The following is a 72089-nucleotide window of genomic DNA, read 5'->3' as shown; positions in this document are numbered from 1 at the left end:
TGAGAATCAAATTAAAATTAGAAAATATGTTGCGAAATTTTGTTTTGGTTTGATTTGGGACTATATGCGTTAATTTGATACTTTATGAGATTCTAAATGCTAGGCCTATCTTCAGTAGATATAGCGAAAAAAATCGCGCACGGTTACTCTGCGCGAATAACAAAAATCGGCATTCGGCCTATATGCCGCGCTATTAAAAAACAAAGGGGGGAGAGGTAAAAATAGAGAAACAGGCAGATGCGGAAAGTGAGGAGTCTGTAATATCGCTTTAAACTTTCTGAACGGGACAAATGAATTAGAAAGACAAAACTCGCCGCTACATGATGAAGTAAAAATTTAGAGAAAATAATGTAAAACATTATTTCTAGAGTAGAAAGATGCAATGAATCGGGATGAGATTCTAAATGCTATTTATTTATTAGGCCCGCAATGCTATCTTCAGAAGATAGCCGTTTGCAGGCGCGTTCGAGAAAATGATGCAGATCGTAAATGATGCATGCCGTAAGTGGGCTCGCGCGTGTTCACAGAAGATGATGCATGTCGCAACGGGTGATTTGCAAATCGCACCGTAAATGGTATATTGGGTAGATAAAAAACAAACAAACAAACAGACAAACAGACAAACAAACAAACATGAAATATAAAAAAATATACCAAATGATCGATCTCTCTCGGCATTCGGCCTATATGCCAAGCTATAAGAAAAAAGGGGGGAAAAAAGAGGTAAAAATAGAGAAACAATCAGATGCGGAAAGTGATGAGTCTGTAATATCGCTTCAGATCGGAACTAATGTATTAGAAAGAAAAAACTCGCCGCTACATGATGAAGTAAAATTTAGAGAAAATAATGTAAACAATTATTTCTAGAGTAGAAAGATGCAATGAATCGGGATGAGATTCTAAATGCTATTTATTTATTAGGCCCCCAATGCTATCTTCAGAAGATAGCCGTTTGCGGGCGCGTTCCGAGAAAATGATGCAGATCGTAAATGATGCATGCCGTAAGTGGGCTCGAGCGTGTTCACAGAAGATGATGCATGTCGCAACGGGTGATTTGCAAATCGCACCGTAAATGGTATCTTGGGTAGATAAAAAAAACCAAACAAAGAGACAGACAAACAAACATGAAATATAAAAAAAATATACCGAATGATCTTTCTCGGCATTCGGCCTATATGCCAAGATATAAGAAAAAAGGGGGCAAAAAGAGGTAAAAATAGACAAAACAGTCAGATGCGGAAAGTGATGAGTCTGTAATTTCGCTTTAAACTTTCAGATCAGAACTATAATGTATTAGAACGAAAACATTCGCCGCTACATGATGAAGTCAAAATTTAGAGAAAATAATGTGAAACATTACTTCTAGAGTAGAAAGATGCAATGAATCGGGATGAGATTCTAAATGCTATTTATTTATTAGGCCCGCAATGCTATCTTCAGAAGATAGCCGTTTGCGGGCTCGTTTCTAGAAAATGATGCAGATCGTAAATGATGCATGCCGTAAGTGGGTTCTCGTGTGTTCACAGAAGATGATGCATGTCGCAACGAGTGATTTGCAAATTGCACCGTAAATGGTATCTTGGGTAGATCAAAAAAACCAAAAAAACAGACAGACAAACAAACATGAAATATAAAAAAAAATATACCAAATGATCTTTCTCGGCATTCGGCCTATATGCCAAGCTATAAGAAAAAAGGGGGCAAAAAAGAGGTGAAAATAGAAAAACAGTCAGATGCGGAAAGTGATAAGTCTGTAATTTTGCTTTAAACTTTCAGATCGGAACTAATGTATTAGAAAGACAAAATTCGCTGCTACATGATGAAGTAAAATTTTAGAGAAAATAATGTGAAACATTACTTCTAGAGTAGAAAGATGCAATGAATCGGGATGAGATTCTAAATGCTATTTATTTATTAGGCCCGCATGCTATCTTCAGAAGATAGCCGTTTGCGGGCGCGTTTCGAGAAAATGATGCAGATCGTAAATGATGCATGCCGTAAGTGGGCTAGCGCGTGTTCACAGAAGATGATGCATGTCGCAACGGGTGATTTGTAAATCGCACCGTAAATCGTATCTTGGGTAGATAAAAAACAAACAAACAAACAAAGAGACAGACAAGCAAAAAATATACCAAATGATCTTTCTCAGCATTCGGCCTATATACCAAGCTATAAGAAAAAAAGGGGGCAAAAAAGAGGTAAAAATAGAAAAACAGTCAGATGCGGAAAGTGATGAGTCTGTAATTTTGCTTTAAACTTTCAGATCGGAGCTAATGTATTAGAAAGAAAACATTCGCCGCGACAAGATGCCGTAACAATTAAAAAGAAAATAATGTGAAACATTACTTCTAGAGTAGAAAGATGCAATGAATCGGGATGAGATTCTAAATGCTATTTATTTATTAGGCCCGCAATGCTATCTTCAGAAGATAGCCGTTTGCTGGCGCGTTCCTAGAAAATGATGCAGATCGTAAATGATGCATGCCGTAAGTGGGTTCGCGCGTGTTCACAGAAGATGATGCATGTCGCAACGGGTGATTTGCAAATCGCACCGTAAATGGTATCATGGGTAGATAAAAAACAAACAAACAAACTAACAAACAGACAGACAAACAAACATGAAACATAAAACAAATATACCAAATGATTTTTCTCAGCATTCGGCCTATATGCCAAGCTATAAGAAAAAAGGGGGCAAAAAGAGGTAAAAATAGAAAAAACAGTCAGATGCGGAAAGTGATGAGTCTGTAATATTTCGCTTTAAACTTTCAGATCGGAGCTAATGTATTACAAAGAAAAAATTCGCCGCTACATGATGAAGTAAAAATTTAGAGAAAATAATGTGAAACATTACTTCTAGAGTAGAAAGATGCAATGAATCGGGATGAGATTCTAAATGCTATTTATTTATTAGGCCCCCAATGCTATCTTCAGAAGATAGCCGTTTGCGGGCGCGTTCCGCGAAAATGATGCAGATCGTAAATGATGCATGCCGTAAGTGGGCTCGCGCGTGTTCACAGAAGATGATGCATGTCGCAACGGGTGATTTGCATATCGCACCGTAAATGGTATCTTGGGTAGATAAAAAACAAACAAACAAACAGATAGACAAACAAACATGAAATATAAAAAAAATATACCAAATGATCTTTCTCGGCATTCGGCCTAGGTATATGCCAAGCTATAAGAAAAAAGGGGGCAAAAAAGAGGTAAAAATAGAGAAACAGTCAGATGCGGAAAGTGAATAGTCTGTAATATCGCTTTAACTTTCAGTTCGGAACTAATGTATTAGAAAGGAAAAATTCGCCGCTACATGATAAAGTAAAAATTTAAACATTACTTCTATAGAACGATGCAATGAATCGGGATGAGATTCTAAATGCTATCTTCAGTAGATATAGCGAAAAAATCCTAAAACGCGCACGGTTACTCTGCCCGAATTAACTTGAAATCGGCATTCGGCCTATATGCCGCGCTATTAAAAAAAGGGAGAAAAAAGAGGTAAAAATAAAGAAACAGGCAGATGATAAGCTCTGCTTTATAAGTGCCGTTTTAAATTTTGGTCAGCTTCGTCATTTTTACATTTCTTTATTGCTCTGCAATCGGCCTGATGCCGATTTTTCTCTGAGCGCGCAACCCTGTTCAATGCAGTTTTGCCGTTTCGCGCCGTACTGAATCATCATCTACAACGCGTGCTAGACAATGTTTTTTAAATTTTTTTTATTTTTGCTTGCTTTCTTCTGAAGATAGCAATTTTGGTCAGCTTCGTCATTTTAACATTTCTTTATAGCTTTGCATTAAGAAAATGTGGCGAGACATGCATGCCGTAATTTGCTCGATTCTAGTGCCGGTGTCTATAGAGCTCCTGCATTGATTTACATGGGTAGGCCTAATATTAAAATTAAACTGAATAGGGGCCTATCTCAAGAACCGAATACTGTATGACACTGAAACAAACTTTGAAATAAAGCTTTTACATTTCTCTATATGTTTGATGTCATTTTGGTGTTTGTCGGATAAGTGTGATTTTGCTATCAACTGCAGATAGCTCAAATTTAAATGCTCGTTGGTTGTCGTTTTTGTCTGCTGAACGAGATAAAGCTTTCCAGAGACTTTACGTGCTAAATAGGGGTCACGTTTTGGCCATAAGACGAGTTACGTCCAACTTTGAAATATATATTTAATATCATCTTAACTAGAATAAAATTCTGCATAACAATTCTGAAAATGACTACACATTTTAGGTCCGACTAATTTTTCAAAAAATTAGTGCTATATAAAAAGGCCACATTTTCAACCGCGTTCTGACCTCGTTTGTTCATGCGCATATAATCGTCACTCAAATTTCGCATTTTCTTTTCAAATTTGTAGAGATCACATTCATAAGTTCTAGTAAAACACGATTTTCAACACTAAAATTGTTAATATTGTACCGATTTTCTAGAATTTTTATGCAAATTTTGGGACTATAAGCGTGATAAACTTTTACCGGAAACCGCTTCGCAGGCGGATTTAGTGGTATATGAACCCTAAAGCGATATTTTATAGAATCATGTTACTGGTGTGCTATCTTCTGAAGATCAGATTAAAGTTTCAAATGTTGCTACATTTTGTTTTGGTTTATAATTTTAATTGCACGTGGTTCATTTTCTTCTACCTACTGATACTAGTAATAGTATATCGCTGAAATAAAATGCAGGCCTATGTTTTCATTGTCCCCTGCGCGAGATATATATTTTTGAATCGAATTAGGCCTACTGGTGATGATCTACTGAGAATCAAATTAAAATTGCAAATATTGAGACATTTTGTTTTGGTTTAATTTTGGACTATACAGTTAGGACGCTGGACAACCGATTGTTATTGTTCTGCAAGGCTCACTCAGTCATTTAATAAGGCAATACAAACGATCGAATTTGGTATTCAAATGAACAAAATTTTGAGTTACACCTTTTCAGTGTAATTTTTTTTTTCTCGGCCAAATGAAAAGCAATAATTTTCATTTTTTCAGTAAATGTCAGGAAAAACTGTAATGCTTGATACTGTATTTTTTTTTTTAAACGTTAGTGTTAAACTTAGTCGTGAAATTCAGTCATTTAGTGTAAGATTTTCGATTTTGATAGGCTTCAACTCTGCCCGCGAGCCTTTTTTTGGATCAACCTTTTAGCTTTTCAAAGTAATATAGTTCGCTAAAGAAGGATTTTCCCAACTTTCTAACGCACATCACCGTGAGCGATATATCATAGTTTTGTCAGAATTTCCGTTTTGATTCCATAATTTTTGACTACAAACTGAAAGTTTTTCAAATCCACGCGTGAAATCTTAGGCTAATACTAGCATTGTGGATCGATATCTCTGGGTGCCCGGCATGGACACAGTGTTGCCAGAACTTCAATATAGCAAAGAAATTACCTAGTGACATGTGTTTCAATTGTCATGAAGGTGACTGGGTATAGGCCTAGTGCCTTTTGAGTGTGTTTGTTTGAAATTGCTTAAACCCACCGAAAGTCATAATGAAGCAGCCAAAACAATACAAGGTTAAACATGGAAGTTTATAACAACCTATTATAATGACCTAAAGGAAAAATCATTTATGGCAACAATGAGCCTCGCATTGTAAGTCATGGTTAAATTGTGTTGAGTACCCACCCCACCCCCATAGGCCTACATAATATTACATACCGGTACCTTATAATATTTATATAGCACGGCTATAGCTATACATTTAGAAAGTAGGTCCTATAGCGCTAAATTATGACAAATAGGCCTACACAAACCCGAACGCAAGTCTGAAGGGTGTAATGAAAATGTCACGGGGGTCATTCAAAATTCACCTGGAGATAGGAGGGACAGAAAATTAAAATCCCCTCTAATAACACGCGAATTTTTCTAGGTTTGGACAGTGGATTTTCCCATGGACCTCATCCTAGGTAAATAAACAAACAAACAAACAAACAAACAGACAAAATGGTTTTCATAATCATGGAATCCATAGCCTGCAGCCTCTATAAATTGAAATTGCAGGCTATCACGGGAGCAAATTTCCAAAATTCACCTCATTTACCAGAATTGGGGAAAGCAGAAAACGTACCATATTTTGGAATTTTATTTGCCTAAAAACATTAAAATGTGTATTAATAGCGCTCAATTGTTGTTAATCCGACAATAAACATGATAAATGCGCGTCTATATGGACAATACATTATATCGATTTTGACATGTGCTCGCACGGTGTCAGTACATTTCCATGGTCAGTAAAATACTATAGAGGAACCTACCATTTTTTTTGTATACACGTTCGATGTTTTTATCAATTACATAAAAAATCCATTTTAGACCCCAAATGTTTCTTCAGGAAATAAAAGATTTAATTACCAGAAAAACGAAACAGTAATCTTTTGCCGGGTCTAATGTTATTTATACATAGAATTTTCAACGTTTTTTCTATCCTTATTCTTGCTCAATTAAAAAATATTTTGGCGTATATAAAATTGAAATAAAATTCTCTGCCTCATAAACGACCTCAAATGTGCCACAATTGGGTATCACGAATCGTTATATATGATGTGCAGTTAATATTCATATTTTCTTTTATACAGAGGATGCTTCAGTTTTGACAGGAAAAATATTTTCTTGAAAACCCTCTCACTCGGTTATTTCAAAACGGTAACCACGCTTCCCTAGAATGTGCAATAATTTAGCATTAACATTTTTCTTATTCTAACAGCAAGCGTTTCTAGAATGCTGTATGGCGAAATGTGGTGTATCCTAGATCTAACACCATATTATGTTGAGTTTGGCCAGTTAGAAGTGGTGCTTGGTGCAACATGGGCTCCATTATAGACCACCTATTACACAGTGATAAATATCCAAGAAACCACTGAGTTATCAGCACATTTTGGTGATTTGATCAATGCAATGAGGGGGTTGTATAATATTGGGATATAGGCCTACTTTGGTACAAGCAATTCAGATTCAGATTCAGATTTCATTTTTCCATGACATAATCAATATACAGTTCATTAAATTTATCAATAAGATGGAAGGATGTCCATAACAGAGCAAAGCTCGAAGGAACTATGACCACCCCTTTGGATAAATAAATAGATAATTACAATACAATAGACGGTGCAAAGACAGAGACACCAGGGATGTGAGGACAAGACATTGACAAGACAGGTGAGACAGACATATATGTGATGCGATCAAGCAAAATCAGTCGGAACTCGGCAATAATAAATTTTCAGTTTCTTACAGGATAGTAAAAAACATTTACAAAGCTGGATTTTGCAGAAAACCCCATTGAAATTGAACAACCAGTTCTAAAGATATGAGGAATTAAAGAGTTTCCAAAACAACAAGAAACAAAAGGAAATATTTCCTTTATTTGGCTATATCTCAAAATCAATATTTCCGAGTTCCGACTGATTTTGCTTGATCGCATCACATATGCTGGCACTTAAGGCCCCGGACCATCAAGCAAGGCAGAAAAAGTGGCCAAAAACAGACTGAAGCAACGAGCTGAAAACCGGTTGGCTGCACGATGTGAAATGCTCTGATCGAAAACAATATTTAGGAGGTCCGGGAGAGGAGTCTACAAAATGTATACGAATATATAACTACATAGGAAAATATAACTTGAGATAAGTTTGGTAGCCTAATGATAATTAGACAGTAAATTTTGTTTATACATAAATTTAAATATTTTAATAGAAACTGAGTTACGAATAGAGGCTGGTATATCATTCCATAAATAGGACCCTGCCTTCTGATTGTACTTCTTGCACAAAGACAAAATTATGAGGACGATACGATGATCAGCAGACCTGGTCCACATTATGGAGTGAATTAACTGTGACAAAATAATCAGCAAAGTTAACCGGCAGTAAATTATTCTTATACTTATACATAATTAAAATTCCTTTAAAAGGAATAGGGCGAGCAAATGAAATGTCAAGATAAATGTGTAGTTCCATATTGATAAGTCCATGTAAAATAAAAGACATGTTTCACGTCCAGGTTTTTGAAAAAAAGGAGGAGCAGGGGCCTTTTTATTTTGTATCGCAGAATCGATGTAAATACCCATATTTAGAGCTATTTTAGCGTGCACAATAATGCCTGCAAAAAGAAGGAGGCCTCTTTTTATTTGTTGTTCTGGCCCCCTCTAATGATCTCAAAACCTTCCAAATTGTTTCTTGTATGAGAAGGCTATAGAAAGCATCTCAACTCCCTAGACATCATTTTTTAAAAGTTATAACTGAATTGCAAAATATAAAAATATAATTGAAGAAACCTCCAAAAAGGAGGGAGGGGACGTGAAACATGTTTATTTTTGTATTTGGCCTAATGCAGTATTACTTCGATTATCACTTGTCATCATTAGCAGAGGAGTGAAATTTTGATTGAAATAATTAAACTAAGGGACGCACATTTGATACTGAGGGGGGTAGGAAGTTGGGGTCAGGGAAAGTTTTTTAGAGTTGGTGGGGAAAGTTGTTTTTTTGCTCATGAAGTGGTGAAGTTTTTTTTTTTAAACGTCCTACCCCCACCCTGAGAATCTAACGGTGTGTCCCTAAGAAGGCTTGTGTTTGAAGTTATATAAATAACGAAGAGACCAAGGAGAGCAATCGAATTAGGACAACAAAAGAAAAAAAGTAAAAAACCCACACCATAGGACTGTACGGTAAAACATGTACCAACAGGCTACTTTTTAGTCACCCACCTTTGTAGGACTACATAACAAAATAGCCCTCCACCATAGGACTTTGCGGTAAAATATTTAGAGGAGTATGCCAATTAAGGCCAAGTAAAAAAAAAATGTATATCGTCTGGACTTTTTCAAAAATTGGTGAGGGAGGTCCTTATTATTTGTTATTGTGTTATTTTTTGACCATTCATTTCTGTGTAAAATTGCAATGGCAAATGTTTGTCAACACATCATAAAATCGGGGAGGCCCCTAATATTTTTGTTATTTCCCCAAAGCCCTACCCCTAGCTTGAAGAAAGTGTTTGCAATGTGTTTATAAATGATAACCAAGAACTTCTAAACATGTCATTTCATCACAACAATTTTATAAACAAAGTAAGGAAGCAAATAGGAAAAATAACTAAAATATTTGAAAATCTCTAAAATCGGAGAGGGCGGGGACGATATACACGTTATTTATTTTACTTGGCCTAAACAATGAATCATGACTCGAGGTCAAAACCATTATGTAAATAAGATAATGTTTGCATGCGATCTCAAAAAAGGACATGTTTACATAAATTAATTGACTGTACGTGTGCTTATAGTATCATTAACCGATTTTATACGCTATAGTATGAACAGCAAGCACATACAAGCAAGTATTTTGCCAGTATTAATAAAACTATAATGAGGCTATTAATGTAGCCCAACTGTACGTATTATCTGGCAATACCGCTAAATCTGAAAGTAATGAAAATATCTTGTTGCAATTTTCGGATTTGCATAAAAGTAATTCTAGTTCATCGTAGTTGTAAAACAATTATTTCTTTTAATACAAACACATTCCTTGGCAACACAACTTTATAGCACTGTTTGAATATCAACATGAAGTAGTAATGACAAATTTAAATGTACACTATCGCCTCTGTAGTTTCCTGATTATATAGACAGCACGATTATTTTCTGCAACGCTGTGAGGAATAAGTAGGTCAAAACCCATCGCAAATGGACGAGAAATGCTGCGCATTTCTCGCCCAAAAACAGCTTTGGTGATTTATGAATGTCATAAACAGTGAGTGAATTAGCCTAAGCCTGGCAAATAAAGGAGGCGAGTGTTCAAGGAAATGAGAATTTGTACATAATCGCATAATACGCTTTTGTTTACGATAAATAGAATCTAAAACGCAATTATTAAGATCAGCCCTGGGCCAGGCCAAAATTTGGAGGCCCCAAACTCACCCGGGAATGCACAGTGAGCCGGGGAAGTCACTCCCATTGTGGCCTGTACACCATCCGCGATAATCAACTTTTGAAAAGCACCCTAAACAAGGATTTAACCCTTGGCTAAAACGACACCCTAAACAGGGATTTCATTCCTAACATCAAATTTCATACCCTAAATTTCATTTCCGCGTATTTAGAAATTGCAATTTTGCTACCCTTTTTCCAATTTTTCATGTTTTTGACACCCTGTCCCTAAACGCGATACGCGCGTATCGTGCCTACCCACGAAAAACGACCCTTTTTACGCGTTTTCATTATCGCGGATGGTGTACAGGCCACAATGAGCTACAATGGGAGTGACCCCCCGGGACCGTGAGGAAGGCATGTGCAAGTTTTTAGATTTTACTTGGATATTTACGCGTGAAAAAATCAGTTATTTTAGTCAAAATAAAAATGTCATATACCTTAGCACGAATGTAATCATGTAGGCCTATGTGTAACTCGTGGCACGGTAAAAAGCCTGACACGAAGTGCCTACAAAACCTCATTAATATGCATGATCTGCTCTACGTGGTGCCATAAAGTGCTCCCCCATTTTGCGTGTGTAATGTTTCTAGAACATTCAAAATCACAATCCTTCCGTTAATTCTATTTTATCATTGAAGTTGTCTTTTTTTATTTCATATGCCGTAAGAAATGTATATTATGGGCAAAATTAATAGGCCTAATATTAAAATATTGGTAAAAGTAAGTTAGGAATAATATTCAAAATTTAAAACTTCTAAAATAGTCCCTCTGTACTTTTTAGTAGCCTACAAGAGGAGGCAAGACCTGAGAGGAGGTTCGAAACTTCGAGATGAAAAAAGATTTTTGGCGCTCTGGTATGAACGTTTTGACAATATATAGCCTATTTTGTGGGACATGTCAACACGAGAGCACATCAGACACATCGAATTTAATTCTGAATACGAGGAATGTCCTTCACATATCAAATAATTTTATTTTTTTAATTCGTGAATCGTGATATAAATTATAATACAAATTTATGACAAATTATTAAAATTTGATATTTTTTACATTTTTGATAAAAACAGGCCTCGGAGTAAACTTTATAAATCTAATGATATGTACCGTACTTAAAGTGTATATAGCTGGGAAGAAAAGCCGACGATTAATTGAAAAATTTGACCTTTCATATTAAAGTTTATACATTTTTTTCCCAAAACGACTTATTTGCGGGTGTGTGTGTGTGTGTGTGGGGGGGGGGGGTCCAGTCCTTAAAAGGAAAGGTCACAATTGTCCATTATCGTCGGCTTTTCATTTGTTTCATCTTTTTTTTCTGAAAATAGCCACATGTTGAAGGCAATCACAAGAAGTTATTAATAGGCAATTTAATGCAAATGAGGAAATACAACTTGGTAACATTGTAGGCCTACATGGCCCAAATATTAAAGTCCGACATCATCATGGCACCCAATTTGGGTTAGTGGTAAAAACATTTCTTTAAGGAAAAAACGCTTTAGTAGAAACAATCTTTACATTTATAAAGCTATACAGATATGGGCGAATTTGCCACGATCCAAGATGACAGTGCGCCCAAGTACCCAATTTAAGTGCAAATTCCTTGTTTTCCCCGCTATATATGACGCACTGCAAAAAGCAAGTGTTACCGTAATAGATTAACACTATTTGAGCAACACTTTTTAAACATGTTAAACCGTTAATATATTAACATTTATGTTAAAATATTAACAATTGTGTGTTAAAATATAAACACAAATGTTAATATTTGAACACATTAACGGTTTAACGTGTTTAAAAAGTAACACTTAATATATTAACACTTGTTTTTGGAAAGTGGTGTTAACGTGTTAAAGCATTTAAAAATGAACATCCTCATTTAATCATAGTGTAGTGTTAATAAAAGTGTAAAAGTGTTAATATTTTAACACATAATTGTTAATATTTTAACACAAATGTTAATATTTTAACACATTAACGGTTTAACATGTTTAAAAAGTGTTGCTCAAATAGTGTTAATCCCGGGGTGTTAACACTTGTTTTTGCAGTGCGGGAAAAAAGTACCATTCACGCCAGCACTCCTGAATTGATTTGGTGGTGTGCGCCCGTTATCCAACCATGTGGTTTCAAAATACACGTGTAGATCATGAACATGACCATAAACTTAGAAAAAGCTGGGTACAAGTAATTGATTGAAAAGATTTAACTCGCATAAATAACAAAGGCACACTATTAATCCAAATAAAATATATACAAAACTATTCAAAAAATCTTTTAAGTAATCTTTTTATGAGCTTTATAGATACTTTTTAGATACAGTTGAACTGTGATGGATAAGAGTTTATACACCAACTGCACGATGTTTACCTAGAATTAGACCTTTAATTTCTGTGCGAATTTTGGTGAAAGATTGCGTTGTGAAATACCGGAATCTGCTGATTTTAGACAACATTTAAACAATTTTTACGTACCTACGGACAACGAGAAATCAATATGGTTAAGAAGGGAAGACCACGTAAGTCAATAACTAACTACTATGTCTATGTCTGATCCTATAAAAATTAATATTATATTGATCAATGTACAATGATCACGTTAAAATTTAAATTTAAGCTTACCATACTGAGTGGCATACATGTAATGTAAGTACATGTATACCTAACTTAGTTAACACATTTGCTATAAGGCCATGTGTTTTGAACTCGCCACACAAAAAGGGTGGTGGCGTTGCATTTTCCACATCCTTCCACCAAAAATGTGTATAACTTGACAACCACATGTACTACAGGTGGTGTCAATTTAAAGTAGGGTGTCCAGGTCAAAATTTTAAATTGTTAATTGTGTATTTTTTAAATTTTATCCTAAAGAGTATGTTGAAAGACACTCATTAAAAAAAATTTATCAAAATCGGACCATCCGGTCCCCAGAAACAACCGTTTTAAGGCGTCAAAAAGCGCAATTTTAAATGCGTTTTGGTAAAAAGTGCAAAAGAGGCGCTTTTGTAGACAATATGTAAACAAAATTACTGTTTCTTTGACACTGCAATGTTTGTTATTGGAAGTATTCATCCCTTGTCTAACTATATTCCAAGTTTTATTCAAATAGCTATAGCCATTCTTGAGTTATCGCACTTTGAAAAACATCGTTTTGCCTCATATTTGATATTACCCATAATGCATTGCTTTCATGGCTCCACCTGTGAATCAAGCCTGTACAATCTCTATGGGGGAATAACAAAAATTGTGCTACATTGAAATACATTTTCTAAAGTACTGTTGTGAAGTTATTTGAAATGTAATTCTTATGTAACTTGGCATGTTGGTAGTACACATGATGTGGATCAAGTTTATGTTCAATAATTTGATGTTTTGTTAGTTTTAAGGCTTAATTTGCATAAATTAGCATATCTTACAGCGATGGTACAAATGAAGCTCAAGATTTGCTATACCGTAATAAATTTGTTTGGTAATGTTTGCAATGTGATCTGTTTACACTTGACAGCAACTGTATAATATTGTTGAGAAGTGAATTAAGTATGAGTGTTCAAATGAACTTTTTAAAATTAAAATAACATACTTAAAATGGGATGTTCCATTTAATTAAAGGGGTAATTTTAATTGTTCTTCAATTTCGACCCTTTGTCTCTTGAGGGAACACATGATACATGAATGCTCACATTTTCTATTGTAATGTTGCTAATAAAATATACAGGTCTGTACTTGAAAGAACACAATTCTAGTCTGTGTCATTTTTATAATGTATAAATATTTTTGTTGAAGATAATAGAGTAGGCCTGCTCAATTCATGGAACAAGTATAGTGAATCAATCCATGTTGAGGGCTTTTTGTAACTTCAATTTAGGTTCATATGTATTTAAATGTAGGCTTTATGAATTGTTTTGATTATATGTAATGTACATTTGTTTCCTATTTGATGTAAAAATAGGATGGTTGAAAAATAAAATAAAAAATCATTTAATACAAGTCTCATTCAATTGCAAACTGAGTGGAATATTCCATTTTGTTTATGGGTATTTCAAAGTATAGACCGAGGAGCAATTTAACCCTTGCAAAATGTGAACCAAAAATTAGAGCTAAGATTAATATGAAAGAACATCAACAAACAATTCTTTAATTGACTTGATTGAGCATATTCAAAACAAAAAACAAAACAAACAAAAACCTCAAAGATAAAGTCCCTTAAACTCTCCTGTTTCATGAAATTACCAGTAACTTGAGAACTGTTATATTAAAATACGAAAACATTTAAAACACATTTGTGAACAAGTCTTAAACTTTTTTAAAGAGATTTATTTGCATGTCTTCCTTTCACATCTCATGCCCCAAACCCCTTCCCATCCCTCTAACCGTGTCCACCCCCCCCCTCCTCTCACCACCCAATGTTGGTGTGTATTTTTTTTTTAATTAAAAATATTTTTAAAAAAACGGGCTTAAATTCGAAAAAAGAAACAACAAAAATGTTGTATATAAAATAAACATACTAAATAAATAAGTATTATTTTTTAAAAAAATGAAAAACTAATCTAAATTTAGGGCTTTGAAAAGTGCCCCTCCAATATCATACACATCACCCTGAGACATCACCCCTATTCCAAACAATGGAATAGCCCAGCTACACCTCGTGCGCTACTGCAATCCTGCATACTTTGCCTGTTGGGTGATACCATATTGACCAGCAATCGTAGTAGACAATTAATGAGGACAACATATTAATGGTTTGCGTGGTTGCATTAAAAACAAATCATTGCGTTAGAAATAGAAATAACATTCTATTCACCATCTGCAAGCCTATGATCTTTTTAAACGAAAACCTGTACCACATAACTGCCTGGTTTTTATTGTTTATAAAACTCTGGATAAAACATCTCTAAAATGTACCAGAAGATGAACAGTCATTTTTTTAAATTACAATCACCAACACAGAACCGGCCCCAACCGGCTTCGAGCGAACCATGTGTTAGTTGAATACGGCAACACATGCAGACTCGACAATGGCCGTCATACAGAACAGGCACATGCCTTGGTTTTGCACGTCACGCTAGTCATGTGCACTAACAGCGGGACGATATTGCGTGAGCTAGCTGGCAACACGGCAGCTGATTTTCACCTTGTTTCTCATTGAAACCAACGGGCGGGTATGGTATGACAATGTATGGGAAAGAAAATACACGTGGGCGATTTACAGAGATTTTTTTTAATGGATCTTGTAGCCGACAGAACAAGCTTTATTTTGATATCAAATACAGTATATTGGGACACGGGAACCATATTTCAGTAAGTGATACATTTTTAAAAAATATTAAAATACTTTCCTTTATCAAAAAATCTAGGGATTTCAGTATATAGGGCATTGAAGTCTGTACTTAATATACAATTAATAAAAATAATCATTTATAGGCTGAGTGTAGTTTCTATTCTGAGATATAAATCACCATTTTGACGAAAAATATTGGAGCCATCATAAAAAACCGACCAACATGGCGCTCGGAGTCGGAAAAACCTCAACTTTGGAAAATCGTAGATGCAAAAATACTCATCGGATTTCAATATTTTTTGGATTTCTATTTGATTTCATCCCTTTTTAGTTGTATTACGAAGTTGTATAGCTCTATCTTAAATATTAAACAAATGAGAGCAATTCTAAAACGTTTGCTTTTTGCGTTCAACAAGCCGTGTGCTTGTGTGTGAATGGAAAACAACGGCACGCCGTGCGCTGCACAGTGGACACCCTATTTAAAGCTGAAACTCCATACTACATGCTGTGCGAAATTCATTAATGTGTGTTTTAGGGTGTTGGAGATATGTCCATTTGTTTTTGGAGTATTCAGGGTGGCGGTGGCTGAGGAAGCGGTGGCTGAGGAAGCGGGCTGTACAAACTCTATGGAAGGCACAGCATTATGGGCATTGCAGTTATATTTTTAAATTGCTCCCATTTGCAAATTATAAGGCCCCTCTCCATGTAACTTGGACCCAAGTGTCCATAAGTAAAGAGGTATTAGATAAGCTATGTTTTAGGTCAAAGGCAGGGTCAAAGGTCACAGGTCAAAGGTCATTTAAGGTCATTTTCCGAAACAGTAAGAAAATAAGTACATATGCCCTACCCCTATACAAGTATACATTTTCTGAAGGGAAATTTCATGGGGAGTTCAAATATGATGAGCAATTAAAGATAGGGGCAGAGGTTAAAAAAATATTTCTTGAAAGATAAAAAATGAAAAAGTAAAATTTTAGCTGACAATTGCAGTCTGGAAAACACCCCCTTCAATTTTTTTTAATGGCATATTTGGATTGCTGATGCAATTTCCTTTCAGGAAATGTATAGTTTGTATGGGGTGGAGGTCATATTTAAAATGTTATGTCAATTTCAACCTTAGAAGGCGTAAATAAGCTAAAAAAGGCTGCGCAACGCAAAATGGGGTGAGTTCAAGACACATGGCCATAATTAAAGACACAGATAAAAAGAATTTATCGCGTCTGACGTCATCTGTCAATGAAATTCGAGCACGGTTTGTTAAAAAGTGTCGTGATGATGACTTGCTGGATGCGGATTTATAACCGGGCGCCTTAATGTTAATTTTGCACCTTTCAACATGCAAACCATCTCAAAAGTTAGGTCTGTATTGTAGGAAACTTATTTAACCGAAGGCACCATGTCCACAATGCCTAGAAAAGCTGCTTTTTACCTTGTAAAAGTACGGACTTTTTCGCCATTTTGCTGAGCACTATTCCTTTTCTCCGATCAGCACCAGATTGATCGGTCTTCCTTTTACGCGCTGATTAACCTGTGTTAACCAATCAAGGATCGTAATTGACAGTGACATCGGATGCGATAAATTCTTAAATCTCTGTCTTTCATTTATAGTCAGCCAAATTTCAAAGAAAAACTAAGCTGAATTTCAAAGAAATAACTAAGCGTCCTGTCGGACGCCCAAAACCAACGTGGGTGGCGCTAATGCAGAAAGAAAGAGACGAACAAACTCTTACACAGACCAATGACAGAATAGCCTAGAGAGCAGTAGTAGCGTGCGCAATGGCAACATAGCCGGAAAGCGTAGACGATGATGATAGCCAAATTGGCCTTGTTCGAAATATTTACTAACGGTCAAAGCTTGCTTTGACCGTTAGAATCCGTTCGTACTGAATATCGGTCGGAACCCGGTGTATAAAAATGCATCGGGATATAAACACTGACATGACTGATTAAAAATGCTATGTATTGGCTTACTTCACCAGCACATATTAATAAGCGTGTCATTATATAAGTTTTATTGTACTATCTGTTTGCACTTTCGATGCATACGATCCTAACATTATAAAGGAAATATCAGCTAAATATTCGGCAAGTTTTTCAGAGCTGGATACGGCCTGCACATGCTATTATTATTGTAGCTGTTTGCGCCGTGCTGATGGTGAAACAGTCTCAACCTACGAGGGCATTTCACACACGTAAATTGTGCTTATTAATGACTGAATAACGTTTTGTGGGGTTGAGAATATTATCGACGTAACAGGCTCATGTGATAAGCAATTAGTTTTTAACCAATGAGGTGGAGCGTTTTAGCTGCGTTGGACTTGTCTCTGTTATGTTAGTGCTTTTAGTACAAACCTAATTTAACAATACAAAATATTGATATAGTGTTATAAAATAGTCCAAAAACAAATCAGCAGTTAATGAAGAAGTAATTTCCGATATACTGTCAGTAGCAATTAGAAAAAATTATTATTTTTAAAAGTTTTGTTTATTAATACACATGTCTAGGGAAATTGAAATTACAAACAAGAAACACCAGAAAGCTTTACTTCGTGAACTGACAGTTAAATCATCGCTCATCAATGGAAAAATGAGAGCAATTTTAGTGATGAAATATCCGCATAATTGCACTTGAAATCTGATATTACTGAGAATTATGTTGGGAGCGTGTATAGTAACAAATTGGTAGGTCATGTTATGTGGAAAGTGGTATTTGAGGGTATGCTTATTGAAGCAGTCAGTGGCCTATTGTATTAAGTATACGGTGTTATTTACATACATTTATTCCCGCACTGCATTCAGATACGAAAGGACACTAGCTACGAATGCGAGGGCATCCGTGAGCAAATTCGTAGCTAGTGTTTCTCGAGCAAAATTGGCCTAAACCGGGGCCCAAACACAATACAGGATTTACATAGAATTTAAAAGAAAAGATTGGTCAAGGAAACCTACATAAATATGTTGTCTATACAGGGTGTATCAAAATTAAGTATACAGTTTGAAAAATGCCGCTATATTAAAAAGTATGAGGTCTTTGGTCAAAATTCTCTAGTTGGTAACTTAATCAACATCTTGTCCTCCTACAGCTGAAAAATCACTGGCGTGTGACCATTAATAAGGATTTGGTGGCTACTTTTGTGAGCCAAGTACAAAAAGCAGTTGTGCGAAGTCAGTTGGTTTAAATGACCGGTGCTTGTTATTGTTGTACAGCCAAGAGAAACATGCAGGTGTACAGATCATGTGTGACCATCCACGGCGAATGAGCCGTAAATTCCTCCCCCGGTCAATTTTGTTTTATAAACATCATAAACTTTAAAATGGTATATCATTTGACTTCAAACGGTATCCAGAAGCGGAGTTATGGTTTGTTAAACTTTGCTCCTTCAACAAAATTATAGCTTTTTACGTTTTTACATGTCTCTTTTTCCACATTGCTGGCAATAAATATCAAACAGCCATAATTGGCGGTCATTTCAAATCATCCCCAAGTCAACGAGGTTTAAGAAAGTTCTCTCATTGTTAATTGTTGGTTATGCATGTACCTGTACAAAATACAATGCCTGGTTACCCACCACTTGAACAGGATTTAGCAAAAGTAAACAAAGACCAGAGCTATTAAAAGTTCTATAGCCATCTAAGGTAGAAGCTTATTATCCACTTCAACAATAGGGTTATTGATTAGTTTTTGTCTATCAAAATGAGATGGATGTCGGCCAGCTTAAGTTACCGATGAATACGACCTTCGTACACATTTTACACCGTAACTCAGAATACAACTTAGGGAATTTATGGCTCGTTTGTGCTGCCGGGTCACATTTGTCCTCATTGTTAGGGTTCTAATCATGTGCATGTGTGAGTTACATAACATGTGACCTTTGGTAAATCTGGGCAACTATCTTCTTACATGTGCTAGGTTTTACTTGACAAGGAGAATAGCAACTCCACAGTACACGCCAGAGCAAAGGACCTTCCTTATTGCAGTGTACCATCGCACCCAGAGTCCAGCAGAAGTGCTTAGGAGATTCCGTCAGCAGTACCTAAATGCACGTCCCCCTTCACGTGGCGCTATTTACAAAAATGTTGCGAAGTATGAGATAACTGGAACGAGTCGTAATCTGAACAGAGAACATTGTGGTCGCCCCGAACTGGAAGATCTGCTGCTAATATCCTAGCTGTCCGTAACACTCTGCAAGCGGGGCAAACAGGAGGTCAAATTAACTGCTGTCGAAATGGACTTGGAATACCATGTGCAACCTTTAACAGAATAACTCGTTTAGGACTTGCGATTTCATCCCTATCAGATGATAAGGAGACATCAACTTCAGCAAGCAGATCACCAACGTCGCACTGTGTTCTGCCAATGGCTTCTTGCCCGTCCTCTACGTTTCCTGGAAGATTTCATCATTGGCGATGAAGCAGAGTTTGCATTAAATGTTTTCACAAGTCCTCCTGCAGACCTTAATGAACTTCAGAGGCGCATAACTGCACAAGTTGACATTCCCAGGCAGGGCAGACCTCTCATTAGGCGTACTGTGAGCGCCATGTTGAGAAGAGCGAAATCTGCATACAGAAGAATAGTGGGCATGTGGAAGACTAAGACTAAAACTGTCAATAACTGTAAACAGTAAAGAAAGTGATGAGACTTTTTGTGTGATTTGTATGTTGTTTTGATTTTAATTGACTTCGCGCAACTGCTTTTTGTACTCATTTCACAAAAGCAGCCACCAAATCCTTATTATTGGTCACACGCCAGTGATTTTTCAGCTATAGGAGGACAAGATGTTGATTGATCGCATGAGTTATCAACTAGAAAAGTTTGACCACATACCTCATACTATTTAATCTAGCGGCATTTTTCAAACTGTATACTTAATTTTGATACACCCTGTACTTCACTTGACCAAATATATGATTTTTTTTGGTGATGAGACAATCGGCGAATCGCACATCACATCATCACATGGAATTTTAGTAATTTATGGATAGGTATGCCAGGTGAATTCAAATTTGCCATCAAACTGCATCATTTTATATATCAAATTAAAGCCCTTGAGTAAGGCCCGGCAAAAAACGTGATCTCGCTTTTCACGCCGGGATTCTCGCTATTAACCAACTATCTCGCTTTTTAAGAAAGTTTCCAAGCAGTGCACTTACTGTAAAAATGTTGCTTTATGCCATAAAAGTTAGTCAACTCGCCAAAGTGCAGAATTCAGCAGAATTGCAAGCACATGGACGAGTGGAAAAATCATGATTTACTCAATAAAAACTGACATTTCATTACAAATGAGTTCAAGTTTAGGCCAAATATCATTATATTTATCGAATTACTGGAATATTTTGGCTATAAAACATAATTCAAGGTCAAATTTTTGTCCCTTTTGCTGTGTCTCACGCCGGCAGTTCAGAGAGTCTTGTTTACATTCATGACAATCTCTGACCTAATCTGAACAACAGAGGGCAGGCAACATTTTGGATTTTTTTTTTTTTTTTTTTTTGCATTTTCGTATTTGCGGGCGTTTTTAAAGCTTCTTGTGCCATTTTTCGGGGAAAATCTTGCTTTTCTCGCTTTTCAAAATTTTGGATCTCGTTTTTACTTCAAAAAATTGCGTTTTTGCGGGTCCTACCCTTGAGGAAAGAAAGCCAAAACTGAAAACCTTTTTGTCATAGCACTTTCCGTAGCAAAGTTACATCTTGTCAAAGATTGACTTTCATCAAAAAGATTCAGCTAACAAAACAGCATTTCGGTGGTGTTTCTAGATCTTAGTCTCATGATGATAGCAGCTTTTATATGTGGAACTGCTATCAAAATCCCTCTAAAATTCCATGTGCGAGTGTCTCATCGCTTGCTCGAGAAGTCTAGCCAAGAATTTGCTTACCGACAGCTTCACATTCTAGGCTATAGACCATTGCATTCACAATCTAGTCGGATTTGCCGAAGCATAACACCGTGTCAAGCAATGGAAGTCAGAAGTAAACACAGGCTACACAGCCAATCACGACAGGCCACTGCATCAAAAATGTTGCTAAAATTACACTTCAGCAAAATTTTAGACTGTCCAAAATAGACAAATATTGCTCAAAAGATACAGTTGACTCATCAAAATAACTTTCATCCAAATTTCAACATTAACAGAATAAATAACCTCCGGTGCAAAAAATTGCAACGCTGTCCGACCGAAAAACAATAGCAAAAATGCACTCTAGCATCGAATGCGTAACTATCGTGTGCAAATTCGAAGCTAGAGTTCTCGAGCAACTCATCGCCATAAAAAATCATATATTTGGGTTAAGTGAAGTAGACAACATATTTATGTAGGTTTCCTTGACCTACCTGTTCCTTTAAATTTCTATGTACCGGTAATTATAGCCAGGGACAGGCGATTTCTTGTGAGAAAAAAAAATAGCAAATTTGCGCGGAACTTTTTTTTTTTTAGTGCAAATTATGTATCCCTGCCCATAGGAAAAAAAATAGCAAATCGCCTGTCCCTGATTATAGCCTATGTATTGTGTTCTAGGCAAATTTGACTGACTAGCAAATGTGTTAACTAAGGTTTGCCTGGCATACCTATACTTTAGAGGGATTTTGACAGCAGTTCCACATAGAAAATCTGCACTGCATTATTGACCCATGAATTTTGACCCGGGTAGGCCAAGGACGAGCTGGGACTCAGGTACCCGGGAATTGGTGAGAGCCTTACGCTACACCCATCATGATTGGCATTGTTTAATCTGAATTTCCATTGGCTTGCTATACAGTTTACACAGACATTACCGGTTAAGGGGGTACTACGGTACCCCTCGATAAATTGTGTCTATTTTTGCATTTTTCTCAAAACTAATAACACAGTGGTAACAAAAGTTATGTATATTATAGGGCAAGGATCCCAATTACTGCACTGAAATTTCAGGAAATTTGGTACATCCTAGCGGTACCTTATTTCTTATCATAAATAACGAACCGCTTGTCTTGGGTCACTGAAATTCAAGTGTAGTAATTGGATTCCTTGCCCCTATATAATATACATAACTTTTGTTACCACTGTGATATTAGTTTTTGAGAAAAATGCAAAAATAGACACAAATTTATCGATGGGTGTAGTACCCCCTTGAATGAATCAGAACAGAAGAGATTGGAATTCATGGTGATCTGAAATGGGAAATCATAGCTCACAATGAAGCTGGTGGAAATTTCTTTGAATTACTTCATACAGGGCCTCGCCCTCATTCCACCAACATTCTGCACTGTTAATGTTATGCTACTTTGACGCTTTCTGGTTTTGTTATGTTGATTGGATATCGTGATTGTCACAGATCGTTTTTGGTACAAACGAGTTCTTGCATTTTTAGTGGCTGATATTATAGAATATGAATCAGGATGATGATGCCGCGACTGGTGCTGGACAGACTTCGATGGGCAGGGACAAGTCATCAAGTCTTACTTGTTCAAATGGGTTCAAATACGCAGAGTCTTCTTGCTTTCCTCCTGGTACTGAGTGGTACAAGTCCAAGGTCTTCGACCATCTGGGACGCATAGCCGGGGAATTTATTTTGGCATTCATTAAGAATGAAACATGCTGCTCTTTTTTGCACGCGAAGTACTCAACTTGTGGTCGGATAACCTAGCTGTTATCAGATTTCTAACATGATTGCAAAAAAATTCAAACATGCAAGAAATTTTGTTGGTATAATGTATTTCCCACACTCTGTCAGAGTATTGAATTTGTGACATTGATTATTTTACATAATGTGTCCAGATATCATTAACCCTCAGAGTGCTACCTGCCAATTTAACATTGCCTCTGATTGGTCAATTACATGATATCTTCATTTTAATCACCAATCAGAATGGAGCTTTGCAAATAATTCACCCCAATTATCTTGCATGGTGAAATTATTCTAACAATGTTGCTGATTAGTCCAATTGATGATGAAAACTTCTTTTCAGCCAATCGGCAGGTAGTTCTCATGGGGTTAATATGATTGTGTCTTTTTGTGCAGGCAAAATGAAAAGCAAGCGGCAGACCACCAGGATACGTGAAAAAGTCAAGAAAAGGGTAAGTATTTCAATAAATTTGTTGAATTTTTTTGGTTATTCAAAATTGTCTCTTATTAATATTATTAAGTTTGGTTTCTTTCTGGTCCCTTAAGCCACAATATCAGGGGTGTGTGCAAGCAGCAAATATCTTAATACATGTAGTAAGTCCATTTTTCAGGGAAGTATTTTGACACTTGCCATCCGGTCTGGACAAAAAAATGTTCATTTTTCCTGAAAGATCGGGCAAGTTTCCCACAAAGATATTGATCTCACAAAGCCTTTCAATTAACTTATGATTAATTTACCACCCGTATAAATCCCCTAGTATAATATTATCAATTGCAAGTCTTTCTGGAAGGGCCCTAGTGGCCCATGTCATTACCCCTCCGGTTTTTAGACAGTGCTCAACCACATGATCAGCAAAAAAAGGAACCTAAAAAAAAAATAGATTGCCACTGGTGGCAAGAATTTTCGCATCATAAATGTTTGGAAATGATAACACCAAATGATTTTGTTTTAGCACTTCTGGATCACTGGAAGTAGAGGCATTCTGGATCAGATCACTGGAAACATGTCAATATTTTTGGACAGCTTTTTGTATGTGATCATGTATTTTTCATTTTTGGACAGGTGCGTGAACATAAACGTAAGCAGAGAAGAGAAGAAAGAAAGCATCCAAACAGGAAACCTAAGAAAGATCCCGGCATTCCCAACATGGCACCATTTAAGGAAGCTATACTGAAAGAAGCAGTGGATAGGAAAAGAAGGGTAAAGAAAGAATGTTATATTATTTTATGTTATTTAAGGGGTACTACACCCCTGCCCAATTTTGTGCCTATTTTTGCATTTTTCTCAAAAATTATAGCACATTGGGGACAAGTAAGATATGTATATTATAGGGGTAAGGACTGCCACTACTGCACTGGATATTTTATTTCAGCACAACACATACAACAAAATGAGGGAAAACCAATATTTGATCAATAAATTAATAACTACTTGCCTTGAGTTGCTGAATTTTCAGTACAGTAGTTATAGTCCTTGCCCCTATAATATACATATCTTACTTGTCACCAATGTGCTACAATTTTTGAGAAAAATGCAAAAGTAGGCACAAAATTGGCCAGGGGTGTAGTACCCCCTTAAAGGTGGGTGACATGATTAATAGCCTTATCCCCCCCCCCCACACACACACACCTCACCCCACCACTTAAGCTCATATTGAATCAAAATGTTGGAATCTGAAGAAAGCTCATATTTTGCTAGACCCTCCCTCGGGTCCATGGAGAACGACTGGTAATGTAGATTACATAGCATTAAAAATCAACCCAATACATGGACCCTCCCAGTCTGTAAGCAATTTGTCTTCCAGCTCCCACAAAATGCTGGGAGTTCACTTTTACGGATTTGGAGTCACGCAATCTTTCTCTATACCACGTCCATGTTTTCACTACATTAACGTTTGTGTAAGCGACTAAACAAAGATATTGTATCTGACCAATCAACGCAGCTTGGCAGCGCGGGGATATTTGAAAAGGCTTCCCTAGCTAAATAATGTGCAAACATTTCATGTATGTATGTCATCCACCAGTGGAGCTCCTGCGCCCCTCCGCAGAACTTCCGGTAGTGGATGTTCTGCGCTCGGGGGCGCAGAGAATCCACTGTCGGAGTTTGCGCGCCGGGCGCAGTCCCTTATATGTAACGGTGGATCATTGCTGCGCTCGGGCGCAGAACATCTACTGTTGGAGTAACTGCGCTCGGAAGCAAAATAATAGATTTTCTTATTATAATAACGGTGGATCATTTCTGCGCTCGGGCGCAGAACATCCGCTGTCGGAGTTGATGCGCCCGGGCGCAGTCCCTTATATGTAACGGTGGATCATTGCTGCGCTCGGGCGCAGAACATCCACTGTCGGAGTAACTGCGCTCGGAAGCAAAATAATGGATTTTCTTATTATAATAACGGTGGATCATTTCTGCGCTCGGGCGCAGAACATCCGCTGTCGGAGTTGCTGCGCCCGGGCGCAGTCCCTTATATGTAACGGTGGATCATTCGCGCGGGCGCAGAACATCCACTGTCGGAGTAACTGCGCTCGGAAGCAAAATAATGGATTTTCTTATTAAAATAACGGTGGATCATTTCTGCGTTCGAGCGCAAAGAATCCACTGTCGGAGTTGATGCGCTCGGAAGCTAAATAAATTATTTTCTTATTGTAATAGCTCTGTCAATTTGGAGTTATAGTCATTATACGCATGCCTATTATAATAGGCCTAATACTAGTTATTATACGCATGTATATTTATTAATATAGGCCTGATAAGAAAATGTATTATTTTGTTTTTGCTTCCGAGCGCATCAACTCCGACAGTGGATGTTCTGCGCCCCCGAGCGCAGAAATGATCCACCGTTATTATAATAAGAAAATCTATTATATTGCTTCCGAGCGCAGTTACTCCAACAGTGGATGTTCTGCGTCCGAGCGCAGCAATGATCCACCGTTACATATAAGGGACTGCGCCCGGGCGCGAATTTTTTTTCCGTAGTTAACATTTGAATAGGAGAAACTTATAATACATAATGTATAGTATTACATGTATTATGAGGCTAGATTCCACATGCCATTATTACTAAGTATTTCTTCTTACTTAACAAAAAGAAACGAACTATATTATATTTAAAATTCTACCAAGGATTGACGGGTTGAACCAACAACCTATCGATCCATAGTCAGACGCTATACCACTATGCTACGAGTAGTTCTGCCAGAAAGCCGTCTTTCTATCATACTTGTTGATTACGGAATAAAGCGTATATACACGATATACTATATTACTAGATACGTATATAGGCCCTATCTCCGATCAATATTGAACCCTAACCCTAACCCTAAGACCCTAAGACCCTAAACCTAACCCTAATCCTAAACCTAACCCTAACCCTAAACCTAACCCTAACCCTAACCCTAACCCTATAACCCTAACCCTAATAGGCGGGACACCACGTATACAGTTGCTTAAACGGGCTCCCTATTCAAATGTTAACTACGGTAAAATAGTTCGCCGCCCGGGCGCATCAACTCCGATAGTGGATGTTCTGCGCCCGAGCGCAGAAATGATCCACCGTTATTATAATAAGAAAATCTATTATATTGCTTCCGAGCGCAGTTACTCTAACAGTGGATGTTCTGCACCCGAGCGCAGCAATGATCCACCGTTACATATAAGGGACTGCGCCCGGGCGCATCAACTCCGATAGTGGATGTTCTGCGCCCGAGCGCAGAAATGATCCACTGTTATTATAATAAGAAAATCTATTATTTTGCTTCCGAACGCATCCACTCCGACAGTGGATTCTCTGCGCTCGAGCGCAGCAATGATCCACCAGTATTATAATAAGAAAATATATTACTTTGCTTCCGAGCGCAGCAACTCCGACAGTGGATTCTCTGCGCCCCCGAGCGCAGAACATCCACTACCGGAAGTTCTGCGGAGGGGCGCAGGAGCTCCACTGGTGGATGACGTACATAACTCAACATTTGCAAACCGCACGCGATAATATACGCAATATGGACAATAGGCCTAAGTCCGAGTCGAGTGGTTGCCTTTTATTATTGCGAGTACCATGGGTCTATCAGACGCATGCCACTTGAGCTCAATACCTCTCAGTTGTTGACAAGTGTCCCATCCGATCTTGCGTCACATCCCGCGGCATAGCTTTGTGCTACCATATTTGAATTGAAACTGGGGCGGGGCTTTCGTAATTGACATCGGAAACAACGTGCTTCATTGAACGAATATTTGGAAGGGAGATCTCTAACAGATTGGACCAGTCTCGGAATCAGCGTTCAATGGACTCTCGCGTTCACTTATAATACGAGTATATTTCTATATTGCTGCATGGTTGACTGTGGTGGGTGTAATTAGTGGCGTCGATTTGTGGATGAAAGAGGAATGGGTTTTTGGCATTGAAGAAAATAAGGGGGGGGGGTTACAGGACTTTGGCATTTTTTTCATAGGGCATTATGTAATTATTTATTGTTACATTATCCAGAGATGGAACCGAACCGAGACTGGGGGCCAGTCTAATATTTTGCTCACTGTTAGCAAAATTTACGGTTGAAATGTGTTTCATTTACCAGTATGATTGGTACTACTATACTAGAAATTTCAATTGAATGTACATAGCTTTCAACAACAGCTGTACTCGATCCAACCGTGATCGTATAATTACAACGCTAATGCACGACCTTGGATACAGTAATTAAAATGCTAACCAATCACCAGTGAGTAAGGTTGGGACTGAGACCCGGGATTTCGAGTCCCGCCCGGGTAGCCTAGTGCCCGGGCAGGAAATTCCATGCCCGGGTACCCAAACATTTTCCCGGTTTTTTAGTGTCCCTGGACCTAGACCTAAATGCTAGGATCATTCATGGTTGACCTAAAACTAAAAAAAAAAAATTGCATGATGTTTTGTATTTTTAATATGAAAATTGATAGTTTTTATTCATGTCATACTCTATTAATGATATCAAAGACAAAATGCATTGAATTTGAATGCATTTTGATATCATTAATAGAGTATGACATGAACTTCATACAAAATATCAATTTTCATATTAAAAACACAAAACATCGTGCAAATTGTTTTTTTAGGTCAACCATGAATGATCCTAGCATTTAGGTTTATGTCCAGGAACACTACAAAACTGGAAAAAAAAACGGGTAATTTCGGGTACCCGCCCGAAAAATAAACGGGTACCCGGGCACAAAATTACCCGAAAATCCCAACCCTACCAGTGAGTTGGCATGGTTGAATTCACTTCTGCGTTACGCACGCACAGCCGCACACGCTGGGGTACCTGGTACGCAAAAAATTGTCACACTATGTCAGGCTGTGTTCATTCCAGGGACGGATTTAAGCAGTGGCCCGGTGGCCCGGGGCCAGTGGATTTTGCGTCGGGCCAGTAAACTTCCAAAAACGCTGGCCCGGCGGGCCACTAGATTTTGAGCCAACACATATGAGACAAGATATAATCAGTCATGGACATTATTTACACAGTCTCTGCTCCGCCTGTCACCTGTAATTTATATCTTTATTCAATGATTTTTCGTATATTTTTATTCTTATTCTTGCATTGCTAGGCCTACGTAGCCTACTACTACGCCAATTTTGTTTCTTGCCCCGGGCGCTACCAACCCTAGTTACGCCACTGGGCAGGACTACTGACTGAACTTGTCTTAGTGACTACTACACTCTCTACATTGAGTACATTCAGTACAAAACAAATGTTAAGGTTTGCTTGACTTTAAGGGCTCGGTTAGCGACGTTTCCACATACTTTTTGTGGGATCTGAGAGCACATCAGAAATATCGAATTGCATTTTGAAAATGAGGAATGTCCTTCTGATATCAAATAATTTTGATTTTTTGAAATTTGTGATATAATACACATTTTAATGGCAAATGATTAAAAATTGATATTGCAGTAGAACATATGATATTGAAATAGCTGGGCCAGTAAATTTATTGCAGGGCCACTAGATCTGACATTTCACTGGCCCGGAGGGCCAGTAGAAAACTGAAACCTATAGTCTGTCCCTGGTTCATTCAATTGGAAATATTCTAGTATAGTATCGTAAGTAGCCTCATCCAAGATGTGTTGTTAAAATAATTAAAATAAAGATGTTGTTGCAACTTCCATTTGTTATTTCCTGTTAGATTAATTATGAATTAAGTCAAAATAAGGTAATTCTAAATATTTTAGTCAAGCACCCTACAAAATCTCTGAAAAAGATTTGAACTTTATTGTTGATATTTATGATTCAAGGCGGAGGAAGAGAAGCTAAGGAGAAAAGAAGATAGACACAATGAAGTCATGGCCAGGAGGAAGCTGGATCAGCTACAAAAGATGCGGAGAAAAGACAGAAGGAATTTGAACAAAAGGTAAGAAAATTTCATTTTAAAGTTGGTGTTTTATCCAAGGGCAAGAAAGCTGTGTGCAACTTAGGGAGGACAGTTTTTATGGTCTACTTAGCTCAGCAATGCTTTGCTGTCTTCGATAATGGTTCATTTACGCTAGAGCGTTCGATATTAACAAGCGAATAGTATGCAAGTTTGCTGATATCTATCGGAGCGTTCAGCAGAGCAGCAGGATTATAAACACAGTCGATGGTAAAACCATAATCAATTTCCTTTGTGTTCAGTAAGTGCATAACAACCCACTCATCAACTACTCAAGTGGTCATTAAATAAGCATGTCTGGGTCATGTCTGCGGTCAATAGAAAGTCAATAATGTGTGTAAGTTTAATTTTGTTTGTGCCTGACCAATACATTAAATAAAATGTTTACATAAAGTGGTGCAATTAGGTTTCAAGGGGTTGTTAATTCAAGCATGGTCATAAAATAGATTCGGTTGATATTTGGTCAATGTGTCGTATCGGAGCGTTGTGTACAATTGAGCGAAGCCTGACAGAGTTTGCTACATGCATTTTATGGGTTTGGGCTCTGATAAAAGCCAGGTACCTCTCCGATACAATGCGCTTATCGAAGACAGCAAAGCATTGCTGAGCTAAGTAGACCATAAAAACTGTCCTCCCTTATTCCAAATTCTGATCAGCAAATGTTTCTTGTGTTCAATAAATGGGACCAAATCTGATCCAATCAGGTTTAAGTCAGCAATATTGAAACTGAGATATAGGCAAAAAATGAGGAGAAAAAATAAATAAAAACATAAGAAAATGGATACATGTACATAAAAGGTTCATAACTTTACAACCAAGTATTCAAGAGAATTCAACATCAGTAAGTGTATAGGTACTGACTACTGAGCAAGTTAGTAGTGGTAATGGTAAGTAATAGTAACTAATTTTTCAAAATTTCTGATTTTGGCCTAAGTAGATCAGATTAGGGTTGGTTCATAAGGGCTGACATGCGGCCAGTAGATTTTATATGCTTGCTAGATTGGCCTTATAAAAATAAACGAAAAATGTTATGGTTGGAACATGGTGAGAAGCATTTGTTGTTATATAGTGTATGTTAGAGATATGTGGTTATAAAGTTGATAAACTGAAGTTCTTACAATTTCACAAGACGATTTCTATTCATTTCCGTTTCTTGAAGACTGCAAAGGATGGCAGCGAAGACGCAAACAATGAGAAGAAGAAAACCAGTGCAGATGTTGAGAGTTCTCGCAAGGCCTACTACCGGGAGTTTAGCAAGGTGTTGGAAGCAGCCGATGTTGTCATTCAGGTACTGGATGCCAGGGACCCCATCGGCTCCAGGTGCACAGAGTTGGAACAGGCTGTGTTGGCATCGGGAACCAACAAAAAACTGGTGCTACTTCTGAATAAAATAGGTTTGTGAGAGCATTGGTATAATTCAAGACAGAAGTGAAAATATAGTTTACGTCTGTCGTCAGCACAAATGCGCAGTACGGCATTTACGGTCTGGTTGACAGGACATAGTACGCACACTAGTCTTTTTAATTTGGTCTTGAATTATAGCGTGGAACATTGTGTCTGTATGTGTAATTTCAATACCATTTTAACACATGTGTGGACATATAGAATGGGTATGGTACTCGACAGTGATGAAAATTAATGGGTGTTATTTGTCAAAATATGAAACTTTAAGGACAATTTTGTGGTCCTAGCATCCTCTTTTATGACATTTATTGAGTAGATATGGTCGAATCCAACCAAAAGTGTCCACGGGCCAAAAATAAAAGTCCGAAATAAAAATGTCTCCACAATTTTTTCCTTTTGCCCATTGATTGATGACATATTGGCCTTATAGGAACCAAAAGTGCCATTACTAATCTTGAAAAATAAATCCAGGACGTGTGATAGTAAATGTGATATCAAAACCCAATGTTACCTACGAATACCACTAGGATGCTTTCACTATCGCAATACTAATCAACCTAAAACAAATGGAATATTCCCATTAACGCTTTTTTCGTGTAATGTAGACCACAGGGTGTCAGGAAAATGCTAGCTCAATCAGAAAATATTTGTTTTTATTTTTATAACGCGATCAATATGATCTTAGTCAATTTATGCTAGTTTATTTTTGAAAATGAAGTTTAGGTCAGTTTCTGTATTTTATTTATCAAATGAGTATAAATCAATTTACACATTGTATAAGAACGAGTAGGATATATGTTTTTAAGAATATTAGGAATTATAAGCATACACCTAACGCTTTATACAATGAAAAGGTGAACAAACCCGGGCATTCGTAGGTAACATGAGCGATTTAACAATATCTATATTGAGTTTAGAGGTTTAAAGTTTGCTATTATGGTAATGAATTAATAAAATGGTAGTTTTTAGATCTCTTTCAGATGGTACGTCCAAATGAATAAATGCTATTACCTTAGATCAAAAATTTTTGATGCTTTTAGCAAGATTTTGACCACTGCATTTTGATATACAAGTAGTTAATCAGCAATTTTACATAATAAATAATTGTTGAATGAATCCGTATATGGGTAATAATAGTGTCCTGGGGTACCGCTTAAAGTTTTTGACAATTAATTTCCATTGGTAGCGACACTTCATTACACATGTCATGTATTATGCTGTATTCGTAAGTAACATTTCAGTATTTGTAGGTAAGAATTAGACTTTTGGTGGATATCCCAATCAAAACTTCATTTTATAAAGCACTTTGAATGTATCATTTTCTTTATGTGCGTTTATTGATACTTTAGACCCTATCATGTATTAATAATGTCGGTTCACAGCGATTGAAAGAGTATTGAAGTAAGAAACAAAGGCACTAAAGTGACTTTAATTTGCTTAATTGCACACAACTCGCTTAAAACCGTTATTGCAGACTTGTGAAGTCCATCTTGGAGTCAGTTACGTCTTGTGGCCTTTCGTTTGAGGGCAACTACAATTAGCTTTATACCAGGGTCCATCATTATGTTGTCTAGATCATGAGACAATGAGAACAGTCGTTTTTTTTTTTTTTTTCGTAGGTAACCTTAGCGAAAACGTCAAAATTTACCTTCGAATAAATCAATTTGGACACAAATTACTCAGACACCAGAAGTTCGGTAAACATTTAAAATGAAGCACACATGACAGTTGACAAATCCAAGTATTTATCCCCTTCTAATCTTCTTTGAATATGATTTTTCTTTCAAATGAGCAGACCGTCGTCTATTTCAGTACATATTTTTCAACAATTAAGCCGTATTCAGTTTTGCATGGTGGGCATGTATGTGAATTCGCAACTTTCATTGACATATGATTTGATAGCAAACATACAGGCCTTCGTTATGTACCAATATGGGCATTGGCATGAATGGCGGTGTTTCACAATACTGTCATGATGTCAAATTGTATTAAGTAGGTAACATTCGGTTACCGAAATTTACCTCTGAATACTTGCTTTTATTGTTGACATCTCAGAAATATTTAAACGCAGGCTATTGAAACTTGGTAGAAATAAAGAGTGTATTACCCTGCACCTATTGGGTAACTATTGTTTACTATTCTCTCACTTTGTGGAAATGACACAGCTTTTAACATGTATTCGGAGGTAATGCATATTTTTTACCAAACCTACCTTTGTGCCATTTAGAATTTCTGGCAGCTAAACACAATAATAAAGGTGCCCGAATGCAATGCATTTCAGTATTGGACATATCAAAGCTTGTATCAATTGCGCATTTATTAGTGCTTTCCATTTTTAAAGATATATCTAGTGCTATGAAAAATTGTATTAAGTAGGTAATGTAAAAAATACCACTCAAAAAATGATCACAAAAAATTCATAATTATGTACAAATATGTGAAAAATTGAACAGGCAATCTTTGAATACACAACTTTCAGGAAATCAATTTAGATTCAATCCAATGACTTCTTTTCATAACTGATTTAGACGTTTTTAAAAATACTTTAAGAAATAAAAAAAAAAAATGGGTAAAAATAGCATGTTTTGGGGTCTCTGTGTCTAAGTTTTTCACAGAAGGGGTCTTATTATATATGGCGCGAAGCGTATGATCAAGGCGAATAAACACAATAAAAAAATGAATGCCAATTGATTAATACTTTTAAGTTATGGCCCTGAACATGCCGTGTACACTTTTCGTTGGATTCGACCATATGCACAAAAAAAAGCTTATTCCCAAAATTTCAGTTTAAGGGCAGAGTAATGGGAGAGAACATGGACCTTTTCGAGCTTCATTATTTCTGAATTGTATGTCCAAACTCCAAAGTATATAAAACTATACATTTTTGGAAAGGAAATGAGTCAAGGAATCCCATGGTGACGTCAGATTTGTTCAAAAATCTCAAGTGTTTGAAAAAATCACAAAAATTCACTTTTTTACCCCATTTTTTTTGTGAAAAAAAAGAAAAAAATCCGTTCAGAGTAAAAAAAATTCAGTTAGCTTTTCATGAAGAAGAGACATGAACTTAGGGAAGGTTTTTTTATTTTTTTGAAATTCGTCTCTTTTTTTTTGAAATATTGAAAAAAACATGTGAAAAAAGCCATTTTGTCACTCTATTAAGCTAAAAATTGCACATAATGGTGTATATTTTTGTTTAAAACAAATATTTTGAAAAAATGAAAAAACCTTCCCTAGACTTTGATGTACTCTAAAGGATTGTGCAAAAAGTTTACCATTTGCTTGCATATTTTTCGAGGTATCTTGTCACAAAAATCGCGCAATATTGTCAAAAGTGAACTCTGAGAAATCGATGTTTTAGAAAAAAATGTCAAAATTATGCACAAAACGTCCATAAATTTTAAAACGGTAAGACTTTCACACTTGTAAAAGCTGTATCTGGTGCATGGTCTAAATATACATCTTTTTGCACCAATGAATCTAAGTATAATGTCTGCTTTCAGTGCGCCAAAATTCAAAATAATTAAAAAATCTAAGTGGCATTTTGACTGCAAATTTTTGTTTTGTTTACACCACATTTGCTGGCGTTAACAACATACCGAATGCGCCTTGACTGCGTTGGACATACGCGCAGAGTTGCGCCAGCGTTACTGCTTGACGCGAATCGCTGGCGTAATCACAATATTTCGCATTCGCGCATTTCTGACTCATTATTTCCTGCCAATTTACTAAGCTGTCTTGAGCCGTGTGACTTTTTAGAGTTGAAAAGAGTGAAATAAATCAAGCAAAAATACGAATAAATATTAGCAAGTTGTATTTTATCAGTTTCAAGTGAAAGAATACATCTTAGTGTTGATAAATATCAAAAAATCTCAAATTCGGTCGTGGACGAATGTGTCTTCCATTACTCTGGCCTTAATTCTGATTTTGTGTTTGCGAGTTATGCATGATTGTAAGTGTAATACACTTACAATCATGCATAACTCGTTGTAGTGTAATACACTTACAATCATGCATAACTCGCAAACTGTAAGTGTATTACACTTCTCCATAGGCCACTGTGTTGTAATTTTGTTTTGTTAACCAGAATGTAAACACAAATTTGACAATATTTTTGCTAAATGAAATAATCTGCATGAATTTTCACGTCATAAACATTAAGTAGCAAGAGGTTTCCAGTGGTATGAAAATCTTAACTTTTTTGAGAAAAGTGGGGGATGAGGCTGTAGATCACGATATGCCCCTTTAAATCAAAATATAAATCTTGAATATTGAACCTGTTGCATCAATTCTTGTGAAGTCCTACACACCTATGTTTACCCAGGCGGCGGATGACATGATCGAGCCGGCAACTTGTGAAACCGCCCGGCCGTATGGCATTTTCCGATATAGTTGATTAGTTTTGTGGGGTTCATTATTGAACCCCAACGGTTCTAGCTTGAATTTATATTATTTATCAACATAGACCTATTTGTTTGTGATATTTCAAGCGTTTTAAAATTTCAAAATAATCCCATTCAATTACACGGTTGACGATGAAAATTTACTGAATTTAGAGAATGCAATGCGGCCTCCACCTGTGTATACCTTGACAATGTTTGAAACTGATTCATACACCTAGTTGCTGTTAATATTTTGTGACTTTTTTTGTTTTTTGTAGATTTGGTTCCAAGAGACAATGTTGAGAAGTGGCTTAAACATCTTAGGAATGAGTTTCCTGCCATCGCATTCAAGGCATCTACACAAACACAAAGACATAACCTGGTGAGTGTATTACTGCAGAGAAGATACCTTACCCTTCCCAGAACCCTTTGCAACATGATGCATGACCTCATTACAGCAAATGATACTCTTATCACTTGGTACAGGTTCCCTTTGTTTGAATGTTGAGAATAGACAGGTTAAACGTGGGTCGATAGTCAAGAAATAACATATTTTTGCAAGATCTGGATGTGCTCTGTTCATTGAGGTACTTTTTGTCACTATCGACCCATGTACAGAAAACTGAAATGGAAGAAATGCATTGTGGGAAGTGTAAGATATCTTCTCTGGTATTTTCTAATTCAGGCAGATAATGTTCAGCCCAATTGCGTGAAAATGTTGCACAAATTGACAAAAATCCACCCATATATATATATATAAGTCAGAAATCAATTTTAGGAGCCATTTTAAAACAAATTTGTTTTAAATTGTATTATTTTCTGTGAATTTTACCTACAAATTGTGATTAGTGTTCAAATACTTCATTTGTTATTCCTGTACCAAAATTCACCAAAAAGGGGCTAAAATTTATGTTTTTGGATGATATCATTTGTGTACATCCATATCAAAAGGATGCACTTGTCGGCTGCTACATGTGTCTCATTTCACATAATAGCCAGGAATGAATTACCAGACTCATCTCAAGTGGAGGGCACTTCAAATGATCCCAAAGTCACATGGTTTAGGAATGTTCTCTGTATTCCTGAGCCATGTGACAGGGGGATGATTTGAAGTGACCTTCACTTCAGATGAGTCTGGTAATTCATTCCTGGCTATTATGTGAAATGAGACACATGTAGCAGCCGACAAGTGTATCGTTTTGATATGGATGTACACATTTTACAATCAGGGTAAAAAAGAATAGAAATTGATGGGCATTAGGCGTTACCAGTTGCGGAATTTAAAATGTATGCCCGCTTGTGTTTAGTATAGAGGGATATCATATTTCAATGCTTTTTAAATTTTCGTGATTTTTACAGTTCTGGCATTTTTGTAGGTTCTACTCACAATTTCAAAGATTTGCACAGTAAATTTTAGGGTATACTTACATACAAATATTTGTGTCAACTTCTGAAATTGACAACAGCATCAAAAAAATCCTGCTGTATATGACATCATTTTGCACTTTTTAATGAGCATTAAACTTTATATTATGATGGAGAAATTGGGTCGTTATTTGTCTATAAATACTATTTTGTTTGTCAAAAAATTATTGGGAAAATTATTGTTTAATATTTGTTATTATTTTCAGTCTCAAAGTAAAGTGCCTGTGACTATGTCTAACAAGGACCTGTTGCAGAGTAGTCATTGTCTGGGAGCCGATAACCTTATCAAATTGTTAAGCAATTACTGTCGCAATGCGGACATCAAAACAGCTATCACAGTCGGGGTTGTAGGTAAGTCAACAAATGTTCAGTATTTTGTATTAAGATGACGGGCATTATTGCAAAAGTCTTTCTTCAGGAAAGAAAACAATTTAATATTTAGTCTTTTGCAGATGTTCAAGTGACATGTTATTTTTGTCATTGTCTTATTTTGTTGAAGTAAATAAGCAGGAAATATGAGTCAGGAAATTATGTGTGAATGCGAAATATTGTCATTACTCACAAGATTTGTGTTGTGTGACGCGGCGCATACCTGTGTGTATGTTCAATGCGGTCTAGTGGCATTTGGTATGTCATTAATTAATGCCATCAAACGTATGTAAACAAAACAAAGATTTGCAGTCAAAATGCCATCCAGATTTTCAAATTATTTTGGATTCATTAGTGCAAAAAGATGCAAATTAAGACCATGCACCAGAAAGTCTTTAAAATATAAAGATGTTTTGTGCATAATTTTGACATTTTTTTACTAAAGCATCAATTTCTCAGAGTTCACTTTTGACAACATTGCACCATTTTTTGACAAGATCACTCATAAAATATGTAAGCAAAAGGTAATTATTTGCACTATTGTTTAAAGCTCATCAAAGTCTAGGGAAGGTTTTCTCATTTTTTCAAACTATTTGTTATGAATCATTATGTGCAACATTTTGCTGATCAAAGTGACAACAAAAATGCCCAAAGTGCCCAAAAATTTAAATTTGAGGACTACAGAGTGCAGATTCAGTTTGAATAGCTTGCAGTTGGTGCTAATTAGCTGAGGGTGCTAATTGGTTGAATATGGTACCCTGGCACATTTTATTATTACAACCAGCAAACATTTACATGTATATCAAGCCACGGATCACATTTCTCTTGCGTTTTCAATAATAATAGAATAAGATGATGATTATTACATGGAAAATGTTTATTTATGATAATTATTGTTACTACTTACTATTTTGCAGGTTTTCCAAATGTTGGCAAGAGTAGTGTAATCAATAGTTTGAAGAGAAATAAATCTTGTAGTGTTGGGGCTACACCAGGAGTAACAAAGTAAGTGATGCATATGTGATGCTATGCAGAGGTTTTATATTCCTATGGGCATAATGAATCAAAGTCTTCCAGAAGCTACCGCATCAGCAGGCAGTTGTGAAAGCAGGTGGGACTTTGTTATGTAGTTAGAGAAAATAAAATAAATGTTGGTATTTATACAGCGCCTTTCACATGTGCACATGTACCAAAGCGCTTTACATTTATTCCGCCGTCGTTAGAATATGTCAGCTGCCATACAATGCCCAAGGCATGCTCATACCTTTGGGCGGCGCTCAATGGACAGTATTCATAACAGCTCCCCATTTCACACCTTGGTGGAGAGGAGTAATCGAGATAAAGTGCCTTACTCAATTGCATAACACGATGGCGTCGCCGAAGCTCGAACCCGCATGTCGTAGCCCGTTCCGCTCGGCCACCGTGCTCCCACATTGTTAATCATTAATGTTGGCAAAATGATACCATTGTTATCTAGGAATGTTGGGTCAAAATTAAAAGATTCTCAATTATCTTCAAAATATCACTCATTTAAGATTTGATGTGTTCACTTTTTTACAGATTCCGAAAAATCATGTTAACACTGCTTTTGATTTTTCTTTCTATTAGAACGATGCAGGAGGTTATATTAGCCAAGAACATCAAACTTCTGGACAGCCCTGGAGTTGTGTTAGCTAGTGATTGTAATGAAGCTGCTATGGCATTACATAACTGTGCTAAGGTAGGCTTTGTTCAACACTTGCCCAATGACTACACCTGATCAGCGTTCGAAATAGCGCCGGTCTGCTGGCTATTTGCCTGTAACTTTTTTGGCCGGGCTAGTAACTTTCCTGACTAACAGTCTAGTTGCAGGCCCAGCTTGGTCATAAACTTCTTAAAACTCAAAGTACTAGTTTCTAATTATTCCAACACATGATTGGTAGAGCATCGGTCCGGTGATCCGAAGGTCCCAGGTTCAAATCCTGGATGGTCAGTGAAATTTTTTCACTGGCTGTCATTTATGTATGTGTTGACTTGTGTTAAAAACCTTTCTCATATGATTCATGAATGCATGTCAATTTGTCATTATTTATTAAATCACACGAAGCACGGTAAATAAATTTAATTCAGATCCAAAACAATCCCTGATCTTGCAATAAGCATTTCAACTGCCACCTTGACCAGTCTAAGTTCTATTCTGTGAAATTGATTGTCACATAAATGGATCAGTGTATGCTGGATGTTGGGGTGTCTGGGCAGGAAAAGTGCAATTGATCCACTAGACCTTCTAAACACAATGACCAATGAACTTCATTATTATGAATCCAAGTGTGTGAAAATATTGGATCCAAAACATAGTAATGATTAAATAGGATGCTTTACACCCAATATTTATTGGTCTCACTATGAGAAAACAAAGTTGGTAGGGTGATGGGTCTTGATGAGCTATATAGATATGCGTCAAGTTGTTCACCTTGTTGGCTGCAACTGTGTAGGCAAGCAAAATTGATATCGATAGAATACCTTCCCGAAAGTAATAATGTTATTTTGGAAGAAAAACTACCGTATTTCGTCAAATAGTCGCCCCCCCTCAAATAAATGCCCCCACCACTTTTTTCAACCAAGATGTTTAAAAAATGCCGATATTACCATGCTATCTTGTGCAGTAAGCTTACCAAGTTCCCCACATGGTCGATAATAGTGTCACTTTTTGGCGAAAATCTGGATTGGAAACCCGGAAGTGAATCAGAAGTCAGTGTTTCTAGTTCATAGTTCGTCGTTTTAGCGTGAGTTTTAAGTTTACCTAATGATTTTAACGGGAATTATCGTTCTAAAATTGACCTTGAATAAACGCTCCCCCTTGGGAAAATGTAACGCCCCCGGGGGCGTTTATTTGACGAAATACGGTATACACTTGGGGCTGAATAAATATTACACTTTGATATTCATTTGTTTTGTTTTTATAGGTAGAAACATTAGAAGATCCAGTCAAGCCAGTTGAAGCTATTATGAAAAGATGTAATAAACAACAGGTAAGAGTTGTATCTTCCCGAAAGCTGAATTTATACTCGATCACCGAGCGATTCTGATGCACCGCTTTTGGGAAGCGATGGGCAGTCACCAAATTTTGTGATGCTTCGCTCGTCCCTTTTGCATTTATACTTTTCATGTGATGCTTCGCTCGTCCCTTTTGCATTTATACTTTTCATGGCGATAGCGATTGCAGACAACAATTAAAATATTCTAAATGCCACAAAATACATATTTAGAACATCCATTGCTGTCAATAATTATTGCTTTGAATTGATTCATCACCGAAAGTTAATAATCGAGAAAGGTATTTGAATTGGCAAAATAATAGGTCCAGTTATTTGGAAATGATTGGTTGATGCATTCATGTGTCAAGCGTCATCGCTCGGAAGTTGAGATTTCTTCAACTCGCAAAAGCAACATCATTTTTGCCTCAGTGATTTGTATTGATTGATCAGCTTGACGCTCTGAAACACTGAGCATGTGTGAGAATCGCTTTTCTGCAAAAGCAATCGAGTATAAATTCAGCTTAACAGATTCCTATTACATACATACATACAATAGGCTTTTATATAGCGCCATTTCAAATGATCACAGCGCTCAAAACAACATAGCAAGAAAAATATAGCAAAAACATGACAGAATATAAGCAAATGCAATAAAAAGCAATTATATTTCTGAAAACAGAAATGTTTTCAGCCCTTTTTTGAACACTGGCAAAGAGTTGGAGGAACGGACTGAAACAGGTTGCTGGTTCCACGACTTAGGAGCTGTGAAAGCAAAAGCCTTATCAGCGGCTGACTTAAAAGAGCGGTAGTGGAGTTTGGGCACATGCAGGCGAGTGGCATCGGTGGCAGATCAAGTCCTCCTCTTCCAGGGATATATAATGTCAAGGAGGATGCCAAATGATCTGTGCCCACGCCAGCAAGGCACTTGTAAACATACAACATGGCTTTGTAGTAGACTCTCTCCCTCACGGGCAGCCAGTGCAATTCATGGAGCAATGGGGTAGCATGGTCTTTCTTGGCTGCAAGAAAAATTATCTTGGCTGCCCAATTCTCTAGTCTTTGAAGACGAGCAATTTCAGTGACATTCGAACCCAAAAGTAAGATGTTACCATAATCCAATCTGGATAGAACGAGTGAGCGAATAACATTGTTACAAGTATCAAAGTCTAGAAAATGACGAATGCGAGAGATGTTACGGAGATGGTAGGTTATGCTGCGTGAGAGAGAAGTAACTTGGGTGGACATGGACATTTGGCTAATCGCAAACGACACCAAGGATGCGCACGGTCTCAGTAGGCTCAATCACAATATTACCAATGTGAAGTTTGACAGCAGGCGTTTGTTGAAAGATGATAAAGCAACAAAAAATTCAGTTTTGTCATTGTTCAGCTTTAACCTATTACATGTCATCCAACTTTGGATATCACTAATGCACTTGGTAAGTTTGGAGAGAGCTGAGTCAATAGACAAGGTACTGGATGGATCAAAACTGATGTAAAGTTGAACATCATCCGCATAAAGATGGTAAGATAAGCCATGTTTTTGAATAATTCTTCCAATTGGAATGGTATAAACAGTGAATGATAGAGGACCCACTATGGAGCCCTATTGCTGCCGACCCAGATGTACACTGATGCCCAGCTACTTTGTAGCTACTCTAGAGTACCAGAGCAGTACTAATCCACCAGAGCAAAAATTCATGGAAACAGAGTAGAACACAGAAAATCAGGCAAAACAGAATTTTTGCTACTAAAATAATAAATAAATAAAATACAACTGAAAAATAAGAAAGTTCAAAAAGGTCAGCAGCTTCTATCTGATTTCTCCACATGGAATGTTGCAACGTCTTTCACAACAGTTTAACATGTATATGCAAATAGGAACATTTATGCTGTGCTGTGGAGCGAATTCCGGGTGAATTCCATCTCGGATTTCGCATCATTTTTTTCACACTGTACTAAATACCGTAATTACTTGATCAAACAGCTAGCAAGTTATATTACTCTGTCAGCTGAAATATAGAGCTGTTTTAGAAACTGGAAAACTTGCCACTATTTTACACTAGAGTGTGTACTGTATGTGTGAACACTGTGTGTAGTCCGTGTACACTAGAGTACATGTGTCTACCCACACGGGTACTCCAGAGTACCAATAAAGTAGCTGGTCAGCAGTGTACCTCTGGGGCAGCAGCAATAGGAATTTGGTAGTGTTTTGGTGGCATCTCTTCAGTTCCTGCATGACAACAAGGCTTAAACATGCTAAACATATTGTAAAGATTTGCCTAATGGCACACATGGGCCCCCCTTTGCCTTTAGGTAAATTTCACGTACAAATAGAGAGCTCACTCCTCATGGTGGGATTTTTACGGGTGAGTACTTTTAGTTTGTGCCTAAAATTATAGTTATGTCGGGGAATCCCATATGCGCCATTGAATCTTTACGGTAACCATTAACCCAAACATTTCACACAATGTAGTCAATTTTTGGGGAGAATTAACTCTCTTCACGCGGGTGTCGACTGCAGACGACAAGTTTCCAAAAAAAATTTAAAATTCAAAAATTTCAGAAATTTAAATTTTCATGACCATATTTGGAATCAGCATGAAAAATGCATTAAAATGAGTACAAACACGCCTAGTATTGATCCAGTAGTTCTTAAGATAGCTCTTGATATTTTGAGAAAATATTTCAAAACTTGAACTTTTTTCCATTGAAGCGCATGGCTAGCACGCATAAAGCATTATAGCAACAAGTATGCGAGCTTGCTCGTAGTGATTTTGAATGCTTGTTTGTGCGTTAAGAAATGAAGCGCAGATGCAGGTTATTTATGTGCGAAATTGGAATAATTGAGCAGTTTGCGGTTAATTGTGAAATAGTAATGATCTCCATTTGCATTCGCAGTTTTACAAAGATTAAAATATGATTAGGTCACACGCACCGCTTATATTCATGAAGTTATTAATCTGCATTCCTTCCTCAGATCATGTTACATTACAACATCCCTACCTATGACAGTGTTCCTGAATTCCTAGCCCAAGTTGCTAAGAGAAGAGGTCTGCTGAAGAGGAAAGGGATTCCGGATGCGGAGAAAGCAGCAAGGACAGTCCTGAATGATTGGAATAGGTATGTACACAGCTGCTGTCTTGTGTGTATGCAGAATAGTTTGGTTGATTGCGAATTCGAGCCCCAGCGGTGCCATCGTGTTGTGCACTTGGGCAAAGCACTTTACCTCCGTCTCTCTACCCAGGGGTGAAATGGGGAGCTGTTATGAATATTGTCCATTCAGCGCCGTCCAAAAGTATGGCAGCTGACATATTCTAATGACAGCAGAATAAATGTAAAGTGCTTTGGTACTTGTGCACATGTGAAAGACATTGTATAAATACCAACGTTTTATATTTTTTTAATATTGATTGCATCATTTGGGTACCTGCTTTCTCCTTGACTACGGTACTACACAAGGCAAAGATCATGCAATCTATGTATGGTTTTATACTGGGCTTTTTCATACACACCAATATGATATTTATTTATTTATTTTGATTTCAGTGGCAAGATCTCATACTTCACACATGTACCAGAGCAACACACGCTAGCGACCCATGTGAGAGCAGAGATTGTAACACAGATGAGCAAAGAGTTTGATATTGACTCATTACAGCAACATGACAAAGAAACGTTAAAAGGTATTGTTGGAAAGCATGATGTAAACAATATTGGCATTTGCTCATGAACTATTACAGTTGAATTACATACACCCCTATGGAAGACATGGTTTTAATCTCCCACACAGGGAGTGTAGACCTATTAAACTAAGCCATAATGTATGATCTTATAATAGGAAATTGGTTAATTTTTTTCAAACCTGATTTTTTTGCATATTTGTAATGTTTACACATGTCCCAACTTGCACCTAACTGAAATCGCCAAATTTCTTGTCTTTTAGGTCAACAGAGCAAAGTTTGACATATCATAATTTAAAAATTATGATAATATGTCCTCCCATAGAACTGTGTGTTGTGGCCAAAATAACCAGTGGTTTTTTTTTTCACTTTACCTTGTTATTTCAACCTAAAATGGACAGCAACCCTTCCCGTCAGTTATTACTAATATTATTTCAACATTTTGAATAAAGAATAACAAATTCAAAATTTGACGGAAATCGTACATTAAGGCTTTAAGGTAATACCATTTGAAATTCCCCACTACTCCCTGTGTGGGAGATTAAGGTCATGTCTTCCATGGGGGTGTATGGATTTGAATATCCCAATACAGCTGAAATCTTAGAAATGTCAACTAGATTTAAGTCTTTATATTTTAAATAGTAGTTGAAAAGAGGAGAAAAAATATAAAAATAAGAAAGGGGTCATTTAAAAATGTCATAAACTCAAAATAAATATGCAAAAGAGACAGCAAAAGAACAGTTTATACTTCACAGATCATTTCCTTCGCTATGTTGTATCGGTTACACGCTTGACGACTTCAGATCACCCGACATCAGATGCAAGGTATCAAAGATAAACTGCTCAAATAAAGAAAGTCCGCAGTCATGTAACCTGTCCTAGACCAAAATCTGATCTTGTTATGACAATTTGATTGATACGGTCGTGTGCAGAATCTTGTTAGCTCCAATTTGATACCAAATTTGCTACCAAACACTCAAAAGTGACAAAGATTGATACCAGTTTATGACATTTGCTACATTTTCAAAAGTTGCAAATCAAACTATGCACGCGGTCGAAATTGCTTAGCGTGGCAATGTGGTCAAGCTTGCTTGCCCACGATGGGCCCCTGTCGACTATCCCAAGTGCGCGCTTTATTCAATTGTTAATTTAAAACGCATGGATTGCTACAGTGCTTTCCTGATGAATACTAGGGCACGATGCGATCGATATGACCTAGCGGTTGTTTCGGGCTATGTCAATGGTCGTGCTCTGCCATTCACCTCTACAGGTCCGCGTGGTCCGTTTTTAATTTGCAACTTTTGAAAATGCAATGAATTTAGAGTGTTTGGTAGCAAATTTGGTATCAAATTGGAGCTAACAAGATTCTGCACACGACCGTATCAATTAAATTGTCATAACAAGATCAGGTTTTGGTGTAGGACAGGTTACACGCTATAAACACTAGATTTAGAAACAATCTCATCTTACCTCGAGTCAAGGAAGTCTTTTGTGAGAAATCTATAAAATATGCAGGTATAAAGCTTTGGAATGCTATTGATTCTGATATCAAGTGCTCGTCATCAGTGAAGCAATTCCGGAAAAAGTATAAACAACATCTTATGCAAAACTATTCTTAATTGTCTACAGTCTTTCAATCATGTGTACCTCACCATTATTTTGTTCACTAATTTCATTAATTTACTTTCAATAATTAGCTTTTGATATGTGCATTTTGTTTTTCTAAGTTTTTTCCTTAAATGATAATATAGGATATGTCATTGATGGACATGACAGCTGGTTGGTTCGACTCGGCATTTTTGTCGTCTACCAACCTGCTGCCATGTCAAATAAATGCCATATACCTGTATCAAGGGGTTACAGAGCTACAGGCCTTTGGGCCTCAACTGTAATTCCTTCACTCATAGTTGTATTATGCATTTCCATAGTTATTATTGTGATGTGCCCTGAGTAATTTAATTTGATGATTTATCTTTGTTTACAAAGTTACATGAGTGATGACATTTTGGGGATTCCCCTCTCAAATTGAGCAAAACAAGCTGAATCATATCTAATTTGGAATATTTGGAAACCCCCTGAAAATGATGTAATGGGATTTCCCCTCAGGAAGTGATGTAATGGGATTTCCCCTCAGGAAGTGATGTAATGAGAAAGGTTAATGTTATAAGTAAGACTTGGGAATTTCCCAGATTGAGCATAGTGTGAAGGCAGTAAATGGCCCAGAATAGAATGGGGTTTTTCCCAAGCTTGGTATATAATAAGAAAATGTAAACAATGATTCACAGTTGATAGTGTTGATCTGGGCTATGCTTACAGTCCAATTCCTTGAAAGAAAGGAAATTACAAACCAGAAATATTTTATGTAGTCAAAGTACTACTATTTACCAGTGTTGTCGGAGAAGATCTAGAATACGCCAAAGAACTTTATTCTTCCAAGAAAGGAAATATATTCTTCTGTCGACTTGCTGAAGTCTGGTATTTTGATTCAACGCATAACTGTCAAAATAAGTGGGGACAACTGCATCGCAGTCCTGCTTCCTGAAGATATTGTGTGAAAGGTGGAAATAGCACCAAGTTTGGAGAAAGCAGCGCAAGGAGTTAAATTTGGAGAACTGCGCTTAAGGAGTTTAGCATAGGAGAACGGCGCAAGGAGTTTAGCATAGGAGGACGGCGCAAGGAGTTTAGTATAGGAGAATTGCGCAAGGAGTTGTAAACGTGTTTGGAGAACACCATTTTCGTGTAAGGATTTTATACGCAAGGAGTTATCAATGCAAGTGTACAAAGGACTTCGCTGATTGTCGCAGGACAAGTGAGTAGGGATATATTACATCAGTCGTCCAGAACATTACAAGAACTTTATGATCACCAAGAAGAAGAATGCTGGCTAAGTACAAAATAGATAAAGAGTGATTATATTTGATTAATGTATATGTGCATTTGTAGTCATTACATTGTACCAAACGAAACTTGCTTTCAATTAAAGACTTAGATTTTGTTAGCGTAAACGAACAGTGTATTTGTGTTGTGCATTCGTGTGAGTTCGGGTAAAAGGTGATTTTGGCCTTGTCAAGTACGACTCGTAACATTATATATGTATTATTATTTATACCTTTATAATGTAATATTCTTATGTATTATTCTTGTATCATGTAATGAGTGAAAAGATATAATAAATCTATCTATCTATCTATCTATCTATCTATCTATCTATCTATCTACATGATTGCGGACTTTCTTTATTTGAGCAGTTTATTTGCTGTTAGAGTTTATTGGTTCCATTTCAAAATGGCATTTTCCATTTGAAATCCATACACCCCCTAATGGAAGACATTAACCTAATCGCCCATACAAGGGGTGTAGATTTCAAATTGAGCCACCCATATTCAAGTAAACCTATTTGAAATTTACATTCACGTAGGAGATTAAGGTTGGGTGTTCTATAGGGGTGTATGGAATGGCCCCATGATGAAGTTCTTAACTTTTTATTATTTTTGTACCTGTGATACAGATTTAGAAGATGTGAATCCAAGTAGACTGATGGCAATGGAGACAAGTGGGCCCACCTCAGGGATTCTTACCGCACCATCTGAAGACCAAGAGGAGGAGAATGATGAAGAGGAGGAGGAGGATGACGAGGAAGAAGAAGAAATGGACAGTGATGAAGAAGAGGAGGATGAGGAAGACGATGAAGAGGTAAGGCATGACACATGGTTTTATCCTTTTGTGAACATGAATTCCATGATCTCTTTGGTCAAACACTATTTGGATAGAAATCTGTACTATATGCATACTGCACATGACATAACACAGGCAGGTAATATTTTATGTGTTTACATACTCTTCTCCCGTGTGCATATGTGTAATGTATTATCCTTCAGTTGATAAGAATTCTGTAATCTCATTGGTCAAACACCACTTGGATAAAAATCTGTATTACCTGCAACCTGCGTACTCCTCGTTAATATACAGGCAGGTAATATTTTCTGTTTGGGAAATCGGTGTATTTCCTAAACAAATAAATTTGATGATTTAAAAAGGATACTATTGGTAAAACTCCATATTTTGTGTTTCTGAGTTTCAATTTGGAAATTAATCCTTGCAAGTAAGCAAAGGAACCGATACCAATCTTTCTGAGACCCCCTGTACTAGGTCATCAAAATACAGTCCACCAAGATATATTCCAGAGAATAATATAACAGACAGGTGGTTTCTTGTTTTTGCAAAAAAAATAATTATGACTGTTTTGCTTTTATACTGTCCATTTCAGCTAGCAGATGTAACGGTGTCAATTGAATCAAGCAGAAAGAGCAGTAGAAGATCCTCTGTGAGCAGTAAAGGGAACAAGAAGACAAAAGCTGAAATGAAAGATGACAAGAAGCAAACTGTAGCAGGAAATCAGAAGCTGAACAAGGCCAGTAAGCTAGCTTTCAAACAGATGCTGAAAAAGAGGAAAAAGTCTGGTAGGTATTGAAGGGCTTCATGTGGTCCTATGTTTCCTATTTTTCTTCTGTTTTTGAACTTTATATTTTCTTATATTGTTACAAAATGTCATATAATTCATATATTTTTTCCAAATTTAGGAAATTAATATGTTTTTGCTTGCACTTGTAAATTTTATGTAAAATTAAAAACATTTTCATTCATGCAATTGCCTGTGTAGGAACTTAACCAGTCAAAGCCTTAGTACAGAAGTTTATGCTGATCAAATCATCAGTTATCAAAGAAACCATATTACATTGTAACATTGAGAGATATGGTGTTGAGATGCAAACCTTTGTCAGCCTAGAATCAAAGATAAACCATTGCACCCATGATTAGTATTATCGCCACTTATGTAGAAGCCTAGCTTTATATGCTATAATAACAAAGTCTGTTTTTACCAATGAATGGGCTAGCAGTGAATGGTCTATATCAACACTCGCCCTTTGCACGGATCCGCCATCATGCTACCAAAACGAGGTTCGCCCTGTAAACGCATGCGCAAAAAGTGCAATTTTATTTCTCGTGATTTTCTATCAACGCGCCGAAAGGCTTTTGCAAAGCATACACGGTAATTAATGCACACGTTTGACAGGCGTACGCACACACAACACGCACTTTGCGGGTAGAACCTCGTTTTGAGATGACCGTGCAAAGGGTCAATGCCAGTGCATTATTCATTCAAAAACTTTGTCTCTTTTCCTTTTAACCCTTACACCCATAAATACCACAGAATACCACAATGAAAAATTCTGTGCATGCATGCATCCCAGGGTCTGCGATGACGCAATCACCCTAAATGTCAAATGCTCACGGAATTGCTGGCCGGGTATCAATAACCTGTGTGGTTGGCATGTAGGGGGTCAAAGGTTTGAATCTCGGGGGTGCCAAGTCAAAATTCTTCTTCACTTTTTCGGATCTTCTGTGACTTCCGATAGCAAAAAACCTGGGTCAGTGTTAGGGTTAGTTAAGATGTATTTTCCCAGATTAGAGCCTATGTACCACAGAATACCACGATGAAAAATTCTGCGCATGCATGCATCCCAGGGTCTGCGATGACACAATCACCCTAAGTGTCAAATGCTCACGGAATTGCTGGCCGGGCAGTAATAACCCATGTAGCTCCCGGTCCGCGATCGTGTGGTTGGCATGCGGGGGGTCAAAGGTTCGAATCCCGGAGGTGCCAAGTCAAAAATTCTTCTTCTTCTTCACTTTTTCGGATATTCTGTGACTTCCGATAGCAAAAAACCTGGGTCAGTGTTAGGGTTAATCGAAATCCATCAAATTTGTTTGTCAATCTTAATGTTTGTTTGTCTGTCTGTTATTTCTATCAACAGATAAGTTGGCAACAAAATTATCAGATGACCTGAATCAAGCCATGGATTTTCTCACGGGTTCCAAGGGAGAAAGCGATGACTACGATTTCAACCAACATTTTGCTATATGATATTCTACTCCTTATGGACATTGATAAACATTTGTGTGATTGAAGCACCGCTTGTCAGGGTTTCCTCATGTAAATTATCATGACATACAAATATATCATAGTAAGAAATTACATAGGGGTGGGGGAGGGGTGATAAGAAACTGTTTTGAGTCTTCAGATTCCAGGAACTACAAGAACATCGATCACCCATGCCATGAACTCTTAAAACCGCTACCCCTGAACTTGATATTGACTGCTACTTGAAGAAAGGTATCAAGGCTTTTTAATAATATAGAAGTTAAGAATATGCCAAGAAAAAATATATACAGGGTGTATCAAAATGATTGGTACCCATCACTCAGTATCCAGTGAGCATGGCCAAGAATGCCACATCAAAATGCAGTAAAACATCCACCTTATTAAACAATTAGACAATAATAACTGCGCACCATCTATTTTGAGGTCACTGTGTGAAATCGGAGGGTTTTGTTTTGGGCTGAGGTATTTTTCCGAGGGAGCGGTAGCTCCTGAGGAAAAATACCGAGGCCCAAAACAAAACCCGACAATTTCACACAATGACCACAAAATAGATGGTGCAACATTATTATTGTCATTCATTACCGTCGTATCTAATATTTTGAACAAATCAAAATGGCATTTTATGCCATAAAACGCTGTTAAATACGTCGTATAACCAGTTTTAATCATTGTTGTAACCTACCCTACAAAAAAATCAACCAGGCGAATATAACATTCGCGCCGACAACAAGAGCTACCAATCACAGAAGCGCGACAGCATCGCAGTAGGCGCGTGCGCTTGCGATAAGGCGAGGTTATAAACGCATGCGCGCGCAGAAGTCGTTGTTGCCCGTCCGAGTCATTGTGAGTTATTAATGACCTCGCAATTAGTGCGCGGTCAGGCAATCAATTTCTTTTGATTGGATTACAGGCTTCGCGTATATTAATGAGGTTATGAATAAATAGTAGTCATTTCGAGAGGTAAATTTGGAAGAAGGGGGCGTTTCATTAGACAACAAAACTGATGGATACCAATCATTTTGATACACCTTGGTAGAATCAGGAGTGACAACATTGGAAGTAACATAAAAATAGTATAGCATTCAAATTTTTATTTCTGGTATTCCATTTGAAATCCAGCTCCAACAAAACCTGGAACAAATCACCAGACATGTTTTTGAGTTATAGGCCTTAACAATAAAAAATTCTAATTTTGGAATTCTTAATTTCGTGGTGTTTGACTGGTGGACTAAGTGGACTTTCAAATCCTTGAAAGTACTTAAATATTAAAAAAGAGGTTTATTTAATCAATAATTATTGTTAAAAGGTTAAAAAGTTATGATAATCCCTATTCAATCCTGTGTTAGGCAGGAATTCCAAAACTAATTGGCCATTACTCAGATTAGCAATTTGGCAAAAATATCAAGGTATCATTTACATAAATATCCATATCTTAAAAAGTATTGATACTAGTTATAAAATTTTTGTATAATTTACAAGCTTATTGTCTAGTGCTTACATTTTTATGCAAATCATGAAATGTCAAAAATGCGACTTGTTCCTGGTTTTGTCAGAATGGTTCACATATACCCTGTATGGAAGACACAACCTTAGTATCCTACAAGCAGGGTGTAGATTTCAAGTGGAGTCACCCATTCAGGTAACTCCATTTGAAATTTGCACTCCCTATGTAGAAGATCAAGGTCATGTCTTCCATAGAAGGTGTATGGATTTCAACTGAAATACTAATAGTCCAAAAGTAAGATGTGGATTTAAGCAAATTTGAAAGTGCTTGTTATGTCAGTGATCATTATGTGGGATTTACCATGGAGTAGAAATGAATAAAATCTTACGTGAATGTTCAGACAGAAATCGTTGTGATTTGGTGTGCAGAATCAAGTGTCAGAAAATGATTCATCCAACACTGGCCCTAGGCCATGCCAAAATTTGGAGGCCACAAACTCCCTGTGAGGCAGGCATGTGCACTCAAGTGTCCCAAATTTTGGTTTAGGTATAAGATCGACAGTTGCGGCCGGCGCATTACAATTTAGAGGGAGTTGAGCATAAATTTTACTAGAACATTTATGCGTGCGAATCGTGCAAAAAAAATGTAAATTTCAGACTATTTTAGCCCAAAATAAAAGTAAATTTTGCTACATAACAGGGTCATCATGATGCAAACCAGGATTTTTTTATTTTATTTTGCTCCCCTGACCAAGAAAGGTAACTACATCCCTGTCTGACTCGCCATCTCTCTTTTTCTCTTTTCTTGAAACAATGATCATTGGGTGGGGCTTATTCATAATACCCAAAAGGATGTTGATGTCAAAGGTCATTTAGGATTCAAATTTGAAAAGGCTCTGCTTGGCTTAAATTTGGTGGATATACACCCAAAGAGGAAGGAACATGATAAAATCAAAACGGAAGTCAAAGGTCATGTACGGGTCAAATTTTGAAATGATTCCGATTGAGCTCAATATTAATGAAATTGAATAATAAATTCAGACAAGGCTTCAGCAGCATAGCTGCTTTTGTTTTCAAAATTAAAAAAAAAGCATTTTATGACCTGGTTTAGGTTCTCAGCTTCTGCCCCACAGAGGTGGCGTAATAAATTTATTGTTTTTGCAATACAGACATGCATACTTAATCATAATAGAATATAAAAGAATTAATATCTCCACATAAAATTTCTAATTTACAAAAGATTCAATACGTATATAAAGCAGAAATGTTTAATCTTTTAATTGTACTTGTATACTTATGCTCCTGTATTATTGTGAGTCTAGAGTTGCTAATTGGTGTACAAAGCTGCGTTTTCTGAATTTTACAGAACTTTATAGACATTAAACTAGTCCATCTAAATTAGCTGTAAGCTCTCTCACTTTCATGATAAGGCTGCAAAACTAAAATAAGGCCGTATAAAATTAATGTTTTGGTTCTCGTCCAGAGGATTTTCATGAATTGATGAGGGAGGGAGGTGTTTTTTTTTTTTTTTTTTCCAATGTAAAATTAGCATTGTCAGTAGTTTTTGGTCTTCTCCAACAGTGCTCGAGGAAACGATGAGGCCCTTTTTTTTTTTTTTCAAATGTGAGATTCTGAGGATAAACCCCTAGAGTACCACAAAAAGACTTGGAAGTGATGCTTGTTCTCTAATAAACTTATTTATATGTATGAAGATTTCATAAATCATTCCAAAGTCTAAAAAATTGAAAAATCTAAAAAAAAAAAAAAAAAATCTGACAAATCCCAGAAATTGAGGAGGGAGGGGACGAGAACCAAAATATTAATTTTACACGGCCTTAGCTGTAAGCTCTCTCACTTTCATGATAAGGCTGCAAAACTAAAATAACCTTTAGAGGCCTACCCATACGGATGTGACATGATCAACAGAAATGAGTCTTAACGCCAACCATTTTGATTTTGGTTCATTATTCATTTACACTTGATGTCCACTGCAACCCCAATTAAAATTTAAAAAGTTATCTCCAACTTCAAAAAAGTCAAATGTAAGAATGAATTTCCCATTTAATCAATCCCTGAAAATTAGTTTGAGCAATATTAGAATCATTCCGACCTCTTGATCATGTCGCATACGGCAATACATACCATCTACATTCATTTGTCTATTTTAACTATGATGTGATACAGTAACATGAATTATACTCCCCGAAATAAAATAAAAATCTGAACAAGTGCAATACAGGCTGTATCAAAATGATTGGTACATATCAATTTTGATGTTTATTGAAAAGCTTGCCTCTTCCAAATGCAACATTGGACACTCTTGAAATGTCCAGAATGTATAGTTTATGACTTGTTATACAATCAAGCTACAAATTATTTGGATCTTAAGTTGAATTTTGATGTGTCAGACTCCTCTATTATCAATAAAAACTAATGGGTACCAATCATTTTGATACAGCTTGTATAGCTAGCCTTTGATAGCATGCAAAATCCATTCCTTTTTTTAAAGAACAATGGGATTAGGCAGTATACTCATTAGCTATCACATTTTTATCCCATCAGATCTAGTAACAAATCAGAGCTATGTTTAGAGAACTAGCCATCCTTGCAACACACAGTTACATTTTTCTTGATGACGGAACAAAGCCATGATTTTTCTGTGTTACAAAACTTAAATTCTGTGTTACAAATTGGATGATTCTGTGATTTTCCGTTTTACATTATAAAGCACCGAAAAGTGCATACATTCCCATACAAGCATGTTTTTAAAAGTGTAATCTGTCTTATATAATAATATGTACCTTTTTACTGTAGTCTCCCCTCAACATCCCCATTAAAATTAAGCATCATCAATTGTCTTGTGTGTACTTCCGATAGCTGTATCGGACAGAATCTTGCATCGTAGGCCTAGAATAAATGCTAGAATAGATTGTTTAATGGTTGATTACTGCTAAATTATCACTTTTCTTTGTTGTTGTTTTTGCAAATCAACACAAAAGTTAGACATTTTACACAGATTTTCACTACTTTGTGGCATTTTCAAATTTCCGTGAGCAAACCCCGAATTCCGTGAATTTTTTCCGTATCACAGAGAAATCAAGGCATTAACGTAACATTATCTGGATGTAGAACACATGTTCTACACAGAATGCAAGATTAGACTAATTCCAATCAGCCGTCTACACTTCGCATGTACTGTGTATGCTTCGTAGTGACGACTGATTATCTTACAGCCAATATCATGACGGACTTCTGAAAACTATTCAATGCGACTTCAGTTTGTGCGCCGCCAGAAGCGACTGACTAGCGGCGCCCAGCATGCAGCGTCGTTGTACCGCGCCGCTGTGACAAGATCGCGCTCTGAACTTCTAAAACAACATTACAACAAACTCGGTCAAAAGGTCAATTTGGACACAACTGCGCATGCTCTATGCCACAGGAATCCTGTTGCAAAATCCGTCACTTTTTTTCCACGTAGTTTTCTCAGGGCAGCAGTCTAATGCAAGATGTGTCAGTAAAAAGACTGCAAAAGAATCAAGGTACTAGTTATTTTCATCCCTATATATCCGAAACAAAGACCTTGTTCCGTTGAAATTGATAAGAAATAATGACACAATGATTAAAAATCCCAAGGAATATTTTAATTCAAAAGTTACAGTTTGCTCCACTGGATGCCCTATTGATTTGCACACAAAGTGTTCTGGAACAAGCAAACTAGTGCCATGCTTTCCACCGATTAGAACATTAAAATGCAATTTTTTTATTTTGTTCCTTCCCTATGTTTTAGATAACCATTTCTTTAAGTCCCAACCAATTTCAACAACATGGTGAACATAATGGGTTTTTTTTTCTGGTACCTTAATTCTCTTGCTGTCCGTATTTTAATGCCCAAGATAATTATGTGACACGATCTGGTCCATGGGGGGGGGGGACAAAGGAGGCATTTTTGAAAATTGAGTTACTGTAATTATTACATTATACATACAAATATGGGCTATCATTTACTTCATATCATTTTTGCTTCATATTTTTACCTTTATCTCAGTTTCAAATTTGCCACCTTAAGCCCCCATGGACCAGATCGTGTCACATATATACTTTATTGCTAATGAATTACATAAAGTACAATGTTGGTTACTTTATACTATCCCATGTCATATGGTGTTTAACTTCTTTCTATTTTTGAGCAATCGAGCATGAACTCAGGGAAACTGAACAAATGAAGTCTTTTGCTTCAGATGAATAAACAAATGGAACGTAACGGTTACAAAGAAGTTAATGATTTTGTACCAGTTATTTTTCGTGTATTGTGAACAAACTTGACATTTTGCTTGTCTCTAGGGATATCCTTCAGGGTTATGCCCCTTATAATAGAATGTTCCTTGGTTCCAATGTAAAATGTAAATGTTTAGATTTATCGCAATACCCTCAAAACATGATGCAAAAGCAAGTCATTAACCTCTACGATTTTAACACTGTGTATACTTTTAGTCATCTGGGAAATTCAAATTGTGATAAACTGAATCATGTCAACCAGAAAAAAATCACTTTTGGTTAGATGTTATCACTGACGTTCAGATCGGGTCATCAAGCAACTTCCTCATCAATTGACCTCGGATGACCACAAATCATCCACCAAGTTGAAAACCAAAGGTTTTGGCTGCAATGTCGGTGATAACAACTAACCAAAAAGTGAGTTTTTTTCTGGTTGACATGATTCAATTGATCACAATTTTCCCTTAACAGGATATTCCTGGATTCCAAAGCAAATTGTTTAGATTTTTATCACAATACCCTCAAAACAAATGATGCAGTCATTAACCTCTGCAAGTTTGATTTTGGTTCAATTGATTTGAGATACTACAATGAGCCAAACTAGCCTCATTTCCATGGCATAGTTCAATAACCCATCATAGCTACAAAGTTGACCTCAGGTTACCGGGTACAAATTTTCGTACCAAATGCTATCAAAGGCCATTCAATGAATGTATATGTAAAGTATAATATTACAAGTAAAGAACTGTCCTGCCGCATAACAATCATTAGTGGATCTCATCTGACCTCCTGTAATCTTGAGTATTGGTATCCCTCAAGGTTCAATCCTAGGTCCCTTACATGCCCGTATGCATTAATTCTAATCTTGACATGTTTGCCAAATGGTACACCATCTGTAGCGATTTGATACATAAATATTTCGATTCAGTGCTGATGACTATGCGCCGGTTCTGAATTTATTAGAGAATGGCTAAATGATATTAATATTCTCTGCTCTAATGTATTATAACGTTCTGCACTCTTATAAAGAATGAGAAGATGATACTGTGATATTGACTACTCTACACCATAGAACATGAAGACATGGACAATCATCTGGATCGTAATTCTAAAGAAATTTCACATTATGCCGAGACCATGTACGCCTCGCCGCACCTGTTGGATTATCGTGTTCCAAAGAAGCGGCATTCAGTTGTCTCTGACACAGTTACGATGGCAATATAGACTCGGTTATTGCAAAACAATCATAGTTACAAGAAATGCAATGGTAAAATTGCTTCTTCGATTCAGTTTAAAGTTAAAGCCATATTATAACATTTTCAAACAAAATAGATTGGCATTTCTTTGCCATAAAATGTTAGCTTTTACTGTCAGATATATCCCCTTTTATTTTTGAGCCGAACAACTACGGCAAAGCAAAGAAAATTGGAATTTACTACCAGCGCACATGTCGCCAATACGTACCACTCCTTCGGTCATGTTGTGGTACGACCCTTTTTGTTGTGTATATCACCGTCCCAACGCCGCACGTATTTATGTGTTATGAACATCGTGTATGCGTTCGACTAGTAATTCCATCGTAATAATAAAGCGCCGGTTCGGCGTTTTATTCAAAATCTCGGATTTTGACAAAACTACAGCACCTAGAGTCTTGATTTTTGCAGGGTATATTGGTTTAATAAAGTATAATTTAATCGTGTAAAAAAGGGAATTTTAAAAATTCAGTGAGGGCGTCTTCCTCAGCAAATGTTATAATATGGCTTTAAATAAATATATATGTGACCAGCTCCAACAAAACCAGGAACAAATCGGCAGGCATGTTTTTGAGTTATAGACCTTTAAAGATGACATTCCCATAAAAAAATCTAATCTTAATTTCATGGTATGACCTTGGGACTGAGTGGACTTTCCAATCCTTGACAGTACTTCTTAAAAAGAGGTTTGTTTAAATTGACAATTGAACTATGATAATCCCTATTCAATCCTGTGTAAAGCAGGAAACTAATTAGCCCATTTCTCAGAATAACAATTTGGCCAAAATATTAAGGTATCATTTACAAAATTATCTATATCTTGAAAAGTATTGATGCTATGTATGTTATTTTGGTATCATTTTGAAGCTTATTGTCCCGTGCTTACATTTTTATTCAAATCATGAAATGTCAAAAATGCGACTTGTTCCTGGTTTTGTCAGAACGGGTCACATATATTCACCGTTGCGGCTGTAACTCGGACAATGAATGAGTTTGACTTGCCTAAATCTAAGCCCTGGTCTCAATATCATACTTGCACAGAGGCTCAGAGCACAACATTCATTGGTTTACTACTGATAATGCACTTGTGTGGACGAGACTCACAAGAGTAGTAAAGTTATTGACCTTTTGTCCGGTAAATCGATTCGGTGGCAGGTTTGAAGACTTGTCTTTGTGTTCAGGCGAGACTAAAACTTCAAAGGATATGCCACGGATGACTGTCCATGTCTTCACGGTCTATGTTTACATTGACATTGAGTATTATCTGAGGTCAATTACTTGTGAGATTACATTATTGACTATTTTACAGTGTTCACCCTCCTCGTATATTGCTGGATGCTTAGGATGAGGGTGGAAGCCCTTTTCTGTACAGTTTGCGATAAATCTTAATCCATGATCTGGGGTGAGTGAAAACATGCCAGTTCTGCAATAAAGAAAATACAAAATGATATTTTAAGATCTATAAGTGTGATGTTCATAAAAAGATATGAAGCTTAAAGGCAGATAGAGTAATTGCTACGAGTACAGTTGTATCTGCCTGTAAGAATGCATCATAGTCATGTCATAGTCTACATAGAGTACCGAAGTGTGACGTCATAAAATTTTCTTTTTTGCATTTCAGAATTTTCATGAATTTTTATGACCATATTTCAGTAGAACATGATGAAAAACATCAGACCAAATTTGGTGGGAATCGGATCACGAGGGCCTGAGATATGGCCGCATGAATACCTAATTAGCCCCATTGAAAGTAGTGTAAATTGGCCTGGTTCATAACTGTTTGGAACCAGGCCAATTTACATTGATTTCAATGGGACTATTTAGGTATTCATGCCATATCTCGGCCCTCGTGATCCGATTCCCCACCAAATTTGACTGTGGATGTTTTTCATCATGTTCTACTGAAATATGGTCATGAAAATGCTGAAATGCAAAAAAAGTTTTTTGTGACGTCATCACTTCGGTACTCTATAAACAGGATGTTGTAAGCGGCATATTAGAATGCTAGTCTAATAGCACTAGCAATGCACACATTTTGATTGATCAGGGCTGTAAGTTCACTTTTGACAAAAAGCCTGAAAACCAGAGTGAAAATGACCAGAATGGTCCTATAATGGGCTGAATTTTTTTTTAAATGCGTAAATCTGTACTACAAAAAAGCCTGAATTCGAGGTTAAAGTCAATGCACACTTTTGTCACTTTTGAAAAGCTCTTTTTAATTCAAATTGCTATAACTTATCCGTATATCTATAACTTTACCGTATCGTACCAAATGAGGTATCAAAATACGCTGAACAAACTTTCATTATTCATTTACACTTGATGTCCACTGCAACCCCAATTAAAATTGGATTTCTGGTTACAAAGTAAAAAATACGCTGAACAAACTATGCTGAACAAAATTCTCCATCTTTCGACTACTTTATTTTCCAATTTAGTTTTAGTGTTTTTAAGAAATGGCTTTTGTTTTAAGTGTACGGATACTTTTTGTATGCAGTATACAAGGTGTGCACTTATTGAAATTGTGCATATCACATGAAGTCATAAACACAGCAGCTAATGGAGATACATCTATTTGCTTCTAACTCATAATAGTGTACTTACTCATTGTGTGATGGTGCACATACTATGGCTATGGCTTCAGGCATCATGAGTTGATAGGGGCAATGCGTGTGTAGATCTATACTTGACATAAAGGCTGTTTGTGATGGGTGGGTCTGAAAAATATAAAGATATATATTGCAAAATACTTAATAGAGATCATTATTTATGGTAAACTGTATTTATCAATTCGCAATACTTATTTATGACCACAAAATACAGAAATTAGCTTTGCAAATTGTAAACAAAATCAATAGCTGAAGTAGTCCTTTTATCGTTACATTACAAATGAAATTGCATGTATATTTCTAAGACTTTCTTGAAAATGACAAATGTTTCAAGAACAATTGTTTTGATACACTGTGTATAATGTATACATAATACTACAATATGCTATTTTAATATAATAGCATGATACTTGGAAGGCTGTGGATAAGAGATTAAAGTTGGCTCTCTTTGTGTCCAATCTCTTTGGGTCCAACACTTCTTTCCACTGTACAGTGATGAAAATCCACTTCTGACAAAAAGCCTGAACAAGCCTAAAAACAGTGTGAGAATGGCCCTAAAACGGGCTGAAAATAAAAGAAATTGCCTAAATCTGGACTACAAAAAAGAATTCAAGCAAAAGCCTGAAAACTTACATCCCTGACTGTAGAGCTGAATCAATTTTTTAGTGACAAATAACCCATCTTGCTTGATGTAGCTATTCCAGTTGAAATCCATACACCCCCTGGAAGACATGACCTTAATCTCCCACACAGAAGTGTAAATTTCAAATGAATTCATCACCCATTCAAGTAACATTCCATTTGAAATTCACACTCCCTGTGTGGTAGATTAAGGTTGTGTCTTCCACAGGGGGTGTATGGAATCCAACTGGAACAGCCCATTATGTTTAGTTCAACTCACATGTATCCATCCCAGGGTTATAAGGTCATTATTGTCCATGACATCAAAGAGTTCTTCCTCATTGAGAGCTGTACATGAATCTGATGTTGACGTCTGCTTGGGAATCACTGAGTGTGTGATAGTGAATGCATCATGAGACTGAAAAATAAATAGCACACATCACATATTAAAGGAGTATTTTGTGATCCTAGCATCCTCTATTTATGTCATTTTTCATTAGATATCCACGAAAAAAAAACCTATTCCCAAAATTTCAGTTGATTCTGATTTTGCATTCGCGAGTTATGCATGATTATGTGTATTACACTGCTCCATAGTTCGTGCACCAGAACGAAATTCAAATTTCATGATATCTTTGCGAAACGAATTAATCTGCAAGAAATATTTTGTACATAAACATTATGTAGCCAGAGGTTTCCAGTGATGTAAAAATCTCAACTTTTTTTGAGAAAAGTGGGGGGATGAGGCTGTGGATCTCGAAATGCCCTTTTAATACAGTTAACATAAAAATGAGAAAGTATGGCACATATATCAAATACGAGTAGCTGTATATGATGTAAGACCTAACAGCCCCAATTCACTTCAGTCAACCGGAAACGCTTCTTACAGTGGTTTGGCCATCTGAAGCAAATGGATGAAGACCGCACCCTCAAGAGGCTCTACCTTTGGAAGCTTAACCTATGGAAGATGCAGATCTGGTTGCCGAAATACATCAGGGGAGACATCATTCACAAAGACATCTCAAGACTGGACCTAGGGTGGACTCTAAAGGAGGCTAAGGTTGCAGCTCTGGATTGTAGGACTTGGAAACATCTCTTGAGCCAGGCAGCAGGTGTAGAAATGCATAACACTGACTGGTAGGTATGTAGGAAGGTAGGTATGGTGGTAGGTATTACACAGTGGTTAGGGTACTTTACTTGTATGACACAGTGGTTAGGGTACTTCCCTCTGGTGCTTGAGGTCTTGGGTTCAATCCCAGGTGGTGGCTGGGCAATTATTATACCAGCTTTATTCTGTGTTTAGTCGCTAAAATAATCTCTTCCACAATGGATGATAGCAAATTTTGGAAAAGAGGCTATAGGCCACCATAGGTCAGGTTATAGGTCACCTGGTTGAGGTCAAATTTAGGCATCCATTTTAAATATCATGTGATATCATAATGAGGCATCAATTTTGATATAAATTTTGCCTAGTTGGCTACCTGCATTAAAATTTGAAGACAGATTTTGTCAAAACATTCCAAAACCTCAACAAATCAAAAATATTTACTTTACAGTACCCAAACACTAATTGATTTGTCTAGCTACATCTTTAACTTACCAATCTCCCTGCAAGTATTCCACATGTTTCTAAATTCTTGACTGTATTCTGCTTGGCCAAGTCCAGAAATTTGGACATGATATCAGCAGGCACATAGAGGTCTCGTAATCCATACTTGTTTCTCTTGGAGACCGTGCTGACCAGATGGGCTGGCTTGGTTGAACGATCCACTTTTGTAGACCTATCAACAACTGGGGGCATGCTGCAAGTAACAACAGATAACAGTTAATTTAAACTTAGGCCAAGAACTAGAATTTTGCCGTTCTTGACTTGAGCGATTCTCAACGCAAAGTGTCGGCCACAATGCTTCCACCTTGACTCGCATCATTTAAACCAGTGCATTTATTTCACACTTGGAGCCGAAATTAAACATTTTTAAAGAAAAGATGCCAAAGAAAACAATCTATGGTGATTTGATCTTGGATGACCCTGAATGATCCTAAATTGACCTTGACATTTTTTGCCTCCCTACACTGATCGCTCCCACCAAATTTGATGAACCTGCAACAATCTAAGGAAATTTGACCCTCGATGACCCAAAAATGACCTTGACATTTGTGTCGGACGGAGGGACGGACACAAATGCACATACCTGTTTGGAGGGGCCGTAGGCGTTACATACGAATCTGGCACTGTGGCATTAGCAAATGGAGTCGGCTGATACACAGCACTATTCTGCGGTCTTACACCCTGGTCCTTTATAAAGTTAACCATATCATATGAAGGTGGTGGTATAGAGGGTACTCCACCAATTGCCGCTACTCCACCTGCAGCAGCAGCCACTCCGCAGCAGCAGCAGCTGCTTGTCTTCTCCTCTGCTCGTCCACCTGTCTCAATCTGTCCTGTTCTTCCATCTGTTTTCTCTCCTCTTGTTCCCTTTCCATCTCCCTTGTCCTTTCCTGTTCCTGTAGGATTGCATTTCTTTGTTCGTCCAGTTGTCTGATTTGTTCCTCCATAATGCTCTTCTCTCTCGCCTCTTGTAGTCTTTGCAACTCGCCCTCTTGCTCTTTGAGTTTGCGCTGTTTCTCAGCTTCTCGGCGCTGCTCTTCCTCGTATAGTCTCTGCTCCTCTGCCTTTCTTTTGAGCTGGAAAAGTTGATTAAAAGAATTTAAAAGTTCAGATGCAAAATGCGATGAATATACAACTTTTTGAGAAAAGCCACAAAAATATATTCTAAAATGATGGCTTTAAATTGGATTTTTGAAATTCAAAAGCATGGTAGGAAGAAGTGGGGGAATCCAGGAAGCTCCCTCCTGGGAAATCTGGGCATTTGGAGGGAAATTTTGCTTTTTCTAACAAAGAAATAATACAAGAAATTGTGAGAAATGTGGCTTATCTTCCCCGGAAATTTATTTTTTTATGCTGTGATCAAAAGTAGCACATGTTTTCTTTATATTTGACTAGTTTTATTTGCCAAAATCTCAAATTTAGCAAAATGAATATAAGTTTATGCATTTGAACTCTTCCATTAAAATACCATCAAATGGCAAGTTAGGATGATATAATCTATTTGGCCCAGGGTGGTCTTTGCAGGCCCCCCCACCCAATGAGTTGGTTTACTAACTCAACACCTAAGAAAATTTCTAACTTGAAGCTTACAACAGGCCTTGTGTTTTAGATTATTCCAGGCTCCCCTTGAGGGTATTAAGGAGAGCTGTTCAAACCACTCCTCTGAAATTTTTATGGAGAGTGGTCACGCTATAATGGAGATTGGTGGGCGAGCTAGGAGAGTTGTTCTACATTAAAGGGGGGTAACCCTATTGGTTTTGGATATGGATTGTCTTTCAAATTACATAATAATATCAAATATCTCCCCTTTATGCTGCTTTGTGAAAAACGAGAGCATTTTCAGCGTAAATGTGAATAAATAGCCAAATTTGCAATCCAATACCTTGTATACGTGAATTGCATTCTGGGTAGGCATGCAACAACAACAATTCCCGTTCGTATGACGAATGCTGACATGCTGCAATGCCCGGCCCGTATTGAACGGAAAATATTTGGTTTTTTTTGGTTTTTTTGTTTTTTCTTTCCGTTTCAGAAAAAAAGGAAACAAAATATATTTCCCTTGCAATATGTACATTTCAAATGAATATAAAAAGTTTGGGTTAAAATGGAGAAAAAACCTTCCGATACCGGTTTTGAACCGGTACCCTTTGGGTAAAAGAACGCGCGCTAGCCAATTGAGCTATTTCACCAACTGAAGTATTCAAGGAATTGTTTTAATTATATACGGCGGACCGCTCCTCAGCACTTAGCGTAGTTCGCTTTTTCTCTTCCCATGATCGAAGTAATTTTATTGTTTACAAACTGGTATACCTGTAAAACCGCTGTGATTCATGATTTCTCGAAATACATCGACTTGGAGGTCAAATTTCAGGATAGTAATGAGAAAAATAGTATCTATTATGTGATACCAAAACCTCATCAACAATGAAAAAATCGGGGATGATGCTGTCGATCGGGTTACGGACCTTTAAGGCCTGATAAAGGACACCTAGAATGCAAAAAGTGTAATTTTGAACTTGGTAAAATTTATCAATAGACTTCTAGTATGTTTTAATGATATTTATGTAGTTACAATTTGTGAATCAACTTCTGCGAAACTATTGGATGAATTCATAAAAAACAGCTCCCCTGATTGCATTCAAGGGGAATGATTTATAGCTCATACCAAAAGCATTTAAGGAGAGCTGTAGGAGAGTGACAGATCCTGCTCTCCTCATTTGAAACAAAAGGCCTGTTACAACCCAGGTATCAATTCAGCTTTACAATATAATATTACCTCATGTTGTTGCCACACTTTATACTCTTCCCCATACTTCTGTCTTAACTTTTCCTTGGTATTCTCTGCTTTTGGAAATGCAATTTTTAAGTTCTGTGGAAGTGAAAATACATGGGAAAATTGTCTATAATATTTTACACCTCATGCTGCTCAGAATTGATAATCTGCATTGGATCTGATAGAAATAGGAGAAATGCACATTTATGTAAACTTGTTTCTAAATCCCCCAACTGCCTGCCTTCAAGAAGCTTATCAGGTCATGTGACTTGGGATCGATCAATATCCTAATCATGTGACCCAATTCGGGGAAAAAAACAAGTACCAGCAACCCAGAGAAGATGTCTTACACTTCCCACAATGCATTTCTTCCATTTCAATTTTCTGCACTGATTTGCTATCCAGTGCAGCATGGGTCGCTAGTGACAAAATGTAACTCAATAAACAAAGGACATCCAGATAATGTTTATTTCTTGCCTTGAGTTTCGACCCATGTTTATAGCCAGTCTATTTGCCATAGAAGTGAAGTAATAATCGGATAACTACCATAGCAACAGAGGAAAACAATTTTTGAATAGATAGCCTTGCACTATAACGTTCACACGGTACCTATGCATTGAACCATAGATTTCAACGAAAGGCTGATCACTCGCACCAGGGATTCTATTATGCTCGCACCTGTAAGATAAGTATCTTTGAAAAGAGCAGTATTGTAATGTATTCAATCTATGATTACAGACATACACAGGTGATGAGTGCAACCTGCTTGTAATGTATTCAAAATTGGTAGTTAATCCGATTATTTATGTCACTTCTACAGCAAATTCTCAACATAAAAACAAAGGGAACCTGTACAAACTAATAGGAGTGTCATTTGATATAATGAGGTGATGTATCATGTTGCAAAGGATTCTGGGAAGGCCAGATATCCTCTCTGCCAGTAACCCATGTGATGCTTGAAAATTACATGCAAGTGATATTCTACTTGCTTGTGTGAATTGGTTAAAATTTATTACACTAAAATATAACTATATGAACAAACTGAAAAAAATGTTGCTTGAATGTATATACAAAAAGTTTTATGCAAAACATGTCAATATTGGGGCGAGTTATTTCATACATGTGATGCATAACCCCATAGACTACTTGCAACAGGCCAAGAGTGGGTGTAGCATTTTTGTCGAGCTCGCACTTCATGGAACGATGTATAAAAAAAAATCTGACTAATCACATAAATTATGGCAGGAGGGGACAAGAACCAACAAAGTTTCAACTTATGCGGTCCATACACGATCAAAATATTGATCATTGGGAACCCTAGATGCAGGAGTGGATACAAAATCTACCATTGTGCGTGTTCTATGGTAAATTTTGTATCCACTCTTGTGCTCAGGGTCTTTGATATTGATCAATAAGCTTGAACATGTATGGGCCGCATAAGGCAAACAACAAATTTCTAGGGTTTTTTTTTTAATCTCACTAACCTTTTTACTGTTTTTCAAGTCTTCCGGTCTTGCTCCTTTGTATTGTGGATGCTTCGGTAGTTTCTCTACAAAGATACTGTTGAAAAACATACATGAAGATACATGAAAAACTGATATGTAAGATTCTACTTTTGGGTGGTAAAATATCCATTACATTCTTCAAGTAAAATCCATTGTTCAATGTGTCACATGTGACACACATCTACACTTTGATCAGCTCTTAATCGGCGGGCCTTATAACACCGCGGATTAATATCAAAATATGATATTTTGAGGAATTTCTTGTGACATCTAGCCAGAAGCATCACAAATTATTAATTCAAGTCATGTACTTTGTCTACGAGCTGATCAAACTATATGATCTATATCAACAGGACTCTTATGGTGTTGTTGGACTTCATATTTTAGCAACTTTTGATGACCTCTGGTCAGATCTTGATATAAATTGTTTCCCTCTTAAACTGGAAAAAGCACACAAGTGGAAAAAGCTTCATATTTAGCCAGGGGAAGCGACATATACCCACAAATCTCCCAAAATGTGGACCATAAGTATGTTTTAAAATTAAGAGTGCCAAGAAAGGTTAACATATACATGGTACCCATTTTTGGGTGAAAATATTCTTTTAAGACTCAAAAAGTCCACTTTTGGGGATTAAAGTCCACATTTTAGAATACAGGGGACTTTTTTTCCAATTGTTTTTTCAGTTTTGTACCAGTTACTTACGTAATAAATTTGGAGTAGAGTATAAAAGCACTTTCCCAGTTGTGTTCTTCATGATATACATTGGCCTGCGAATAGAACATAAAAAGTACACCTGTTTACGCTCAAGTCAAATAAACACAACAAAAAGGTAATGACCCCCTTAATAAATGACCATTATTCCAAAACAGGTTATTGTATGCCAAATTTGGAAAAAGCAATGGAAGCAGAATTTATTTCTGTGCATTATGATACCTCATTTGTTGCAATGATCCTAATATTGATGTTGTATCGTACATTTAAAAAGGAGAACTTACAATTGTAGGCCATTTAGGACCTTGTTGGTCAGAAAAAAATATTTGAAATATTTATGTTTCAATTTGATATTAGTGAATAATGACCACTGATGTGAATGATGACAACTGTTGATTATCACATGTTTATGTTCCTGGTGGTCATTGTATTTGTCCCGTTTTACTGGAACAATTTCCATTTTACACTATTTTAGCCCCCAAATCAAGGTGATTATGTTGTGTTAATACCAGTAATTACACTATTTTTGCCCAAATCTTTTCTTTGATAGTTCTGAGGGTTGGTTAACACAAAACCAGCTTTAAAATGCTTATTTTTGGACAAAGCAAATCCATTGCCAATATGTTAACTTCTGAAACATTTTTACAAAGTTATGCCTGAATAAAGAAAAACAAAATGTCAGAATCCCTAAAAACAAAGTGATGAGATCCTAATCATGATATTTTTTTAACCCCCTGAGCACTACCTGCCGATCTAACATTGCCTTTGATTGGTTAATTACATGATATTTTCACTTTAATCACCAATCAGAATGGAGCTTTGCAAAAATTTCACCCCAATTTTTTCGCATGGTGAAATTATTCTAACAATGTTGCCGATTGGGCCAATTGATAATGAAAACTTCTTTTTGGCCAATCGGCAGGTAGTTCTCATGTGGTTAACTTATGAGTACAGCAAAAAAAACCCAAAAAACTTACCATTCGTATAAGTTCTTGTCCCGACCTAAAGTAGCGCCTTATGGGTACAGCTGGATCCACTTCTACACTGGATCCATGTTCTGCCAAGGCTCGCACCCTAGCCTTTGGATCATGGCTCATTTCCGCTGCCATTGTTCCTCTTCAATAGTCTAATGTCCTGATCTGAAACTTGAAATAATAAGATCAGAAAATTTAAAGTTGGTTAAAAAAATCATTCTGTTGAGTCATTAAAAGTGTATTTCGGGTACCTAGCATCCTCTTTTTATGACATTTTTCAGAAGATATCCATGCAAAAAGCTTATTCACAAAATTTCAGTTCATTCAGATTTTGCATTTGCGAGTTATGCGTGACTTATGTATTACACTGCTCCATAGGCCACTGAGTTGAATTACGTTCTGGTAATTCAAATCTGATATCTTTGCTGAACAAATTAATCTACATAATTTTTTTGTACATACATTAATTGATGATTATTCAGCCAGAGGTTTCCACCGGGGGGGGGGGGCACTCCTACTTTGGTGGTGACACATAAGACCCCCTTTTTCAGCGTCGCTGTCACCCAAAGACCCCATATTTCAGTTTACGAACACATTATATGCTGTCACCCGAAGACCTCTTTTTTCCATTTGATCTGTCACCCAAAAGACCCTTATTTTTCAATTTGAACAGCAACTTTCATTTATTACTGATTTTGTTACTTACTTAAAAACAAAGAAATTTAGCCAAAATTCTGCTAGAAATTCAATGTTCGAGGTTTCTGTGGCACTGTCATCATTATATCATGTATATGAGGCATAGTTGTTATTCTCTGCACTATTGAAGAATAGGACAGCCAGTGCAAGGAATGAAGATGGAAAAAAAACATCCTATCCTGCATTTGGGAAGAAGCCATCTCCCAATGAGCGTGGTTGGGAGTTGACATGCCAATTGGGAGGCTTGGTCAAGCACATTGTCATAAAGGTCAGAACATGCTACAAAATGTAATTGCTAAAGTTAATTTTTTATTACTTCCGTGATCCGGGTACGCGCTGGTGAATTGCGATCGCGTAGAAGTGACAAGGTCACCTGCTATGCGCCGCGCCGACGACCAATGGGTCAACCGGCTTGTTGTCAAGTCCGTTGATCAACCAATCAGCATGATTGTTTATTTCTTCGGTGTGCACGCTTGTCTACGCTTGGCGCACAGCTCGGACCACGGAAGTAATAAAGGATTAACTTTACATGATAATATCTCTGATCAATTCATGAAAGTTGGATATTTAGGAAGCTGTTGCTGGGAATATTTACATGAAAATGGGTTCTATAAATTTATAATGAAAACAATTAACACTGAAGACACCCTATGCCTGGCACCTGCTTAACTTAACTAACATAAATAATTTATAATGCGCCTTTTCCTGTGGCTACAAAGCGCAACAAGCATATTAAAAAGAACAGCAAACATGATCAAATACAGAAAACAATATTATGAACCGGTAAGGTGTTCCACAAATGTGGAGCTGCCACTGAGAAGGCTCTATCACCAGCACCCTTCTTGGAACGAGGCACAAAGAAGGAAATACTATCTACAACTTGAGAACAAGTCCTGAAACGTCATCTTCTCTGCTACAACTGAGGCATGATGATTGATAGTGCAGATGTATAGTCCATGATCACTGATGGTCATGACAGTGACACACAGTGTGAGTGTCAGTCAGTGTACTGACAGGGCTGTGACACTCGTATTCAATCCCTGTATAAAAAGTGAAGTCACTTCGCCGGCAGTTTGATTGACATTGATTGCCGGTTGCTATGCAATCCAGTGCGCAGCCTGAAACTTACGCACTTGTGCACGTATTTAATTTGCGTACGGCCAAAGGAACTTATCCTGGGATGCTAGGATCACGAAATCCTCCTTTAAAGAAGAAGAAGAAATCATCAACAAAAATCGAATCAGGGACTTGTTTTCACTCGAACATCATCAACCGGAAGTGACGTGACACGGACCGACAGAATAGTATATTAGAGGGCGCACCACCAAATCACTCCACGATTTATGTACTTTTAGTGAAATTCGGCTAAAATAGTCCACCGCTTATTTCAGCTTCTTGCGGCTTTATTTTCTATAGATATTGTCAAAATTCGCTCGTTTTCAGCTCATTTGCTTCCGACAAGTGTCTGCATGAAAGAATCTGAGAAAAATTCCAATATTTTATTTCAGAGGTGAAGTTTTGGCGAATTTGAACAACGTCCGGTTTCAAAAATTGAGTGATTTTTTAGGGTTAAATTTGCACCTTTTTTCTTTGCTGCCAAATAGCAAAAAAAGTAGATGGTCACCAATATATTCCGTTAAAAGAATAATATTCTACACGTGATAAGCTTTAATTTGATACCAAACTTTTTATCTATATTACGTTTTTGCAGTGACAAAACGCCATCCAAACGTGCGTATTTCCCTGTGTTATCCAATGGCGCAATCATTGGTGGTGCGCTCTCTTATAAGTGGCTTTTAAAGTGTGTTGCTATGTACGCAAGCATTTTTACAAAAAAGACATAGAATAAGGGTGAAATCTTAATAAATCATTTTATTTCATTCGCAAATGCTTGAAATAACGTTTGTGATTAGTTTTAGCAATAATTTTTTTCTTATTTATCCAAAAATACAAGTCTCTGACGTTAAGAAAAGCATCAAAAATCTACTTATATGAGCGCTTTTGCTATAGATTTATACCAAATCAGAATAACGTATAAAACTTGTATTTTTGCTTAAAATGCCAAAATAAGTAGGCCTAGTTTGAAGATAGAGAACGAGAGGGGGGGGAAATTTGACTCAATTATGTAAATAGGCCTATGTTTAAGGTATTCAAAATATTTGTACACACATAAAGTACTTTTCACAATTAAAAAAATAAAATTAAAGACTATCTTTTTGCATAAAACATTCAATTTTATGTCCAACCTCTGCAAACTTCTGCATGTTGATAAACACGTTGAAATTTGGGTCTTTTGGTGATTCGGAGCTGATTTTTAGAGCATCATTTCTTCCGAACGGAATGTCGCAGAGGGATGAAATCTTGAGAAATGACTAGAAACTGTCTCTAGTTTACTTCAAAATGTAAAAAATTGGATTTTGATAACTATTGACCTTTATAAGAGGGCGCACCACCAAATCACTCCACGATTTATGTACCAGTGAAATTCAGTAAAATAGTCCACCGCTTATTTCAGCTTCTTGCGGCTTTATTTTCTATAGATATTGTCAAAATTCGCTCGTTTTCAGCTCATTTGCTTCCGACAAGTGTCTGCATGAAAGAATCTGAGAAAAAATTCCAATATTTTATTTCAGAGGTGAAGTTTTGGCGCGAATTTGAACAACGTCCGGTTTCAAAAATTGAGTGATTTTTTAGGGTTAAATTTGCACCTTTTTTCTTTGCGGCCAAATAGCAAAAAAAGTAGATGGTCACCAATATGGCAATATATTCCGTTGAAAGAATAATATTCTACACGTGATAAGCTTTAATTTGATACCAAACTTTTTATCTATATTACGTTTTTGCAGTGACAAAACGCCATCCAAACGTGCGTATTTCCCTGTGTTATCCAATGGCGCAATCATTGGTGGTGCGCTCTCATTAGTACTCGAGAATCCTTGGTACTGACGTCAGTGACTGTAAAGTAAATTTTTTATTACTTCCGTGGTCCGAGCTGTGCGCCAAGCGTAGACGAGAGTACACACAGCAGAAATAAACAATCACGCTGATTGGCTGATCAACATACTTGACAACAAGCCGGTTGACCCATTGGTCGTCGGCCCGGCGTGTAGTAGGCGACCTTGTCACTTCTACGCGATCGCAATTCACCAGCGCGTACCCGGACCACGGAAGTAATAAAAAATTTACTTTTAGTCTTTAACTTTAAGTTAACTAGGGGTAGTACTAGTAAAGTAAAAGTTCGACTGCAGAATTTTGATCAATGTCACCTATAACCCACGAATTCACAAACATACTGAAACGTAACTGATTTAATTTTATCTTACTGTTTCTTCAGACGGTACGGATATCCAATTTCAGCTAATCACTGTGAAAAAGTTATTAGCAGACTGGTGTAGCCCGATGTCTAGTCGACAATAGCATTAAGCTTAAAGTTTATGAGAGGACAGCGCAGCTAACTATCTAATCGGGATTTATGTCTAATCGGGATAATGTGAGGGCGCCTTGTCAGTTTTCTGTAAGCAGGGTGGCAGGGTCTGTAGGTTTTCTCAGGTCTGGTTTTCTCAGGCCCATGAGTTTTCTGAGCTTTTCTGACAGGTCCCTGGATTTAAAAAGCAGGTTAAGGGCTCGGATAGCGACGTTTTCACAATTTTTTTTGTGGGACGAGAGCATCAGACACGCCAAATTGCATTTTGAATACGAGAAACATCAAATAATTTTAATTTTTTTAATTCGTGATAGGCCTATAGGCCTAATACAAATTTTATGGAAAATTATTAAAAATTGTATTGTAGGCCTATATAAAATCTAATGATATGTGCTTAAAAAGTATGTAGGCCTAGCTGGGAAAGCCGTTCATCAATTGAAAATTTTGACCTTTCATATTGAAGATAAATACATAATTATAGGCCTACATTTTTTACCAAAAAGACCTAAAATCTTTAGGAGTTTAGAAAAAAATGGATTATCTTCAATACGAAATGTCAAAATTTTCAATTGATGGACGACTTTTCATCCCAGCTACATTATCATTAAGTTCATTAGATTGATAAATGTCAAACATTTAAAAATTTTTTTAATAATTTGCAATAAAATTGGTATTATATCGCGGATTTCAAAAAAGTCAAAAATTACATTTTCGGTGCGTCTGATATGCTCTCAGGTCCCAGAAAAAATACTGATATAAAATTGGATGACCGAA

At 36.9% G+C, this 72089-nt stretch overlaps 2 protein-coding genes and 2 long non-coding RNA genes across 4 annotated transcripts; 2 read left to right on the top strand and 2 right to left on the bottom strand.

The window, feature by feature from the left end:
- Positions 1-12294: 12294 nt before the first annotated feature.
- Positions 12295-49876, top strand: LOC140171810 (guanine nucleotide-binding protein-like 3 homolog). Its single transcript, XM_072195140.1, is given in 16 exon segments — positions 12295-12449; positions 23204-23259; positions 23871-24008; positions 29068-29140; positions 29143-29183; positions 30361-30595; positions 35263-35366; positions 36616-36760; positions 37696-37783; positions 38387-38498; positions 39724-39789; positions 42775-42917; positions 43344-43480; positions 46986-47170; positions 47745-47937; positions 49294-49876. Coding segments are annotated over 16 exon segments (1848 nt in total). The 5' UTR covers positions 12295-12427; the 3' UTR covers positions 49404-49876.
- Positions 49877-51968: 2092 nt separating this feature from the next.
- Positions 51969-52845, bottom strand: LOC140171808 (uncharacterized). Its single transcript, XR_011861645.1, has 2 exons — positions 52720-52845; positions 51969-52281 (listed from the first exon to the last, which is right to left on the bottom strand). It is a non-coding gene; the product is annotated as an uncharacterized lncRNA (long non-coding RNA).
- Positions 52174-53717, top strand: LOC140171809 (uncharacterized). Its single transcript, XR_011861646.1, has 2 exons — positions 52174-52294; positions 52732-53717. It is a non-coding gene; the product is annotated as an uncharacterized lncRNA (long non-coding RNA).
- Positions 53718-56744: 3027 nt separating this feature from the next.
- On the bottom strand, positions 56745-71351 carry LOC140171807 (STAM-binding protein-like A). Its single transcript, XM_072195139.1, is given in 11 exon segments — positions 56745-57815; positions 58997-59109; positions 59903-60040; positions 61223-61424; positions 61815-61979; positions 61982-62307; positions 64008-64100; positions 65489-65564; positions 66213-66277; positions 67199-67366; positions 71215-71351. Coding segments are annotated over 10 exon segments (1473 nt in total). The 5' UTR covers positions 67331-67366; positions 71215-71351; the 3' UTR covers positions 56745-57652.
- Between the last annotated feature and the right edge of the window lie 738 nt (positions 71352-72089).

Source organism: Amphiura filiformis, chromosome 15, assembly GCF_039555335.1.
Source record: "Amphiura filiformis chromosome 15, Afil_fr2py, whole genome shotgun sequence".
In the NCBI taxonomy this organism is placed as follows: Eukaryota; Metazoa; Echinodermata; class Ophiuroidea; order Amphilepidida; family Amphiuridae; genus Amphiura; species Amphiura filiformis.
This window is presented reverse-complemented; position numbering and strand designations above follow the sequence as displayed.